The sequence below is a fragment of the Pteropus medius genome, unplaced genomic scaffold (assembly GCF_902729225.1).
Source record: "Pteropus medius unplaced genomic scaffold, Ma_sr-lr_union100, whole genome shotgun sequence".
NCBI classification, from domain to species: Eukaryota; Metazoa; Chordata; class Mammalia; order Chiroptera; family Pteropodidae; genus Pteropus; species Pteropus medius.
This window is the reverse complement of record NW_024349797.1, coordinates 16,670,205-16,739,781: the sequence shown is the minus strand read 5'-3', so window position 1 is coordinate 16,739,781 and position 69,577 is coordinate 16,670,205. Positions and strand designations below refer to the sequence as shown.

At 54.1% G+C, this 69,577-nt stretch overlaps 2 protein-coding genes across 9 annotated transcripts in view; one reads left to right on the top strand and one right to left on the bottom strand.

The window, feature by feature from the left end:
* The window catches only part of CCDC197 (coiled-coil domain containing 197), a 9,139-nt gene extending 759 nt beyond the window's left edge, over positions 1-8,380 (bottom strand). The window contains exons 1-6 of the mRNA XM_039884353.1: positions 8,274-8,380; positions 6,928-7,010; positions 5,223-5,401; positions 3,701-3,806; positions 2,656-2,755; positions 2,463-2,583 (exon numbers count right to left, since the gene is read on the bottom strand). Coding sequence (XP_039740287.1) covers positions 2,463-2,583; positions 2,656-2,755; positions 3,701-3,806; positions 5,223-5,401; positions 6,928-7,010; positions 8,274-8,380 — 696 coding nt within the window. The remainder of the gene's footprint in view (positions 1-2,462; positions 2,584-2,655; positions 2,756-3,700; positions 3,807-5,222; positions 5,402-6,927; positions 7,011-8,273) is intronic.
* Positions 8,381-28,338: 19,958 nt separating this feature from the next.
* Positions 28,339-67,129, top strand: ASB2 (ankyrin repeat and SOCS box containing 2). Of its 8 annotated transcripts, none has more exons than XM_039884089.1 (10): positions 28,339-28,636; positions 38,487-38,765; positions 46,332-46,430; positions 49,651-49,817; positions 50,596-50,751; positions 52,821-53,066; positions 55,957-56,128; positions 62,994-63,558; positions 63,841-63,990; positions 66,493-67,129. In XM_039884089.1, exons 2-10 carry the CDS (start codon positions 38,560-38,562, stop codon positions 66,559-66,561), a joined length of 1,830 nt encoding a protein of 609 aa, XP_039740023.1. In that variant the 5' UTR covers positions 28,339-28,636; positions 38,487-38,559; the 3' UTR covers positions 66,562-67,129. The 8 variants fall into 8 exon arrangements, with proteins under 8 accessions (XP_039740023.1, XP_039740021.1, XP_039740022.1 ...); XM_039884087.1 differs by having other exon boundaries at positions 63,841-63,994; positions 66,493-66,629; XM_039884088.1 differs by lacking the exon at positions 28,339-28,636 and having other exon boundaries at positions 38,560-38,765; positions 63,841-63,994.
* Positions 67,130-69,577: the final 2,448 nt, after the last annotated feature.

Genomic DNA, 69,577 nt, shown 5'->3' with positions numbered 1-69,577 from the left:
AAAACTACATTATTTATATCACAACCTGAAGGAGTAAAGCCCCAGGGAATGCCAGTTACGTGGCCTTCAACACGAATGGTGCCTCTGAGCTGTGCCACGGAGTGGCCTTGATACTGCCTGGGAAATTCTTGTGAGAAGTCCTTCTCAGCTTGGACACAGGCTTGCTGCCTGTTCACTGTCGCTACTGGACAACACTAGAGAAGGGATTTGCCCTTCGGTATTCCAGAGGAGCTAAGGACCCTGTTTGAATATTTCCGTTGAACCTGCCTCAAGTAGAGAAAGCAAATTGTGACCTAGGATGAAGCCGATACTGCAGATGGCAGGCAGGAAAGGGCGGAAAGGCCAGGTCCTTGATGGTGCCACTGAGCCTCAGGTCGCACCATGCCCGAAACCCACTCGGCCACCAAACATCCACTCACGACTCAACACATGCCTGTTTGAAGAGTCAAACGACCTCGAAAAGAAAGGCCAAGGCTGTAGGACTCACACTTCCAGGCTGTAGGACTCACACTTTCAAAACTTACTACGAAGCTACAGTAGTATGACAGCGTGCTTGTAAATGAAGATAGACATCCAGATCGACGGGGCAGAACTGAGAGTCCAGAAATAAAACTTCGCATTTACAGCCAATTGATTTTTGACAAGGATGAGGAGACAATTCAATGGGGAAAAGGGTAGGTTTTTCAACAAATGGTATCAGGACAACTAAACATCTTAATGTGAAAGAATGAAATCGGACCCTCGTCTTAGACCATATACAAAAATTAACTAATAATGGATCATAAGCCTAAATATTAGAGCAACAACTACAAAATTCTTACAAGAATGTAGGTATAAATCTTCACAACCATGGATTAGGTAGGCAATATTTTCTTAGGTGTGATGACTAAAGCACAAGTAACTGAAGAAAAAATAGCTAAATTGGATTTTGTAAAAGTTAACAACTTTTGTGCTATCATCAATATGAAGAAACAACCCATAGAATGGGAGAAAATGTTTTCTTTTGGGGGGGAGAAATATTTTCAAATTATATATTTGATAAGGGACTTGTATCCAAAATATACAAAGAATTCTAGCAACTCAACGATAAAAGACAAACAGTCCAATTAAAAAATGGGCTAGGGATCTAAACAAACATTTATCCAAAAAAGATATAGAAATAGCCAATAAACACATGAAAAGATACTCCACATTATTAGTCATCAGGAAAATGCAAATCAAAACCACACGAGATACCACTTCATACCCACTAGGGTGGCTAAATTACAAAGACAGACAGTATCAAGTGTTGACAAGGATATGGGGAAACTAGAAGCCTCATACACTGATCATAGATTGTAAAATTATGTAGCCATTTTGGATAACAGTTTGGCACTTCCTCAAAATGTTAAACATAGAGTCACCACAAGACTCAGAAATTCCACTCCTAAGTGTATACCCAAGATAATTAAAAAGATATGCCCACAGAAAAACATATGCATGAATATTCAGAGAAGCATTATTCATAATAGCCAAAAAGCAGAAACAACCCAAATGCCCATCGACTGATCAATGGATAAACAAAATGTGATCTGTCCAAACAGTGGAATATTATTGAATCATTTAAAGGAACAAAGTATTGATTTGTGCTACCATATGGATGAAACTTAAAGACATTATGGGAAGAAGCCAGATCTAAACTGTATTTGGCGGGGCGGGGGTTGGGGCCGATGCTGAAAATGTTTAAGAATTAGGTGCTAATGATGGTTGTGCAATTCTATACTGGAAACATTGAAGTGTGCTCTTAAAAAGGGTGAATAAAATTATTAAAATTAAAAATAAAAGATATGCTGTTGTCAGCGGAAGCCAGTCTGATCGCATATCCTCTGATACTGCAGCATCAGCATCATGACTGAGGGGGGATTTGTCCTGGTGGGGGCAGTGAGAAGGGGAAGCTCCGTGGACTTGACCGAGTCTGAAGTTTAAATTGAAGACCCTGCACAGAGCTCCCTCAGGGACTGAAACGCCCCTCTCACTGTATGCACATGTGTGTAAATGTGTAACCACATCTGTGTGCATCTTGGTGCACGTGTTTGCTGGTGTGTCAGCGTGTGTTCCGTGTGTATTGTTGGGGTTGCAGGGAGCACATTGGAATGTCTGTATGAGTATATACACTGTGCGTGTATGTGTGTGTGCATGTGTGTGTGTGTGTGTGTGTGTGTGTGTGTGTGGTGATGTGCCAAGGTGGGTCTGCACATAAATTCCAGGCAGGGCAGGAGTCCCTTGACACCTGCCTCCGACCCTGCACCTAATGGGTGCTCATTCCAGTTTGTTGAGAGACTAATGGAGACCCTGAGACCTACTGCACCAGGAGTCCATGCAGCCATGGAGGGAGGGGCTGAGGGGGGCCTAAGCACAAATGCACCATGAGCTGAGGCCCAGGACGGCTGCTGAGGTCCGGCCTGGGGGCAAGGAGCCCTCACCTGAATCAGGTCGAGCTTGGCAAAGAGGTCCATGCTCGTGGGTGCGATGCGGGCGGAGGAGCAGCACAGCCGGGCCATGTTGTCGACGGACGGCCGTTCGCACGTAGCTGAGCAGCTGGTTCTGCAGGAGGAGGAGGAAGCAGCTCGAGCCCTCTCCCAGCATCCCCTGCTCCCGCCGCTGTTCACAGGTCACTCAGGCCGGAGAAGCATCCTGGAGCCAGGAGCCACCTTCTCATCCTGCTCTGTGTTCCCCTCCCCAAGGGCTTTGATCTGTCCCTCCCCACCCAGAGTGGCTGGGGCAGGGGCAGAGGCAGGGGCTGGGGAGGGCCCCGGGGAGCCCAGCATGCCTCTCCCTGGCCGGCTCAGAGTGCTAGACTTCAGGCCTCCGGGTTGCTGCAGCCGCCTTGCTTCCCACCTTAAAAAGACCCTTCCCTAAGCCGCTCCCTCCCTAAGCTCCTTGGTTGAAGGTCAGTAGGCTACAGATCTCAACTTTCATGTCTTTCACATTAGGATCCCATGGGGCCTGACAAGTCCTACATCTACTGACTACACCCTGCCCAGGCAGAGTGCGCCCAAAGAGCCTTGTGGCCCAGGCCTCACTCCCCCTGTCCCCCAGCAGCCAGAGGCCAGAAGGGAACAGGCTCTGGTTATGGGGAGGACGGGACTCAGGAGGGTGACTAGCCCACAATCCCCCGGGACAGTGAGAAGGAGCTTGAGAGCTTAAGTTCAGAAATTCTGGCCCCTGGTCATGAACTTCAACCATAGCTTATTCTTCTGAGCATTACTTTTCTGCGAAATAGGTACTAGGCAGAATCGAGCAACAGTTGGGAGTTCCCGTTCAGGGGGAGGCCTGTGCCAAGCAGTCCCTGGTAGTGATCAGCGAGGTATAAGAATTTCTAAAGACAGTGCACAATAACCATGCACCTAAAAGTCATTATTTTATTGTTAACCGCCAGCATGATAGAAGGACTGAGTAAGCGCCTGGGACTGGACTGGGGGATCCCAACTCTGGTTCCCGGTAGAGCTGGTTCCTTAACTATCTGTGTGGCCTCAGTTTCCCATCTGTAAGGTAGCATCTACCACATCTTACGGACTCCTTTTGGAAGCTAACAGTCACCATGGAGAAAAAATAGGGGAAAAGGTGTGTGTGTGTGCGTGTGTGTGTGTTGGGAGGTGAGGGGACAGCAGCTCCCAGCCCCTGCCCCCACCCCTGGGCCAGCAGAATGGTCTCACAATACAGCCTTTCATGTCTTTCTGGTAAGTGACGTCGTTTCCCAACTGCCATCGCTGCTCCTGCCTGTGGTGACACTTCCTCTGCAGCTGACCCAGCCGGACCTTGAGGCTCTGAGGTGAGAAGGGCCAGGGGCCAGAGGGGTCGCTGCCCACGGTGGTCTGCGTGATGATGGGGTGGGGGGAGGAGAAAGTTCTGGGAGGTCGGGACTGTTCAAAGCCCCAGGAGATGCAGAAGAGGGCATGTCGGGCTGACTAGGGTTTGAGCCCCGACTCAGCTCCTGGAGCCTCGTTTTTCTCACCAGAACCAGGACCGCCAGTCTGTGTCCTTCTGACCTCTAGGACTATGGGAGGACACAGGGTAACGAGGTTGTGGATGGCCTTCTATGGTGCAGGCCCGAGGGGGCACAGGGCTGTCCTGAGCGTACACACTCCCACCTCTGGGCCCCGTGGGGTGTGTTCAGACGACACAGGACATACCCGAGTGACCTCACTTCTCTGAGCCTTAGTTTCTTCCCCACAGAAACGGGAAGAACAGCATGGCTGGAACTCAGATGCAGAATTTAAGGGGGCATCAAAAAAACTCAGTAATTAAGATAAATCGTATTTTAATGCAATGTTTTATAAAAATCAAAGTTAATGCCAAAAAAAATCCGTGATGAACAAAATGTTCAAATTTAAATAAAGACAGGATCTAACCCTGAACTTGCACATTCACCTCACTCATTTCCCCTATCCTCAGCCTTAAAAATAGAAGCACCTACCTAAAGGGGCTGGGGTGAGGTTTAAATATAAAATGCTTATCATGGTGCCCCAGCCCTGAAGGGTCTGAGTTCTCTTAAGGAAAAGAGGTACAAAATGGTGTAGGTCCTCGGTACTGCCACTAGGGGGAAGAGACTCACTGCAAACATCATGCAACCGTCCTTTGCAAGAATCAACCAACCTATCAGCCTTCCTTGCCTGGTGTCCCCTTTGCCAACTTTTTGATGCCAGGCCTTTCCCAGAGCAGTCTCTGCTGCCTGCAACGCCTATCTTTCCTGGTGTAAGTTCTATTTATTACAAGATTAACCAAAAAGGAAAGAGAGAGAGAGAGATGACTTCTTGGAGGGGCACTCACTTTGACGTAGTTTGAGTCTGGTGTCTCTCAACAACTTAGCATCTAGGTTGCATCGCCCCCATTTGATGAAGAAATTGAGGTTCAGAGAGGGTACAAACTGCCCAGGGCCATATATCTAGTCAGAGGCGGAGGTGGAATTTTAACCCCAGTCTGTCTGAATCCAGAACTCACGGCTTTTCTACCACAAAGAGCACCTTTTAAGCATAAGTTGAACCTCAGGAGAAGCCCCAAGTTCCAGCAGAAAGGGAATGGAAGGGATACAGAACAAGGTTCTGGAGTGACAGCCTCCCCCAGACGCTCTCAGCAGCCTACCACGGCTCTAGGCCTTTCCCAGGGGTACAGAGGGAAGGGGTCGCCTATGCCCCCAGTTCTCTGGACCTAGGGGAAAGAGCCAGGCTGCCGGCAGCTGTTACTGGGATAAGAGCTCTATGGCTCTCTTCTAGAGACCCCAGGCTCTGGTGGGCGGCCTGGCTCATCTCAGAGAAGGCCTCCAGGTGCTTCTGGATGTCCTGGTTGACTGCAAAGAGCTTGCCGTAGTGCTCCACCATAGCCTCCACCAGGGCCGCCTCTGGCTCCTCTGCTTCGCTGTAACCTATGGAGACAGTGCCATGGCGGGGTGGGTGGGCAGGAAGGCTGGCCCTCAGCCCTCCCCTGCAGTGGGTGGGACTTCTGCTGTTGCCCCCAGAATTCCTCCTGGAGCGCCAAAGTTGAGAGGCGCCAGACAATCCAATGCAGGGCCTATCGCAAGACAGCAGGACTGGTCCAACACCTATCTGGCCCCATCACTCACCTCCCACCGCTTCAAAAGAATCATCAACATTTAAAAGGCTACCTAGCCATCTCAGACTCTGGATCAAGGCTGCCCTGAGAGGCAGGAGACCACCCCTGAGGACAAACTGCCTACTGGAGGAGCCTGCAGGAAGGGGACAGGAATCGTTGTCAGCCTGAGTGATGGCTCCCAGCTCTGACAGTTACTCATTCTGGGTGGGTTGAATAGGGCTGAGTTGCTGAATTAGAAAGGCTCCAAACCAGGAAGCTGCCAGAAGCAGCACTGGACGCTGGGTCTGCTTCAAGCCCCTTGCTTGACCCAGAGCCCTACACCCCTCTTGGGCTTAGTGCTCAAGGCTCTTTGAGCCACACCTCCCTGCCAGGTCCTAGTGCCCCAGCACCCTGGAACTTACCGTACCCAAACCTACTGTGCAGGGCCATGGCTCCAGCCTACATCTGTGCTATTCCCTCTGCCTGCAATTCCATTCCCCTATGCTGAACTCATCTGAGCCCCATGAGAGGCTGCTTCCTCTATGAAGCCCTCCCTGACCTCCAGAGCAGAATTCTTGGGGCTCTCACAGCTCCACAACCCTTAGTACAGTGGCTATGAAGTCCGACCAGAGTCCGAGACCCAGCACCACCACTTCCTGGCTGGGTGACCTTAGCTGAGTTCCTTAACCTCTCTGAGCCTGGGTAACCGTTCTCAGAAGCTCATAGGCGAGTAAAAAAGATTTGCTAAAGAGTTGAGCACAGAATAAGTATTTAATAAATGGTAATAGCTATTTTTATTATTAATGATATTAAGATAATAATAATGATGGTGGTAATAAAAATACATATTTGTCTCTCTTTCCCTTTGCTAACAAGTTTCCAGTACTTGTAACAGTTGACTCTGCCATAAATCATGATAAAACAATAACGACAAAACCCATTTCAGATGTCTCTGTAATTTTAGTTGACGATAGCAAAACAAAAAGCAAAACTAAAGACAAATGAAATACTAGTAATGATAGTTCACATTTCCTGGGTGCTAGCTAAATGCTAGGTACCGTGCTACATGCTTATTAAGGATGAGTTCCATGTGATCCACGTGACCGCTGCTGCTCCCACCGCACAGATAAAGGGACCAAGGCCTTGAGAACCCACCACAGTCTACACTGGTAGCCCCGACGGGGCCGAGCTTCCCCAGGCAGGCTGGCTCAGGCAGGCTGAGCCCTTCTCAACCACGCTGGCTTTGGTCTTTGTAGATCCCCACTCTGCACATGAACTCGAGGTTCAGCAAGGCCCTTGTCCTAAGACTGGGAGGTGGCTGCAGACAGGATAGGCTTTCTAAGGAAGCAACATACATACCCTGGGGGATTTTCTCAAGGACCTTAATCAGATAGTCTTCAAAAAGTTTGTGCTTCTCCACCTCTCTCTTCAGCTTCCTCTGCCTGTGGAGACATTTCAGTGACGGTGAGAGCCAGATATGAGAATGTGGTTTGGAGGTTCCTAGGTCGTGATCCCTTGCGAGGCCACCCTCTGTGGTCTCCTGCCCGGACCTGCACTGGCTAGCCACTGCCTCCATCAGTGCACCACGGGCTTAAGTCTCTCCATCCCCCCCGCCCCCCACTTACTGCTGAGCAAGTTGAAACACAAACAGGTCAAAGCAATGCCAGTGGTCACACTGTGAGGAAGGGACCTGGGGGAGAGTGAAGCTGGGTCATTCTGGCATGGGGGTCTAGTAGGGTGCCTCTCCTGGAGGCTGAGCAGGGGGTGGGTGGTCTGAACCCCTAATAGCTGCTGATATGGCCAGGTGCTTCACCTCTCTGTGGCTAGGTGGCCCAACTGTAATAAGAGAGATGCCCCATCGCAAGCTGACCGGGACCACACCTGGAATACCTAGCATATCGTGAGCACTCAGTCTGAGGTCGGGGCTCCCAGAAATCCCCAGAGGGGAGACAGCCACTTGTTGCTGCCTAGCCACACCTGATTCTTGGGGCTTCCCCAAGCAAAATGAGTCTCCAGTAGGTCACCCACTCTGGACCCAGTCAAGGTCAGGGGCTGAAATGATGGGCTCAGTGACCCAGGCCAAGCCACTCTGCCTCTGGAGCCCCATTTTCTCCTCCATACAGTCCTGAAAATGCAGGGAAAATTGTCTCTCTCTACAAACAGTACATGGGGCCCTATGAGCCACGATGCCAAACCTTACTGGGGCTGGGAAGCCTTATAGAATCTGATAGAAGGGTTGGACCTTTTCTCCATAAAACTGCTCAGACTCGTCTATTTTCAACTAATTCGGGCATTGGTCGGCAGCCTGAAACTGAAGGGCCGCACGGTGGGAGGAGGAGGCCCGAGGACCAGGGTCTCCACTCAGCCAGGCAGCAACCTCGAAGGCTGATTTTAGAGGGGATGGGCTGACAGGTGCACAGGAACAGCCACCCACAGCCCTGCTTTCGCGATGGGAGACTAAGCCCAAGGAAAGTTGGGACCGGCCCAGGGTCTGAGGTCAAAGGTGGGAGCTGAGCCCCAGCCCCTCACCACAGCTGCCCCTCCTGGTTTACTTCTAGGCATCATTGCCTCCCTCGTCCATCCCATGGCCTGGTCTCCTTAGGCATCTATGCTCAGTCCCTGACACTTAGTCCCTGACACTTAGCCCATGGCACGTGGCACTGAGGCTGGGGCAGGGACATGGCAGGGCCTGGGAGAACTTGTACTTGGCCTGGAGCTGACAGAGTTCCTGCAAGAGCAGGGGCAGGTATCTGTCCTCATCACCGGTATTGCTTGGGCCAGACCCCCGGCCTGTGTCCATGGCCGCTGGCATTGCCCCTCACCATCCCAGGCCACCCTGGAGGATGAGGGCCACGTGGGCCAGGCAGGAAGAAGATGGACGGCAACCGCGACAACCAGGGCAACTTTCTCTTCTGATCCTCCCGACAGTCCTCGGAAACCAGGCTACAGTCCAACTGCATAGAAAAAGAAACAGAGGCTCAGAGGGGACGGGTACCTGGCTGAAGGACAAACGTCAGGCCTGGATTTGAACTTGGGTCACTAAATCCAGAGTCTTGGGTCTTTGAGCTGTACCCCAGCTCTGGAGGGGCCAAACGGGCCATTCCGTAGCAGCATTATCACCCTCGCTGCCCCATAAGTGGGATGGCCCCATCACCGCCAAGTCCCAAGGGCCCCAAGGTGCCCGGGACTGCCGGCAGGTGCTGGCTTCTGAAGGCATCCAGGAAAAAGCCCTAGGTAAAAGCTGGAGACTGGTTCAGAAAGCGGCCCGCATGAGGAGGCGGCAGCTTTGTCCTCTGTCCCTACCCACCAACCCCCACCTATTTACGTATTTAACTGACATCATAAAATCCGACCGTATACAGAGCTTATTGAGCTCAAGTGGCGACCGAGACAGACACTTTGAATAAGCTCATGGTTAAGCTGGGAAGCTAGTTTAGTTGACAAGTAGTTCCGACCCAGCCTTGCAAAGGGTTGCAAGGGCAACTCACCTACGTCTGGTTCCCAGTTATGGCCAAAAGGTGAAGAGAGTGTCCCTAAGGGTGCCATTCACTGGCCCCCTCCTGGGCTAGCCCCAGCACATGGGAAGGGGGAGACGGGGAGGGGCTACAGGGTCAGTTTTCCCAACCCTGAGCATCAGACCTCATGAACATGGGGAGGAGAAAGGGGCCCAGCTGACTCATTCACAGCTCCAGGAGCCCAAAGCCACACTGGGCCATGACATCACAATGCTGGCTTGTCCTGGTGCCGTGTCCATTGCGAACCCACTTGTGGGCGGAGGGCCCGATTCTCCGTGGTTCCGTGCCCCTCCCCACCAGTTCAGCTCCCAAGGAGAAGGGATAGTTGGAGGGCTGGTGACTTCAGGGGAGACTTGGGCTCTTTTTGTCCTTTCTCTCAAGGTGGGTCATCTGCAGGCGAGGCGGGTCACCCCTGACGCCCTGACTCTGTGGGCTGCCCAAATTCCACTGCCCTGTCCTAAGACTGTCCTTTTTACCTCCTCCTACCTGATTGTGGGTGGCTGCAGCTCAGACACTTCTTCACCTGGGGCATTCAGCAACCATGAAGCCTCAGCCCTGCCCACAGCTTGGGACCATGCCTGGCCCAGGGCAGGGGAGGGGACAAACTAAAGGAGCCTTCAGGACCTAAGCCTGGGACCTGCCCCTGCCTTACGTATCAGGATCAAAGGCTGGGACTGGGGCTGGGGCCATGGCTGGGCTGGGGGCTGAGGCAGAGGCCTCTGTCTCAGAGGCCCATTGTGACTCTGGGACAACTCAGAAGTGAGAGGTGTTGGGCCCATTGTGACTCTGGGACAACTCCCCAATCTCCCACTCCTCAGCAGCTCCCTCATGACCCCTCATCAGCGGGCAATGGATCCAGTCCCTGCTGGCCCAGAAGTCCCTGCGCAGGTCCCAAGGGGGCTGTCTCTGTTGGACCCTCCACGGTTCTGAAGCCCATCAAACAGTTGTTGAGAGAGCCTGGTCCTGGCCTGGCCCAGGGTTCAGACGAAGGAGGGGGAAGGACGTCCGTGCAGGGAATGCCAGCACGGAGGGAGGGAAGCCCCAGGTAGGGGCTGCCCACGGGGTCAGAGCCAGTCTGGGGGCAGGGGTGGGGGGTGCCGGTTGGAGTCGACAATGTCTGAGTGAAGAGTGAGCGAAGGAGTAATGTGGGCAGGGCGCTCCCAGCAGGAGGAATGGCGGGAACAAAGCTTCAGAGGCATGAAGCAGCACGCATGGTCTGCGAGGTCTGCGGGCAGACCCTTAAAAACAGAAGGTGAAGGTCAGGGTGGGAGTGGTCCAGGATAGGGCTGGAGAGGCTGCCGGCTGGGGACGGCGCATAGGCCAGGCCGCCTAGTTGCCTGCAACAGAAACTCAGCAGGCTGCTCTGGGCAGAGAGGGCGTCTGTGGAAGGCTGCGAGGAAGAAGGGCACAGAGCTGGGAGAAAAGCTAAAGACTGAGACTCAGAAGGAAGGGGCCCAGGGCACCCCCGGAGATCCAAGCAGCAGGAACTCAGGAGATACCCTCTAAATGAACCCTCCCCACCCTCTTTTCAATGGCCTCTCCATCCTCAAAAATCAAAGTCCTCGAGAGGGCGCCCACTGGCTGAGCCCGGGCCGTGTGCCCACCCCTTGGCTTGACTGGCAGTCACGTCATAGGAGCTGCACTGGGGGCTGGAGGTTTCCCAGAGCGAATCCCAAGCCATTGGCTAGAGAAGGGGATAGGGGTGCTGAGCAGGTGCTTACCTCGTGGAGGCTCCGAGAAGCCAGGCCAAGGAGTCTGGGCTTTACCCTGAAGGCAGCAGCCACTGAGGGGTTTCCCTTGAAGGCATCTCGGATCGTGCTGCAGCTCAGGGCGAAGGTGAGGCAGGAGGGCCAGAGGATGCAGTGGCTAACCTTCGTCAGCACGGTTCCAAGCGCTTTCCACGCAGGGGTTAATTTAACGTGACACACCCACGTGGTAAAGCTGTATTTCACGGAGGGGGAAACTGAGGCCCTGAGGTTTAGAGACTTGTCCAAGGTCTCGCTGTTGGGCCACTGCTGAGCTGAGATGTTGGTTCAGGAGTCAGCACCCCAGAAATGCCGGGAGTTTGAGTTGCAGGGACGTGGAGAGAGATCCGGTGGGGGTCCTACAGGATGTGATGTAGAGCGAGCCACACTTGGGGTGACTCCATGAGCATATCTGGGCACTGAGCCTTCATTCATAAAGAGCAGACGAGTGACCCGGACCCAGCTGGCCAGACCTCCATCTCTTCCCAGGCTCAGAAACCCCAGAACCTCATCGCCCAGCAGCTTAGGGCCCGACACCACGTGACCCAGCGCAGCCACAAGCAGTGGGTTGTAAGGTTGGTGGAATGATTTGCTTCCCAGTGAGGATTTTGTTTTTGGCCTGAAGCGTCCTGTACAGTCCCCGGAGAGCACTGGGCAAGGCTGGGAGAGGGACTGCGCTGCTCTGAGAGATTTTTCTTTGTCAGCGGGAAAAGCAACTGTCCTAATTACCAAGGTTTGACACCTGCTATGTAGTCACCCTGCCTGGCTCTTCGCCTGAAGCCTTTCATTTGCTTCTCAAAACAATCTCCCAAGGTGGTGGAAGCGATGCTCCCTTTTGCAGATGAGAACACCGAGGGTCCAGGTGGGGACGTAGCTTGCCAGACGGCACACGGCTGATAACCGGGAGCAGGGCTGGCAACCTAAGTTGTGGGGCCCGGTGCAACATGAAAATGCTGGGCTCCCTATTCAGAAAGTTAAGAATTTCAAGCCATGGCAGAACATAAAACCGAGTATGGACTCTCCTGAGCATGGGCCCCCAGCACCTGCACATGTCCTGTGCTAGGATTTGAACCCAGATCTAGGGATTCTAGAATCTTCCTTAACTCCACCCTACTCCCTTGCTAAGCCACCACCCGCCTCAGAGCCCTCTTCACTGCTCTGGTTCTTCCTCCTCCGCGTCCCTCCCACATTCCCCAGCAAACTGCAGATCCCCGTTCCCTGCTTAGGGTAAGAACCAATGGCTCACATTGGGGCTGAAAGGAGCTTTAGAAGCGAGAAGACCAGTGGCCAGATGGAGGCAGCAATGGCCAAAGTTATGCAGTCGGTGAGGGGCCCAGGCCTCAGACTTCCCAGCCCGCCTCTATCCCCTGGGCTTTGGGAGATAGAAACCCAAAGTAAGGCTGCCCGTTACAGACAGCTGGGAACCTCGGGAGCTGAGAGCTGGCTTCAAGGGCAGAACCACAATTAAATGGCAATAGAATCCCCTTTTAAAGCCTTAACAAGGGCTCCTGGGGCTGGAATTTGACCCCAAGGCTTGAGTCTCACAGCACAGCAGAAGGGAGGGCCAGATCAGGCGGCCTGCCCAGAATTCCAGCCCTGACTGCCCTGCAGCCCCAGATGCCCCCACAGAGGACGTGGCCCGCCTTCCCCAGCAGAAAGTGATGCTCGGGGAAGACTGAGCCTGTGGAGCCAAGCAGGACTACCCGCTGTGTGACCTTAGGGAAAGTATATAACCTCTCTGAGGAAAAGTATAGATAACAGCACCTAGGATTAACCCCTAGCACAGGACCCTTTCCTGAGAGCAAATTTGGACAGATGGAGAGGCTGAAGCCAATGAGCCCTGTCTCTGGGGTCAGCTGCCAAAGGTGGCTTCAGGGAAGGGGTGGGGAGTGCGTGAAGCCCAGGCATAGGTGAGTGGGTGCACGGATGACAACTGTGGCCTATTGATCATGCTGGAATTTTGCTGGCACTATCTAGAGTCCTCCAGCCCCTCACCCCTGAGACAGATGAGACCTATCCATACTTCCTTCCCAGCCCAGGTAAAGAGGATGCAATCAGGGCCCGGGGCCCAGGAAGTGTGCTGTGGCCACTCAGCCTGTGAGGACCCCTGCCTGGCTCCTAACCTCACACCTGCCCTGTACCAGGAAAGGTTCCCAGAGCTGGAGAAATGCCCAGGCAGGTCCTGGAACCCTCCAAGGCCATCTCTGGGCAGCCGTCCTGACTGAGACTGGGCCTTCTTGGGAGGGAGACCAGTGGCATTGGCCACGGTTCCAGAGTGTGCCCCGTGGGGGCCGAGCCTTTCAGTGTCTATAACGGTGGTGTCTTGACTCCCTCCATCCCACCTGGCAGCATGGGAGGAACCGGCCTCCTGAGGAGAGGTGTAGGAAGGGGCGACTCTGACCACAGGGATGTAGGGCTGAGGGGCAGCCAGGGACGTCATTAGCTGTTTCCTTTCTGTCCCCAGGAAGAAGCTTCGTGGCAACTTGGAGATATATTGAGGTTCAGGGAGCAGAAAGGGTTTAGGGACCCAGCGGAGATGAGCTCAGATCACACCTCTTCATGCTCCAGGGGCGATGTCGCCAGCCCCGCCCCACTCTGAGCTTTGGTAATGGGGGTCGACTCAGCAAGGCCCATTGGTTCTGCCACCGAAATCGCATAAATCCAACCACTGATCCACCTGGGCCAAACGTCATCTGTCCCGCGGGAAGCGTGCAGCAGCCTTCCCTGATCGTTGATCCTGCTCTCTGTCCCCTGCAGGCTGTTCTCACTCCAGTGGCCCGAGAGGGCTCTCCTTAAAGTCCAGACCCAATCGCCCCATTTCCCTGCCTCAAACCAGTGCCATGCAGACAAATGTTGAACCGCTTGGAGGCCCAGGGGACAAAGCCACGATCCGTGAAACTTGCCAATTTCCGTGTTGAAAATGCTCCCATCATGGCTGATTTTAAGCAACTCATAGTTAACAACCTGCTTGCGAAAGTCCTGAAGATTTAACAGGTGGTTCTCAGGCACTGGTATGAGTTGGCTGCAGCACATTGCTGGTTTAAAGTCCTCCGATAATTACCAGTGAAGTTCCAACACCGGCTCCCACACTGGTCTTCCCCCACCCCACCCCAGGGCCTTTGTACCTGTCGTTCCCTCTGCCCAGAGCACTGTTCTCCCGGCTCTTCATAATGCTCTCTCTCTCTCACGCTTCAGGTCTCAGCTCAGATGCCACCACCTCAGTGTGGCCTTCCCTGACCCTGGTTCCAGCTTACTGTTGGTTTCGCTTTGCCCTCGTCGAGTGAGTTCTGTTTTCGTACTCATTACTCGGCAGTGTCTCACTCCCTACTGCAACGCGACCACGCGGGGCAAGGACTGGAACTAAATTGTCCCTACTGGACACACAGCAGGTGCTTAATAGATGCACAGGTACACACAGAGCTTGGCAGATACACAGCTTTGGTTTTGAGTCGTAGCTCTCCCCTTAACCATTAGCTTCACCACCAGTGAGTCAATCTCTCTTTGAGCCTCATCTGTAAGCTGGGGACAATAGTGCCATGTGATTGATGGAGCTGTAAGGGCCTAAAGATGACCTATGTAAGGAACTCAGTACAGCATCTGTTATTACTGGGGCCTCAGAAAATGAGAACAGCCTCTTCACTTGCATATACTCAGCCACAGGCAACTCATTCCCTCCAAGGGTAGCGGTGTCCACGCCTGGACCACAACATCTGCCCTTCCTTACGTTCAGATTGAATGTCTCCTTGTAGTGTCCCTCCTTTAGTCCTAATTCAATGGCTTCCCCACACCGAGTCCCTTGCTGTCATAACTTATTAATGTCACGCATAGATTGATAGAGTCATATTTCAGCGCAGTAGCCACACGAAAGGCAGATGTGACCTCCCCCGGCAGCCCCTCTACCGTCATGAGCTGTCTGGCTGTGGGTGAGTCCCTTAACCTCGCTGAGCCTCAGTTTCTTCCTCTGTGAAATGGGGTTAACAATAGTACGTACCTCATAAGTAGTGGCGGGGATTAAATTAGCTGACATGCACTTAGCACCTGGCACATAGTAATAAGGGCTCAAATAAAAGCTGCTGCTATGACTTTTATTCTGCCTGGTGCAGGTCCCCTCCCCGAATCAGCATGTGTGCCGTTTGCGGGTCCATGGCTGTTTCTAGCTAAAGCCAGGCCCTCTTTCGAACACTCTGTAGCCAGGCTGGAAAAAGGGCCAGTTCCGCCTGGGTCACCCACCCCACCGACACACCCCAGCTGTCAAGGGTGACTCAGCAGTTTTCAAGGTCTCCCGGGGATTACCTGACCCTGGGCGGTCACCCATCCACTGAGCTTGGTGGGCGAGGCCCCCAACCCCTGGGATGTGAGCCGCTTGAGCAGGGGCTGAGAGGCCCCAGCTGGGGTGACTTCTGCCAGCTCCCTGGGTGGCCTGGACCCAGCCCTCTCTTAAGTAACATTTTTTAGGGAGTCCTGATGTTCTTAAAAATGCTGACGGTGGTGGGTGAAGTAGCCAAGGAGACCAGCAGGAGCAGCAGTGAGGAAGGAGAACCAGGACGGCGTGGTCCCGAGACGGGGTGCACCAGTTCCTAACCTGGCCCCATGGCCCCTGGGACTGTGAATATGGGCAGCATCCAGACCTGAGATTTTTGTCAGCTTTCACTGGCAAAAGGAGTTTTGCAGATGGAAGTAAGTTTCTGGAACAGTGGACTCTGAGACAGGGAGACCACCTGGGTGGGTCTGATCTAATCCCACAAGCCCCGAAAAGGCAGAGCTTCTTCTCTGGCTGGTGGCAGAAGGGCAAATCTGAGAGATTCACATGTGTGACAGGGTTTCAAGGCGAGAGAGGCTGGGGTGGAGGGGTCATGGGCGAAGCCGTGCGACACCTCTGGGAGCTGAGAATGGTCCCCAGCTGACAGCAAGAAAACGGAGACTTCTGTCCTGTGGCCGCAACACCTGACCCCCGTCAACAACCTGAATAGTTTGGAAGCGGTTTTTTCCCCAGAGGCTCCAGGTAAGAGTCCCAGCCTTGACTTCAGCCTTAGGAGGCCCTGAGAAGAACAGCCAGTAGACGACCTACAGAATGTCTGGGCCAGGCCAGGAAAGACTTCATGAGACAGGCTAAGAATTCAGGCCAGATCGTGCAGGGGGACGGCGGCAGGTGGGCACGGGGAGCAGAGTCAATGAGCGTTTCAGGACTAGAATCCTCAGATAGGCCCAAAATAAAAATCTAATATTTTCAGAATTCAGGTTCTTCTCATTGACAGACCTGTCCCAGGAGAATGTTTGTACCCAGATGAAATCCCAAAGGCTTCCTTGGAGGGCCATCATGGGCCCAACTGAGGTACCAGGAGCACCACGCTCTGAGCAGCATTTGCCATGGGCGGGAAGGGCAGGGGCTGAGACTCGACAACCAGTAGCCTGGCCTTGACAGGCTTCCCTGTACCAGGTGTCAACTTGTACATGAGGATAGCAGCCTGCTCTCCTCATATATAGTACACAGTCTGTGCCTCCAGTCCTGGGTGCAAAGGCTGCCAAATCTTCTGACCTGGGAGCAGGATATCTGGGCCTTGGCCAAGGTCAGGGGACCGGCTGTCTTTTTGAAGACAGACTATTTGACTCCGCAGAGTCTGCAGCAGCTGTCAAGCTTCTCAGTGCCTCTGCATGGGGCCTGGCCTTACACAGAGTGGGTGCCACTCACCCAATTGCTCATTTGGACTCCCGCGGCCCTCGGTTAATCATCCTCTCTTACGTGGACCCAGCATTTTGCAGTTTACAAAATCTTTTTGCAGTAGGATTTCATGGAGATGCAAGCATGCAGGGTCCTACATTCAGAAACTCTTTGTTTTCCTGCTCTGCTGTTAATTATCTTGAAAAAGCTCGAGAATTTTTGAGCAAGGAGCTTGCATTCCCATTTTGCCCCAGGCCCTGCGAATTCTGTAGGCGGTCCCCATCTTATGTCCCTCTGACCACAGTCTTGGCAGGGGGTCATAAGCATACACACTGCAGATAAGAACCTGTGGGTGCCTCCGGTGTAGGGACCCCTGCCCCAGGAACAGGGCCTGGTAAGACGCTCAGTAAATATTTCTGCAAAGGAACTAAATTTGCCCCCTGAGACTGGACAAAGAGTCTTCTCTGCTTCTCAGGGCCCTCCTCGGGCACAGAGCTGTAACTACCTGAGCCCCCGAGGCCTGGGCAGTGACTGTGTCCCCAGCTGTAACCTCAGAGCCCAGCACGGTGCAAGCCCACGTATTTAGTGGGCGTCCAGTGAGTGTTGTTAAGTGGGCAGAGTGTAGACTGAGTCTGGGAGAGATGACTGACTTGCCCAAGTTCTCAAGCGAGAAGCTCCACACTTGGGCTCCGGCTCAGGTCCACAGAGTCTGAGCCAAGTGTGCAGCCCTGACCATGCAGCTGTCCCCAGGATCTGTGACCCTGCTTCTGGGAGACATTGGATCAGGGGCTCAGGTGATGGACACGGCTGCAGGTTGGGAGTTGACCCCTGCCCTGTCCTTTCAAGGGACCAGTCAAGAGAGGAAGCTGAGCGTCCCTTGCACATTTGCTGCGTGTAGCAGACACTGTGATTGCCCTGCTCGGGTCCCCCATCCTGACCCCTCGGTGCACACCTCCAGGCTTCTACCTGCCTGCACCTGGATATCTTGCCACATGAGACACCGTACATGCCAGGAGCAGCCCTCAGCCACCCACTGGCAGGGGCGTGTGCATATATCCCCCAGCTTCCCCACCCCTTTAACGGGACGACTCTGAGGCTTCGGATCCACACGGGCTCCCAGAGTTCCCTGCAGGTTTAGGCTTCGGCTGCCCTCGGTAAGCGGCTGGAGAACGCGCCCTTCATCGGCCGACTTTCCTCTTCTGTCCCCCTTCCCTCTCCCACCGCGTATGCTGGATCGCTTCCCAGATGCGCTGTGTACCCTCACCTCCTTGTCTCGGGGTCTGCACCTGGGCCAGGACCCAAAACCTCGAATCACGGCCTCGTTTCTGTGGGGCTACCAGGAGCTCCCTCCTCCAACTCTCCAGAGTCTTCTCGGCGGTGTCATTTTCCCGGGGCAAGAGGCTATAGGCTGCCTTCGGACCGGTTTCCACTTCTTCCCAGGAACAGAGCTAGAAAACGTTTCCCAGCCTGTCTGAAGTCAGAAGTGACCAGGTGACGAAGTGCTAGCCAGGACAACGTGAGAGCAACATCCACCACTTCCGAGCCTGGCCGATAGAAATTTTCCATGTGCCATCGTCCACATTCTCTCCTCTTCCACCTTGTTCCGAATGAACACGGGGACCTCAGAATTAGCACGGTAACAAGACGGCGGAGCCATCCAATGAAGCAGCCTGTGGCCCTGAATCAGCACTGAAGAAAGCCATTTGCCAATGAAGAATACCAGCTGTGTGCAGATTATCAAGGGAGGAACAAAATACTGAGTTTGAGCCGTTATTGTTCGGGGTTTGTGACAGCAGCAAATCTTTACTAACTCAGAGGGCAAGAGGCGGGACCTTGGAGGCGGGCAGACCTCAGTTCAGTCTCGACCCTGTTACCTAGCGTCTGAGTGTCCTGAGCAGGTCATTAATCAATCCTATTGCAGACTGCCCCCAAAGAATCACAGTCCCTGTTTTATGGATGAGGAAACTGAGGCCCAGAGTCACATGCGTGGCTAGGAATTGACAGAAAGGGAATTCGATCTGACTCCAAACCCGGTTCACAGTTCACAAGAGGGCTCCAGACCCTTCTAAGCCCTCTCTCTCTCTCAAATGTCCTTGTCCTGGTTGCCAGCCACCTCAGGGCTCTTCTGTGACCTCACATTTGATGCTGAGAATTCGGCCACATCACTACGAATGGCCAGGCTCTTTTCATGAGAGCAGGGACCTAGACTGTCTCTGCCCCTGACCCTGGGGGCATTTTAGGGGCTGATGGCAGGCAACAGGGGAGATGTCTCAGTCAATCTCATCTTATCTTCAAGCTATATTCTTGTCCCCAGGGAAGCCTCCCACTGCCTGGACATGAGAAAGAAGGACCCCCTAGCTCCATCCCTGCATAGTACATTGCAGTGTCTTCAAACCCACCTACTCCTCCCGTCAGGCGGTCGGAAGTGACCCATGACCCAAGGGACACGCTAGCCTGTCAGTCAGGGGCCCTGCAAATGGGATTACCAGATTTAGAAAGAAAAATACAGCATGCCCAGGGGGACGCAGACAGGCACCAGACTGCCTGGGTCGGAAACCAGGCCACTGGGCGCTGTCGCCTAGGGATTATCTTCAGGCTCTAGCAGTCCCTTTCCCGGGACTTGTGGCCCAGCAGACACCTGATCCCGTTGGGACAGGCACAGCTGCTAAATATAGGCACAGAGGGGCCAGCTGGCCAGCCAGCAAGGGCCATAAAAGAGGCCCTGGTCACCAAGAAAAGTCAGCTCTCGTCCCAGGAGCCCAGGGGCTGGCAGTGTCTGTAGCTGCAGGTATCCAGCCCCGGAGCACAACCCCGGCTGCTGGCAGGCCCGGGTACGTGTCCAGGTCACACGCTCTTCTGGGCCGGGCCAGGAGGTATGACAGTGCAATTTGGAGCTGATGCCCGTCGGCTTTAATGGCACTGGAAAAATTGGGAAGTTAAGAAGGAAAGGAAAGAACAGAGAGAGAGAGAGAGAGAAATAACGAAAATTTGACTTTTAAGTTTAGCTTACAGTCTCTGAGCTTCTGTCTCCTTAGCTGTGACATAGAGATGGCCACGTCCACCCCTCAGGACGACGTGGACGACAAAGACCCTGGTCTTCCTCACTCCTGTCATCTCCTGCCAGGGGTCCCCGGGGGCCTCCCAGAGGGTCAGCCTCGCTGGGTGTGCACAAGACCGTGAGAGGGTGTCCACGTGCGTGAAACATGCAGCAAACACAGATGTGAACTAAATTCTGCCCAAAAGCTGGTTACTTTGAAATTACTTGTGATAGGTGTTTGATACCAGGATTCAGGGACTTCCAAAATCTTTGCTTCCAAAGCCATGTAGAGATAGAGCTAAGGGTTTCTTTTTTCTCGTGTCGGGGCAGTGGGAGGCTTCCCTGGGAACAAGAATACAGCCCGAAGATGAGATTGACTGAGACATCTCCCCAGTTTAATTTCTGGTTTTGAAAATATTTAGGTAAGCTCGATCTCAATTCCAACTGGTTTACAAAGCGAATTTTTAATCTCAGAACAAATACATATGGGGAGAGTGACATATAGCCGCTCGGTCTGGATTTGGAGGTACACCGAGTTTGGAGGGGCCTATTTTTTTAACAGCTCCACAATGCAGCCCCTTTCTTCTTGTCTCAGGGCTCCGGGAAGGGGAAAGATTTGCATAGAACTTTCTGGAAGGGCCAAGATCAGCACCCTGGTGGCTAGGCCCAAGCTCCTTTCAATGTGTCAGGTGCCTCTCACTCACAGGTGCGCACGCCGTGCACCAGGAAAGAGATGGAGATCTGTATTTTTAGAAAACAAGAGACTCCGTCACTTCACATTTTTTATAAGACTAGTTTATTTGCCAACTGTCGTGCCCACTGGTGGACTAAATCCAGCTCTTTTCCTCACTTAAGGAATGGAAGCAGTGTGTGTGTGGCGTGCATGTGAGCTAAGTATCACCGGTGCACGTGTGCGTGTGCGTCTGAATGCGCCTGGCCCTGGCAGGGCTGAGAAACCGCAGCCTTCGTGGTGACCGCTGAGGCTGTTCCCTCTGCTCTGCACTTGTCTCTGCCAGTGACCTTCAGGGCTGGTTGATGAGCAGTTCAAGGAGCCATCCCCAGAACATCACAAAGCATTCGAAATCCAAACGCCTGGCCCTGCCTTCTGCACTATATGTGGAATCCACAGCCACCCTCAGGGGCGGAAGGGGAGACCCCGCCCTGTTCACTCTCCGCTCTGTGCTTAATGCCGACCTCATTCTACTCCCACCGGCCTCCCACTGCGTGCCAGCCCTCTGGCCACGCTTCCTCCATGGTGGCACCATGGACGTTTAGACCGTTAACTCTACATTGTGGAGGCTGTCCTGGGCATCGTAGGATATTCAGGAGCATCCCTGGTCTCTAGATGCCCCTAACAACTCCCACTCTCAGTTATGGCTACAAAAAGGTCCCCAGGAATTGTCAAATGTCTCCCAGGGAGAAACTGTCCTCAGGAAAGAACCATTGTTTCCAACTAACCACCATCTCCCCCATCTCTATCAGGATGTTTAAGGTGGTAACAGCCTCTACCATTTATGTCTTTATTCTGATATATGTATTCTATATAAATATATATTCTATATTTATTATATATATTTATTCTAATACATATATATTTTTTAATCATTGCAACCTTCCTTTAAGGCATAGGTACTCTCATCCTCCCCTACCCCCAGATCAGGAGGCCAAGGCTCAGAGAGGTTAAGTAAGTTGTCCAAGGTGACACAGCTTCTGGTGGTGGGGCTGGCAGATGACTCCAGAGTCTGGGCTCTTAGCCACGGGGCTCCACAGGAACGTCTGGGCCAGTCACCTTACCAGCGAGTCTGTGTGGGAGTGAACCCAGCCTGAACTCCCGGAGTGGGGACAGGGAGAAGATACAATGACCTGGACACCCAAATGGCTTGTGCTTGAAGTCAAGCTGTTCACCAGGGCTTGTGGTCTATCGCAAACCGCAACCTTCCCACCTCCAAACATTTCTGGAGGTCTCGAGGGGTAGCAAGCATCTCGAAGGAGCCCATAAAGAAGTTCAGCCTATCTCTGGGCTTGTCCCCCTCTGGCATGGTGGGGTTCCTGCCAATTTGCCCCCAAATTGGGGTTTTAGGGTCATGGCATGTGATTATCAACGACTAGGATCACATGGTAAGCTTGCGAGGGAGCCGTGGGAAAACACAGAAGGGACCGGATCTCTGTAAGCCATGATTGCTGAGCTCCTCTCATCCTCCAGGCTCAGTTTCCTGTTCCCCAGAAGAAGGATGCTAGAGCAGACGAAGCTGGGGACCTCCCAGTCCTGACAGTCTTTGCTCTCTGCTCTTCAGTTCTGTGTGGGACAGAGGCTATGTAGAGAGAGGTGTCACCGTCACCAAGTTCAAGCGAGTCCCAGGAGGTCCTCAGTTCCTCTATCAGAGTGATGATGCCTCCCTCACAGGATGCTCATGCAAGTGTGTGGATCCCAGGAGGGCCTGGTAAATCGGGGTGTCTGCCCATCCCTTCCCTCCGCCGGTATGTCAGAGCCCCTGATCCAACCCCCGGAACCCCGACCCTCCTCACCAGAGCGAGCCCTGGGCCTTCCCCGCAGTGCCAGATCTGGCTGACACCTCCGCGATGTCACTTCACTGGCCACTTGGATTCCCTGAGGAGCAAGGCCAAGGTGAAAGCTGAAGCCTGAGAGCAGCCAGCCACCCTTCAGCTGGCTGCCCCTGCGGAGGTGCCAAATGGGTGACAGCTGCATTTCTGGAGCAGCAACTTTGCTCTCTGTGAGCTCTGTCCCCTGATGGCTGGGCCAGGGACTGTATTTGTGGGGCCTCTGCCTTCCCAACTTCACCGCAGTGAGGGAGGGACCAGCTCACGACCTGGCCCCAGTCCTGTCCGGATGGCAAGAGGCCAGCGAGGAGCTGCTGCATCCAGCAGGACATGCAACGTCCCACAGCCGGAGCCCCGGGCAGGAGGGCGGGCCTGTGGCAGGAGTGGCCTTTCTCTCCAGTCGAAGGGCGGTGAGAGCTCCCGGCTCTGCTGTGAACCTGTTCCTAGCAGCTAACGTGGGCCGCCGGCCACTCAGGGCTTATCTTCGATCCTCAGTTCCAAGGGTGACTCGGGCATGGCAAGATCAAAGCCTGGAGGGGCCGAGTGACCCTGCCAGCCAATAGAGCCAGCAACCTCCAGGGTGGATCGACCTGCACGGCCCCCGCAGGGGCAGGTGGGGTGGGAGAGGTCCTGTGGATGAGTATCCCCCGAGTGCTGGGCCCTAGGTAGGCTGTTTGAGCCCTGGGATCTCATTTTACCCCCCTAAAAGCCATGTCGGGGAGAGGAGTCGTCACTCCCTCATTTTCAGGACCTTTCAAACTAAGGTTCAGGGAGGTGCGGGGCTGTTGCCAGGGGCTGTTGCCAAGGGCTACAGCACGCAGGGAATGGGTGGGGTTATCTGATACCGGTGCCCATGCTGGAAACGGTGGGGTGGCTCTGTGATTGCACGTGGGTGGCATCTCCCAGCAAGGAAGATATCGTCCACACAGGGCTGGCCAATCATGCCCCCAGCTTGTCCCCACCAGGCCCAGGACACCTCCCGGGGCAAGACACTCATTGGAGAAAGTCAGAGCCCATATCGGACGGCCTGGCTCCTAACCCCGGGGCCGATGCCCAGGGTGGCATGTGACGACCTTGCTCTGTGCCTCACGCAGAGTAACGGCATTGCCAGTCGAGGCGGGTTGGAGGTTTGCACAGGGGGGAGTGCGCGTTAGAGCAGGGGGCTGTGAGGCTGGCGGGGCCACCGCCATTGCTTTCTGCCTTGCCTCTCTGACCTGGTCACACTTCTCCGAAGGGTCATTCATGACCCAGGAAAGCCTCAGCCGGCTGCAATGAGCCCGATGTGCCACGTTGGACTTTGCAGCTCAGATCTGCTAGGATTGATGGAAACCCTTATAAGATCCCACTGTTCCTTCCTTTACAGGGGTGCGGGGTGCTGCAGAGAACAGGGCCAGGATCAGGCAGCCCTTTGCCGGTCCCCAGGGGCCATGCTAGGCGGTGACGTCTCACCCCAGTGGTGTCACCCCCACCTCTAGGGTGTCATAGGGCGTGAGGCCAACACGCTCTCACTCTGCTCTCTATAAATGGAAACACTGTCTGTCTTCTCTCCCTGGAGTTTGCCTTGGTCTCCTGAGCTAGGAGGTTGGTGGGGTTGGGGAGACGGGGGGAGATGATACTGAATGCTCCAGAAGAAAGGCACTGTCCCCCAACCACACCCCAGAGGACACAGGGCCCATTTTATTTTTTAATTAATTAGTTTATTATTTTCAACTTTTGCCAGTTTATTATAAAGGATATTATAAAGGATAAAAATGACCAGCCAGATGACAAGGTCTGTAAGGATCCCAAGAACAGGGGTTCCTATCCCCATGGAATTGGGGTTCGCCACCCTCTGCCATGTGGAGGAAGCTCGCACGGGGATCGTTTGAAAGAGAGAATGAAAAGTCAGAGCGTCTCTGCCTTCTCCTCACTGCTCTCCACGGACGCGCCTCCTCCCTCCCGACCGCGGCCTGCGTAGGCCCGCCCCGCCCCCGCCGTCCGCCCTCCGTTCCCCCCTCCGCCCTCCGTTCCCCGCTCCAGAAGGCTGCGCAGCTGAGGATCAGCATCTCGTCTGCTCCTCTTCATCTCCTGAAACCAAAATAAACTGATATGAAGAGGCAGCCAGGGCTTGGAGCCGTGACTCCAAGGCCGCAACGGTACTTATTTTAGTGGGTGATATTCCATTGAGGGTGGGAGTGGTCCCCGCACTTGGCCCTGACCGGCCTCCCAGCTCCTGCCTCCCCGCCCCACCCACCTTCACTGGAAGAGGTATCAGCGTCATGAGGAAAATGGGCCGGTATTGTCTCCTCTCTGGGCCCTACTGGGTGTGGGGTTCAGTGAACTGCCTCTCAGCAAACACCCACACCCACACACACACACACACACACACACACACCCTTTGTCGTGGTATTCAGGTTAAGCATGGAAAGCCTTGAAAGAGGCGTGTGTGCGTGTGGAGTCTTGGCGTCGCGTGTGCATGTGTCTGCATGTGTGTGTCTGGCGTGTGCTTGTGTGTGCGTGTGTATGGTATTGTGTGTGTGTGTGTGTGTGTCCAGAGCCATGGAGTGTGTGGGTATTAGGTATTGGCTGCGTGTGTGGTAGCCAATGAGTATTATTATTAGTGATGTGTGTAATAGTGTGTCTTGTGTGTGTGTGTGATGTGTGCGTGTGTGGCCTGATGGCGTGTAGCCCGAAGTGAAGCCGAGGCTGGCAGACAGCACCGCAGCCCTCCCCAGTCCACAGTTATTTAATGAGCACCTGCTGTGTGCCAGGCACTGTCGTAGGCACTGACACACAGCAGGGAACAGAAAGACTGTTCCAGGTGGGAAAGACAGGCCATAAACTCATGACAGATGAACATGTCACCGGTAAATGGGGGTTGGAGAGTGACAGAGAAGAGGTTCTAGTTGGGACCGGGAGAGTAGAGCCCCTCTGGGGCCACATGTGAGTCCTGGGGGGCTTCCCCTTGGTGGTCGCATCCTTCTCCGTGTGCCCTTGCAGGTTGACCAGTTGTTTAGTGTCTGCCTCTGCCTCTATCCCTCATTTACTGCTTTCTGTCCTCATAAAAACCCTCCTTGGAGGCCTGTCCCACAGGACAAAGGCTCCAGAGGTCTCTGAGGCCAGGACTTCGCAGATGCCCGACGCAATCTGTCATCAGGGATGTGCAAATCGCAACTAATGTCCAACGGAATGTACGATATGAAAAAAGGTGGAAAATACCAAGTGTTGGTGAGGACGTGGAGCCCCTGGAACTCTTTCTTACTCACAGATAATGGGAATGGAAGTTGGCACAACAACTTTGGAAAACTACCTGGCAGTTTAACCTAAGCTGAGCATACACCTGTCCTATGACCCAACAGAAATGGGTATATCCATTCACCAGAAGATGCACATTAGAAGATGCATAGCTACACTATTCATAATTGCCCCAAACAGAACTACCCAAACGTCCACCAATAGTAAAATGGATACATTGTGACATATTCATAATGTGAACTACACAGCAATGAGAAGGAACGATCCATAACTGCGTGAAACAATACAGACGCATCTCACAATATACCGGCGAATGGAAGAGGACACAGCTGTGGTTCCATTCATACGAAGTTCAGAGCAACCTGCGTTACTGGATGTCAGGCAGTGCTGGGTGGCGGTACAGAGACGGGGCAAGGAGCCAAAGGAATGGACCTAAGCTGAGCAAACACCTGGGGTGCTGTGCTGGTAATATTCCTTCCCTCTTTGATTCAGACCCTGGGTGTGTTCAGTTTGAGCTGTATGCTTACCATACACACACTTTCCTGTGTGTGTGTGTGTGGGGGGGTGTGTGTTATGCTTTAATAAAAGGTTTTTAAAAATCGATGCTGTTTAGGCCTTGACTCGGACTACTTCGATCAGCATTTCTGGGGTAGAGGCAGGCGTGGGTAAGTGTAACAGGCTTCTAACATGAGGCTAGGTTTGAGAACTGCTAATTTAGCTGAACCTGTTCACTCTGGACATGAGTAACCTGTGACATCAGCAGGTGGGCCAACCTGTCTTTGTCTCAGCCTTTGTGGACCTGTCAACCCACAGTGTCAAGCCTCCTAACTGCGGTGAGTTAAGGACCAGGGGAAAAGCACATAGTCGCCAGTTTGCATTCATAGCCTGTGGTGCCCCTTATTGTGCTCCAACACCTGGGTAGCCCAGTCCATGGGGGATAGAGCTGTGGCTAAAGCATTGGCTTTGTGTCAGGCACATCTGGTTCAGATCTAAAGTATCGTGTATACATTGTGGGACTATGGACACTCTCCCCAAACTCTCTGAGCCTCAGTTCCCTCATCTGTGAAATGGGGTGGTGACAGCGCTTGCTGGGAAGGTCGTGTGAATGCAGCAGGATGGTGTTGGCATTTTTAGGTAAAGCGCGCCTGGCCAGCCTCCTCCCCTGCTATTCACCCCCAATGCACTTTCCGTTCCCTGTGATGTTTCACCCACAATATGGGCTCTTGATTTGCAAAAGCAGAGTACAGGTATAAGGCAATGGAATTTGGAGAGTGAGTTTTTCCAGCTCCTTCAACTTTGAGAGGTTTGTCTGGACTGGGAGGGAGAAGCAAGGCCTCGGGCCACCTGAGAAGCCCAAGTGTGGGGAGGGCTCTGTGGTAGAGAGCAGAGGGACGCGTGCCCTGCCTTCACCAGGGAGCCCGTGGAAGTGGCAGGACCCCCTAGCCGCACTCCACAGAGTCCACTAGAACTTCCTACTGCTGAGGGAAATCTCAAACAGGAAGGAGGACAGGCCCTCTCTGCCCGTCATGGCACGTGGTGTGGGGAGGCCTAGTGTGAGCTAACCTTGATGAGGGGGTGTGGGGGGACTGCCCCAGCTGTGGCGATACACCACCTATCCACCTGTCCTGTCCTCCCATTCCCAGAGCCAGGTCAGTCCTCCGGAAACTTGCTTGACCCTGGAGAGCCCTGCGTTCCCTGAGATTTATTTTCAGGTGGAATATTCCATGTGAATCTAAAGGCATCCTGAATTCTCCTGAGTTTGAGTTGATAAGAAATCATAAATCCAATATCCTGTCATAAATCCAATATCTGCCAAGGGTAACGGCCCTTTAAAATTAAAATGGTTTTCCATAGAAAGAAATGGACCAAGCGTACATTTCCAGCCCACCCACTCTGTGGCCTGAGATCTGGATGCATATGTGGGTGTCTGAGCACCTGGAGCACTTGATGCGCCCTCCCAGATGCTGGGTGCACGTATGTGTTGCCACCGACACTGACATTTTGTGCCATTCGATCTATTACAGAAACAGTAGATACTCTTTCCTAGCTCTGGAGGAAGGGCTCCCTTCCACGGTGTGCCTCTGCCCAGGAGCACTTCCATCTTTGTGTGTGGAGTGGATAGTGATGGTGTGCGTTGATAGATTGATAATTCGATGAATTGATGAATTGATAACGTTGTTATTGATATTGTGTGTCCTCCTGTCATTTGTTCTTCCTGCCCCATCCCACAGCATCCAGCAGGTGGATCCCCGGTAGCTCCAAATGTCAGGCTCTGCCACCTGCTACACGCCCAGTGTTTTCTGCAAAGGCCGTTTACACTGAAGACCTTCATCCGTCTCTCCCTCTCTCTTTCCTCCGCTCATCCGGCCCATCTCCCTTCCTGTCTTCTTGCCTTCCCTCCTTTCCTGGAGCCAGCTCTCCATCTCCCTTCTTCTTCTCTCGTTCCCGTCTTACCGGTCTCCCTTCTTCCTTTTATCTTTCTTCCCTCCATGCTCCTCTCCCCGTTACTTCCTTCCCCGCCCTCTTCCCTCACCACTCTCTCTCCCCGCTCCAGTTTTCCTCCAGTGCCCGGTGCCTTTCTCTCCTCTAGGCTCCTCTCTCTTTCACTACATTTTCTCTCCCCCTTTGCATCTCTCGGATCATCACGGTTTTTCCCTTTGTCTTCCTGGCTTTCCCCATTTTTTTCTTCTCTACGTTTACGCCTTAGTCTCACACGTCTTCCTTTTCCTTCTTTCTCTCCAACATCTTTTTCCAATGCTCCCCTTTTCTCTTCATTCTCTTCCCTCTCCTCATCTCTCCCACGCTGTCTTCCCCCCTGGCTCTTGTCTCTTCATCTCACGGTCCTGCCTCTCCGTTCTCTCGTCCTGTCTCTGTGTCTTACCCTCTGCCTCTCTCTCCCCTCTTGCTTCCTCCTGGGTCGCTCCAGAAACATACCCATATATGGCCTCCGTGTCAAGGATCACAAGTGATGACGTCACGTGAGGGCCAACGCTCCGAGATGCTCTCTGAAGTGAGGTTCCTAACCGAGGCACCCTGGAGGAGCTAAAGGCAGGACCACAGCTTCCTCTGTGCAATCTCCAAACAGGAAATCTGAGATCCGTAGCACCTTATAGTTTGGCATGCCATCCCTGGTCATGCGATGGGCCCGAAATAAACTCCCTGCTTCAGAGGAGAGCGTTTTCGGAGCTGCCAGGCAGAGCAGCCAGAAGCTCAGGGCCAGGGCAGAAGGACGCTCAGGGAGCATGTGCTGAATTAAGACACTCTCAAGAAAATCTTTTTTATTGCCCCCGAATGATCCCCTTGTTTCAGAGCCTAACAGGTAATGCATGCTTTCAACTTTCTCATACAGACCTGAGATGACAGTGTTTGGCTGGCTGCCACTTACCACCGCGGTGCTTATTCAGAATCTCTTCTAGTCAGACTCCTTTCTTATGCCTCTCTCTCTCTCCTGTTCTCTCGAATCATAAAACATGCTTGTGACTTTCATTTCAGATTCGGGGGACATAGAATCAGCCGTTTGCATGTACTTATCCATTCTCCTGGAGGACTCTTGCTCAGAATGTCACTCTGCTGTGCACTTCTAAATATGGAAACGCAAAAGGGATTATCAATGATGCTATTGTTGGTTGGCAGGCCTTGGGCAATATGTGTCAGACAAAATGACTTTCTGAAATGCTTTTAGGTTGGGTGAATAGATATTTTCCTGCATGGGGGTGTCGATTCCATGTGACATTTATGAAGGACCTACATATGCCCAGTATTGTGGGGGTGAGAGCAACCGAGTTGCCATGGGCTGTGCCTGCAATGACTTGGGGTTTAGGAGAGGAAATAGAAGCTGGTAACAAAACTAGGGGTCGACGTAAAGAATGAGAAATGTTATGGGGGAATACAGAGATACAAGAAGACCGTGTGTGCGTGCGTGTGTGTGTGTGCGCGCGCGCAAGCATGAGGACACATTTAAGAAGGAGATGGCCTTTGATAGGGTGAATGGGATGTCATCAGGCAGGGGGGCAGGGAAAGGGACCTCCAGGGGGAGGGGCAGCTTGGCAAAGGCAGACAAGCCAAGGTGTGTCTGTGTATTGGTAGGAAGTACAGTGTGGCCGTGGCCAAGGGCCATGAAGGTGAGAAGTTGGGGTGACGCTGGGAGGGGGAACAGAGGCAGACGCAGCTCTTACCAGGCCAAGCAAGACGATGGAATGTATTCTGATGGGTTCTGAGCAGAGGTGGGAAGTGGGAGCAGGAGGGATCTGCCTTCAGGAAACCAGGGGAATGGACCAGAATGAGGAGGCAGGGAGGCGGTGACTCTCAGGAGGACAGGTAAATGACGGAGACCGGAGGCTGGGTAGGAGCCAAGCACTCATGGGACAGAGAAGTGGCCTCACTGAAGGGAAAGCTCACGTGTGAGTCAGGGGCTTGAGGGGGTTCACAGGGGCCCAGGCAGAGCCAGCCTGGGGCCAGCACAGCAGCCACAGCCCTAACATCTGCCATTACAGGCCTGGGGCAGCGCACAGTGAGGCAGTCAGTGGCAGATGCTCCAGTCACTTCCAAAACAGTTGGATGAGTCCCGACAGCTGGTGGCAGTCCTGTTTACAGCACAGCCTCCTCGAGGAGCTGGCAGCAGCCTCCACCTGGCATAATTCTAGTTTGCATCATCCGTTCTTGCACAAACAGGCCAAGCCATGAGTGCCTCATGGGAGAGGGGGCATCCTCTTCCCACTCCCTGGGGCAAGGGCCCCATATCATCCACCCCCACGGTGACCTTACAGTGGATAATAACAAAATCGATGTCCATGAGCATTCACTGACACTGTGAGCCAGGCACTGGACCCAGTGCTTGTGGCGACTTCTCTCATCGACTCTTCTCGAGGACATCGTGAGTTAGAGATGATGGTTACTCCCATTTCCCAGATGTGGAAACTGAGGTTCCGAGAGATTAAGGGTCTTTCCTAAAGCCAGACAACTGGGACATGTTGAAGCTGGGACTCCAATCCTGGCCATTTGGTCTACTGGCCTCCGGTGCCCACATTCAAAGCCACAGCCTCCTACAGCCTCCCAGGGGACTGACACAGCAGTAAACAGACCTGTCTCTGGCACGGTCAGGGCATCATAAGATGCCCGTATATCATAGACAGGCTGGATAGCTCTGAGACACACAAAAATATCTCTGGACCCGCCCGATGTTCTTCCAGTTCTGAGCTGCAGAGGGTCCGGCTGTCTGGAGGCGACAGCTGTCACAGGGCTGGTTTGTGTCTTTACTTCTCATCCTTAGCCCCTTCTTTCAGATTAATTAATGACCAGGAATATAAACGAAGTCGTTAAGAGCTTCTTCGTGGCTGAGGGAAACGTTCTGAAGAGAAAGTGATGAGGGGAAAGTAAAGTGACTCCTAAACTGCCTGGATTTTCCAAAGAAAAGGACACAGAAGAGAGGGGTGGAGAAAGAGGGAGGAAGGAAAGCAAAGAGAGAAGAAAAAGATTTAAATAAAGGTTGGAAAGGGAAAGAGAAAGAAACAGAAAGGAGATTTTGCTGATTTTGCTGATTTTGGTGTGATCTCGATTAAAAGATTTGCAGCCAGCCCTGCTGTTGGCCCAGGTGAGCAAGTAGCTTGGGGTGTGAGAAGGGGGCTTGGGAGGGCACCCCTGTCCCTCTGGACCCTTCCCACTCTGCAGCCTGGAGCTAGAGCTTCTAGAACCTTCTGCTACCCAGGGAGGGGCCAAGGTGACATTCCCTGTTCTCCTGGCGCCCAGAAGAGGGCTGGGCAAGGCTGCACTTGGGCTTCAGATGGGCAAGGGGACAGCATTGTTGGAAGGGCAAACCCCATCTCTCCTCGTCCTCACCCCACGCTGTTGGCACAGATGGCAGAGTCTGGCTCCGGCTGATTCCTGGGCAGGAATTGGGTCAGGGGCTTGGAATGCTGTGTCCAGACCTGCATGTAGCTGAGCCCCACTGATGGGTCTGGCTACAGCAGGAGAAGGACAGGGAGATGGGCCAGGAAGGGCGTGGGAAGGGGTAGCTGTGCTAGGGTCATCCTGGGGGCCTCAAAGAAGTGCTGGCCCCCTGCAGGGCCAGAAGGGAGAGAAGAGCCCTCCACTTGGAAGGCTGAGGTGAAGGTGACCCACAGGGCTGTGGATGCAATAGTTTGGGGACCAAATAAAATGAAAACTTGACATTCATTGACGCTTTTCTAGCTGGTACTCACGGCACTTCTGTTCTGGTTGGAGTCATGGTCTCTCCTCCTGCCCTGACCCCTCATACACTGGGCACAGAGTGTCCCCGTCCTGGGGCATGGTATGTGGGAGCAGAGCCTGGCCGTCACACCTACCGGGGTGACCTTGGGCCAGTCACACCCCGCCTCTGAGTCTCAGCTTCCTCTCTGGCCAGTGGGGAGAAGAGCTTGCATTGTGGGGTCAGCTGAGGCCTGCAGCCCTGAGCAGACCCCCTGGTAACATCCAGCAACCCTGGCCCAAGCTCAGAAGCCTAAAGTCCCGGCGCCTGAGGGAAGCCGGAGCTTGTAACCAGCATCAAAGTCTGGGATTAGTGATGTTGGGAGGGGCTTTTTAGAATCTTTAGAGTCTGGACAAAAGGCTTAAATTAAACTCCCAGCAGCTGTGAGGCCCTGGACACAAGCAGCCAGAGGCCTGCCAGCACCGCCCCATTGCAAAGGCCCACCCTGGGGCTTTGACCTGGGACCCTCTGGTGGGGTCAAGCGAGGTGGCCTGGGTTCCACTCTCCCTTCTCCCCAAGGCTGGCTCACCCCTTAACCAGAGCAGAAACTTCCAGAGTAACTAATTCCTGGCCACAACCCAAATATTCACTGTCAGAGGCTCTGATGTAAAGAGTGGCAGGCAGGCCTGGTCACAACCCGCTCTGCCCAGGTCGGGGCCTCAGTCTCCCCACCTGGGCAAGGGGTGGACCCTTGCCCCCAGGGATGGAGAAGGTCAAACGGTGCAGCACATGAAAGTGGCCAGGAAACAGGGCAGGGACCACAAGTACCCGCTGTTTTTATGGTTGAGGCTTTAAAGCAATAGGACCCACGAAGGCGTGAGAACCCTTTAATGGTTCGCTGCCACGAGCCCTCCAGCTGGAGGTGTTTCCTCAGGTTTCTTAGGACCCCTTTGGATCCCAGGGGTACAGCAGATCAGAAAGATAAGTTTCCACATAAACTCACTGGGCATTGCAAGGAGCGGGGTAGAGTACCCTGCGGGGCAAGGAGCAGCCCCGGGCAAGTCCCCATTTCCTCAGGTGGCCCCAGGCTGGTTCGAGCAGGCAGTTATGAGGCCTGCCGCAGGCTAAGGGTCGTGTGATGTTTGTGATGTTTGGGAGACCCTGAAACTTTGAGGATAGATTATTATATGCATGTGTACACGTGCGTAATATACATACACTCATATGTAGTCTTTCCGAGCACTATCTCCCCGGGGCTTTACTCAGACCTTACAAAACACCTGGAAGCTGCTGCTAGTCCCACGAAGGAGGGCTGGGCATGACGTCAGGACACGCAGCTTCTCGTCTCTTCCTTGTCGCTTGCTCCCTGGTGTGCCTCCATTTCCTCATCTCTAGAATGGGAGCAATACCTTTATCCCAGATTGATCACATGGCTCGAACTAACAACGGAAGTGAGAGCATGAATTACCCGCAAGGGGAGGCTGTGGTTCTTCGAGCACTCGTAGTCCTGTCTGCAGGTCTGAGCTAGCGCTGTGCCTGGGAGCTACGCTGAACAGTCCACACTCACACCTAAAAGGTACAAGGGGACCCTAAGTGAAATAGTTACATAGCCCTTACTAAGAGCTCGGCGCTGTTAAATGAACTAAGTGCTCACTTAACATCCACTACCTCGCTGGTTGGTGGTCACCTTGTATGTAAATTCAAGCCCTGGAGCAGAGGGGACCGAGCTGTAGGTCCTTGCAGGTCATGTCAGCAGCAACGGAGGAGGCAGCCAGAGGGGTCTCGGGGAGTGCAGGGTCTGGAAGTGGCAGGCAACTCCAGGCTGCCCTGGGCCGGCTTTGGGAGGGCGTAGAGACCTCATTCCTAACCGTGAGCAGGGCTCTGCAGGGTCCTGCGGGCTGCCCAGGGCGAGCGGGAGACTGACAGCAACATCTTGCATCCTGACCACAGCTCTCAGAGGAGGCTGGCTTGCTGTCGCCTCCACTCTCGCTCTTTGTAAGTGGAGGAGAGTGTGAGAGAATCAAACTCTCTCTGAAGGGGTCTCCTAGGAAACGGCCAGCTGGGAATGAGTTCCAAGTGGGCAGCGTCTAAGCAGGAACAGGTCAGACCAGAGAATCACAGCATCTTGGGAGCCACGGAATATCAGCAGGGGGTCACGGGCCACGGGCTGGGTGCCGAGTGCCCTGCTCTGCGTTTACAAACCTTACCGTGTTTCACCTGACAACCCCCCAGGGCCATACGCTCTTATTATCTCCATTTCACAGATGGGCAGAGTGAGGCACAGAAGGCCAGAGTAACCTACTTTCCATGGCACGGCCAGTAGGTGGCAGAACCAGTGGGGAACCCAGGCAGTCAGACACCAGCGGCCACGCTATCTATGACGCTCAGTAATCTTCTCAATGACAGCTGTGCTTCCAAGGTTTGACCCTATCATTCATTCACCTGTCCATCCAGCATGTATTAAACATCTGCTGTGTACCTTGGGTCATGTCCTGCGGCTATGCCGTAAATGCGACAGTCCTGCTCATCAGAAGTTTCCCTACTCTATGGGGAGGTAGGCCCAGAGCAGACAGTTAAAGCAACAGAATGTGAGGGGTGCCCCTGGAGGCAGCTCAGGACGCCCCAGCCATCCAGTCAGGGGGGCTTCCTGGTGGAGGAGATGCATGAACTGTGTCTGTGAGGGTGACTAGCCAGGCATGGAGGCAGGGAAGAGAAGGAAAGGGGAGGCAAGGCAAGGGACAGTAGATGAGCAGTGATACTGGCTCCATCTGCAAACCGTCCGAGGACGGGGCGTGGCTTGGCAGGGTCACACTCCTGACCCAAGTCCTTGGCTGAGGGGGAGCTTGGTGCGCTGGAGGATGGCTGCCGGTCCCCTCCCTGTCCCCCTGCCCTCCCAGCCTTGTCTCCCTCCCCCAGTTTTTTTTTGATAAGACATCCAGGGAGTCATTTCTCCCACTGTAGCCCCCCAGCCAGCCACAGAGACCTCGCCTCATCCACTGGCGCCAGACCCCACTGCCAGCTCCCCGGTGAGCCTGGATTTCTGGGGAGGGGAAGGAAGGACCACTCCTTCAAATGCCATTATTTAGTCCTCGCCGCAGCCCTGCAGGGGGCCGTGTGTCTCCGCCCATTTCTCAGATGCGAGAGCCGAGGCCCCACTTAGAGGAGCGCTGTTCCGAGCACTTTGCTCATCACGGCCACCGTTATCCCCATTTTACAGATGCCGCCTGGGAGGGGCGGGGTCTCCCCTGGAGCCCCTGTCGGGGTGCTGCAAGGGAGGCGAAAGAGGAGCCCCTGGAGGCCCCAGTCTCGCCTGCTCCCACCTGCCGGAGCTCCGCTCCTCCTGCAGGCCTGGGCTGGGCGAGGCCCTCCACGCTCCCGCTTTCCCTGGGAAAGGCTATTTTTCGTTCCAGTCGGCCTCCCGGAGGGCCCCTTGAGACTGCTGGCCTCTCTCCAGGTTCAGGCCTAGAACTTGGCCCAGCTCCCAGGCAGAGGCTGCAGAAATCAAGCCGTGCAGCATGAAGATGGGGGAAACTGAGGCCAAAAGAGGGGCAGGCCATCGCCCAGGATCTCTACCCCCCAACCCACCCTCACCTTGCCCTGACATAGCTGCTCCTATTAGGCCCATTTTACAGGTGGAAAAATTGAGATTCTAAGAGGTCGCACAGCTAATAACTGGCAAAGGTGATTTGAAAGTGTCACGCTGACCCTACAGGCTGTTCCCTCCTGCCCCCTCATGCTAAGGCTGAACTGCCCCACCTGCCCCTGGGGAGAGGTCTCCAGAGTCCCTGGCAGGCATCCCCAGCCTATCGTTGCATAGGCCTAGTGATGGGGAGCCCCCTCCCAAAGTGGCTTGGTATCGCACGAGGCCCAGCACTAAGCCTGTGCACACTCGAACCCTTTCGATTCTACTACCGACCCCAAATAACAGCACTTACTAGATTCTAAAGATGGGCAACTTACTCAAGGACCCTCAAAACTGGGGATCTCAGTGGGGAAAGCGAGAGATGGGGTAGGGGGGTTCTCCTTCTCAATGGCAGAGACCCTCTCCCTTCAGCTTCCTTCAAAATCAGCCCCCCACCTTGCCCATCTGCGTGGGCCGAGAACGAGAACCTGATGCAGTGCCCACCACACAGGTGCAGACCGGGTGGCCGGGCGGGGTGAGGACGGCACTATTAACCCCGCCTGCTCAGGTCTCACGTGTGCGCCCGCCACTTGGATCGGTGTTCCTGGAGTCCCAGAAGGAGCGCTGGATTTGAGTTAGGAAGCCTGGCCTCCGAATCCCAACTTTCCAGCTCTGTCTTCCTGCCAACCCTTCCCTCCCCTCCCTGAACCTCAACTGCTTCATCTGTGAAATGGGAACAAGTCCTTGTGGAAGGAGCAGAGGTGTTTGAAAATTAATAAGTTAATTCAACAAAAAACTTCTTCCCTTCTAGGGCTACTGTCAGGGCAATAGCATGAAGTCATTGACAAATAGAAAAGGCTCTGGATACCATCAGACCCATGGGGGAGGGTCTGTGAGTCTAGAAGGGGCTGCAGGAGATCGGCTGTCCCATCGCCTAGGCATCTTGTCAGGGAAGGGTGCCATAGCTGCGTGCTGTGCATAAGCCTCTGATGAGTCCGCGCCAGGCTGCAGGGCCAAGAGCTGCCTTGGGGTGAAGGACTGGAGGGGTCCCCGTCGACTTCTTGCTTTACCCCTTACAAGCTTCCCACATTGTATCGCTACTACGACAGGATGAAGCGGTTTGTCTCATTCTCGTTTTTACTGATAAAGGAACTGAGGCCCGGAAAAGGGAAGTGAGTCGGTCACACAGCTAGGAAGTTGCAGAACTGAAACCAGACCTTAAGGTCCCTGATGTCCATATCTAAGATGCTTCCACTCCCGCCTGGGTCCCTACTTCCCCATGGACCACGCTCATCTCGATACCTTCTAGCCCAAACCCTCCTTTTGTACTAAGAAAACTGAGGTCCAGAGAGGGACAGGGACTTGGCTGAGGTCACACAGCACCAGCATCTATAGTGCCCCCAAAAGTAACCACTATTCTGACTTCTATCACCACAGTTTTGCCTTTTCTTGAACTTTATATAAGTTGGATCACGTATCGATGTTCTTCGTTATCTGACTTCTTTTGCTCACTGTGGTTTGTGAGATTCATTCCGTTGTATGGAGCAGTAGTTTGTCTGCTTCGTCGGTGCGTATTATCCATCACATGAATATTCATGAATGTAGTAATCCGTTTGAAGGTTGATAGACACGTGGGGAGTTTCCAGTTGGTTTTATTACGAATAGCACAGCACCGCTGTGAATATTCTTGAACTTGTCTTTCGGTGACCATATGTACATACTTGTCTTGGGCATAGAGCTAGCAGGACATGGGTATGTTCGACATTAGCAAATGCCATTGGTTTTCCGAAGCGTTTTCATGGCTTGGCACTCCTACCGAAGGCGGTGAGCCTTCCGGTTGCTCCACATCCTTCCCAACGCTTGCTATGTCCCATCTTTTTCACTTAAGGCATTGTGATGGATGTAAACGGTATTGCATTGGGGTCTTAATTTTAATTTCCCCCAAACGCTCAGGAAGGTAAGCACTCTTACCTTTGGTTATTGGCTATTTATACATATTCTTTGTGAAGTGCCCAGCCTAGTCTTTTAGGTATGGGTTAACTAGAGCCACCAGAATACTGCAGAGCAAAGTACCCAGAATAAGCATTTCTTCTCATGCTCTGAGGCTGCAGGCCCCGATGGGCACCGCTCCTGTGTGCAGGTTGGGCTCAGGATGCCCCCAGGTAGGTTCCCACTCTGGGGCCCAGTTAAAGGGCAGTGGCTCCAGGAAAAAGTCCTAGTAATGGCAGAAGAGCAAGCCCCAGTACACAAGCACCTGTCAACATTCATTGGCCAGAGGAAGTCCGTGGCCAAGTACAACCTCAGGAGAGAGAAGGCGGGGGCGGGGGATACTCTGCCTCCAGGGAGAGGAGTGAATATTTGCCAAACAAACCAAACTATAGCACTGCTATTTGGGTAGTTTTTAAAAGACCGCATGTGATTCTAATGGTCAGCCAGAGCTATAAACCATTGACCTACGGTCACCCTGCACATCAGCTAGTGAAAATGAAAATCAGACTCAGCTGATTTTACTTCATTTCTTAAAAGCAGTTGACTCAACCAAAGTCCATTTCTCTTTCAGGCTTTTGTTTTTTGTTTTTTCTTTTTTAAGTGAGTCCCTGAAATTAACACAGCAAATTATTTTAATGATTGATTTTAACTAGATCATGAGATCTTAAGTAACGGGCCTGTGTCTGATTCATCTCTAATATTCTCAGCCCTAGTACAATGCAGAGAAATGGAGAAATGCTGGGACGGGTTGTCAGATAATTGGAAGGAAAGTGTAAGAGTTGTGTGAGTTCCATGAGGGCAGGGGGTTTTCGTCCATCGAAATCATTGTTATATCACAAGTGCCTGAAGCAGAATGGCTCTCAACAAATAATTTCTCAGTTAATGATGCGTGCGTACATGTATAGATAGGCTGTCTGGAAAGGAAAGATGAATGGTTGGTTAGATAGACAGATGTACAGAAAGATGGATAAATGACTAAGTCGGTGGACGGATCAGAGGGTGAATGATGGAGAGAGGGGTGAACGTTGGATGATTGAATAGATAGATGGGTGGATGGATAGGAACATGCATGACTGGATGACTGGGTGATTAAATGGATAAATGGATGGATAAGTGGACAGATGAGAGGATGGATGGATAAACGAGTGAGTGGGTGGACAGGTGGATGCATGAGAGGGTGAATAAAGGAACAGATGGGTGGGTGGGTGGATGAATGGCTGTATAGGTGAGTGGAAGGATGGATGTGTAGATGAATGAGTGGGTGGATCATATGACAAAATGAATGGATAAAAACTGATTGAGCGATCGCCAGAAAAAGGCACAGCCTCCCATGTGGGTGAACATAGCTATTTTGCAAAACTGTTAGTGACCCGGGTGGTTTTTGTCTCCTCACAGGGTTTTCTGATTTGCTATTTCATCCTCCCCACTGAGTGTCTCTTCTGGAGGCCAGGGCGAGCGGTGGAAAAGGATGGCCACAGACATCAGCGCTCGGGGCGGACAGCGTGCCATTGGCCACGAGGAGTACAGCCTGTACAGCAGCATGAGCGAGGATGAGCTGGTCCAGATGGCCATTGAGCAGAGCCTGGCTGACAAGACGCGGGGGCCAACCACTGCTGAGGCCACCGTGTCCACATGCACCAACCGCCAACCTGCCCATTTCTACCCATGGACCAGGTGAGTGAGGAGAGGCCACCTGGGGCATCCATAAGGTGCAGATCCCAAACACTATTAATCCAAAACCAAATCATCCTGGTCTCTAGGATGCACTCTAACACCCTAATGACTTACATTTGTTGTCTAAACGCATTGAGCTCCGATGGTGCCAAGTACTGCGGTAGGTACTGTAAGGTCTTTGCCTCACTTAATCCTCTTAAGGATCTTTGAGGAAGCTCTGTGCTGTATTCCCATTTTGCAGATGAGGAAACTGAAGCTCAGAGCTGAATAACTAGTTCAAGGTCACACAGAGGGTAGATGGTGTTGCAGAAATCGGAACTCTGGTTCCAAAGCCCATGGCGTGGCCTTGCACCTCTGGCTTTCTGTTTGAATGCAGTGAAACACGTTCTGAGCCCGGTCAGAGCCTCCAGCCCTGTCTATGCAGCCTCCCCAGGAAAACGCGTCTGAGATGCCAATGACATCTGCCCACAGGGCCATGTGCTTCCTTGTTCCGGCTTCCCCGTCCCAGCATGGCCTCGTCCTCTCAGCAGCCGGACTGTCTAGAGCAGCACCATGTCACACCAATAGAAATGTGATATGAACCACAATTGCAATTCCATATATGCCATATTGAACGTCCTAATAGCCACGTTAAAAAGTAAAGAGACACAGGTGAGATTGATTTATGTCTAAAACAGTATCATTTCCACACGTCATCAACATAAAAATTACGAAAGAGACGTTTACATTCTTTTTTTCACATCACGTCTTCGGAATCCGGTGTGTATTTTGCACTCACGGGACATCTCAGTTCAGGCTGGCCAGATCATAAGGGCCCGCTAGCCGGATGTGGCCAGTGACACCTTGCAGGACCGTACAGATCTAGAGGACAGCTTCTTTGTAGGAAATGGGAGCCAGAAATGTAATGAAGCATTGAGTCTTAAAATGGCTTTAGAAAAGAAATACCCACATTTAAAAAGCGCTTTAGCTTGTCACCGAGTGCCATCGAGTGTGTATTTGGAGTGAGGTGGCAGGGGGTGGAGATTGCCGTAACGATTGTGTCAGTGTTATCTTGGGTCATAGGCCTCAAGCTTCATTGTCTCCAGCAGCCAGCTGACTTTCTGTGTGACCTTGGGCAAGTCTCTTTACCTTTCTGAACCAAAGGTTTCTTTTCTAATAATAATAGCAACAACAGCAGCTATAATAAACAGAATTTTCCGAAGTCCAGCCCCAGCTGACGGGGATGAAGGCAAGTGATGGTGTGTCTCAGCCTGTCCCCTGATGAAATCAAGTGACTTTGACCCTTGCTGAGGCTGAAGCACCTCTGGGCAAAGGCCCAGGATGTGTGTCACCAAGGAGTCCCTTCTAAAGGGAAAGGCAGGTAGCACTGGGCAGCTGGGAGGAGTACGAAGACTCCAGGTCACTGAGCTGGCCCTGAGGACATCTTATTCTGAGACCCAATCTGAAAAACAGAAGCCCAGAGCCAAGGACTCATGGTGACCTGTGCTCCAGGAGGCCCTGGTTCCTGTTCTGGCCTGTTTGGCCTGCATCAGGCCACAGGTTCCTCTTCCTGAGGAGAGGATCAGATAGAAGAGCATCCTGCCTCCCATTGGCCCTTCGGCACCAGCCGGGACATCCATGGGGCATGTGCAGCCTTCTCCCCTGTGCGGGAGTCCTGAGGACACTTAAAAACTTTAGAACTGAGCAGGCCCCTGAAGTCCAGCCCCGACCTCCTCCCTCCCCTAGTGTGTAAGGAAACGGACCCACTGTGGGCGGGCGTGAACATTTATCCAGCCCCCTGAGACGAAAGCTCTCAAGGAGAAGTGAAATGACTTACCCAAGGTCACGTGGACCTCACCTAAGAGCACAAGTACGTGGCGGGGAGGAGTCAGCCTGCATCTTCTCACTCTTGATGGGACCCAAAAGCTTTCAGGTTTAGTTCTGCCTTTTGTCTCTGAAAGGAGGCTGGGCTCAGGCCGTGCAGGGGAAGGAAATGCCATTAATGTGCTTCTAATGTCATTCTCTTCCCCTTCCCCTACATATATTGTGCCTCCCTTGTGCCTGGCACACAGCCTCCCACTGGGTCCTTACAAAGCCACACAAGCTAGATATTTCTGTGCCCATTTTACACGTGGCAAAACAAGCACACAGAAGGGCCAGGAACTGACCCAAAGCCTGTCCTGCTCTGAAGGCCGGACCCTTAACCAGCTCTGCTGATTCTGCAAAGACCTCTTTCTGTGTCCTCTCTCACCTCCACCTCGGAATGGGGTATGGGGCTCATTACATCTGCCTCCATCCATGGAGATTCAGGGGCCCCAAAGACAGGAGACATGCGGGCCTGTGCTCACACGCCCAGCATAGCATCACAGTAAGTCAGGACACGATGGAGTCCTTGTTCACTTTTAACCCTGAAAATCAGTTGCCATCCAAGTAGACCCAGATCGGGTATAGGAAGAAGACATCTCACATGTCCCCAGGGACTCCACATGGCTGGCTCCTCCTCATCCTTCAGGTCTCAGATCAAATGTCACCTCCTCGGCAAATCCTGTCTGACCATCCTCCCAGGTCAAGTAGGTGGCCCCTTCTTACACCTTCTCTTGGCTGTTTCCTTCAAGACCCTAACTACGATTTATAATTTCTGCTTCCGCCATACACCTGTGAACTCCTGAGGGCAGGGGCTTCACCTCCGTCCTGTGGAGCCCTGTGCCCGGCACACGGTGCCCGGCCCTTGGCAAGCCCTGTCTGTGAGCGAGTGATGGGTGGATAAAGCATGAATGAATCAAGAGACAGCAGAGTGGAGTGGAAGGAGAAATGGGTTTGGAGGTTCGAATCCTTCCTCTGGCTGTGTGACCTTAGGCAAATTATTTAACCTTTCTGAGCCCCAACAGCCTCATCCCTAAAATGGCAATAACCAACTTGCCAGCCCACCTTGCAGCGTGCTTACGAGAGCAAGTCTGATAGGGTGGGTGTCAGCGCTTCCCCACATCCTGCCGCCTGACTGACCCCCTGCCTCTGGCCTGAGTACCCCAGCCCCACCTCATGACTGCCATTCCATGTGTCACCTCGGAAGGCATTATCTGGCGTCCTGAGAGTGTCCCCAACTATCCTGTGTGACTTTCTTGGGGACAAGGAACAGATATCGTTCACTTTTATATCCTCGGTGCCTGGCAAAGAGCCTGGATCATTGTAGGTGCCCAGTGAATGTTTTGGGGCAAATAAATACACTTTGACAGCAATAAAATTCTTGAGGCATGTAAATTGTTGTCATTATCTTGGGACCAAAATGGCAACCGCGGACATAAAGGTCAGCCGAGTCTTTTGGATTCGAAAACTGACAGCCAGCTCAGCAGCCCAGAGAAAATGTAACGCTCCCTTTTAGAGCCATTTTCCAATCGGCTTCTCTCCCACCGCAACGTAAGAAATGAAGTCTGAACGTGTGTGAGGACCGTCCGCCATGCCTTGGCCCACTGAGGGCTCCCCGAAAGGCAGACCCTACTTCTCGTCCCATGGAGAAGTAGGGTTCGTGCACTCATGAAACAGGGAGACCGAGGTGACTGTGATACACCAGCCAGCGCGGGTCCAGGAAGCTGGCTCTTTACAGTCTTTGAACTTCTGCATTTTATTTAAAGTTACGTTTCTAAGAAGACAAAGGGGAAAGCGTGAAGCAGGAACTTGCTTGGGCTGATATGTACACAGTTATAAACAACTCGAGTCGGGCCACCCACACTTGCTGTGTGTTTCCAATGTGCCAGGTGCCCTCGTGGCACCTGGATCTGAATCAGGCCTGGTCCCTGCCCTCCCCAAGTCTGCAGTCTAGTGATGGTAAAGGCACAGAGGTACATAATGACTCAACAAGAAGGGTGCAGCAAAGGGGCTTGCCTCGGTTTCAGAGGGACACAGAAGGGTCTGTGCACTTTAGGCAAGGAGGTGGGCTTTGCAGGATGAATAGGAGTTCGCCAAGCAGGCTAGAGGAAGCAAGCCACTTTGAGCCTGTTTCCTCAACTGCAAAAGGGAGCCAATTACATCTCCTTCACAAAGTGAACTAGAGGATGAAATGAGATGCTCTGTGCCATGCGCCTTTCACAAGGCCTGGCACACAGCAAGCACTCCGCAGAAACTTGGCTACGGGAAGGCAGAAGTTGCTGCAGCTGGAATTCCCATCCTCCTCTATGGACGATTCCTCTTGGGCCAGCTCAGAAAGGATGGATTGGCCAGTGGGTGGGGGAGAAACGAACTCCCCAGAGAGCTGCAGGAATGGGGGCAGAGGTGGCTATGCCACCTGAGCTGTCCCTCTCTCTGCCCCTGAGGGCAGGTGGCTGGTTCCCCAGGGGTCTCGAGTCTTGGCATGCAGCCATACAGCTCCGAGGTTGCCGCGTGTAACATTTTCCTTCAGAGGCTTTTCTTTGTTTGTTTCATGCGTTCGAATGTATCAGGTGCCAACTGCGTGCCAGGCAGTGCACTCACGACGCCTGTGTTTGACATAGGGTTGGTGTAAGGACCAGAAGAGAGAACGAAGACAGGTTCCCAGCCCGGCGGTGGGCATTACATTCGTTAGCGTCCCCACCCCCACCCATTAAGATGCCTGTGTGCCACCCGCCTTCAGCTGGGTCCTGCCCAAGTGAACCCCCTCCCTGGGGCTGGCCCAAGTCTCTTATTAACTCAGACAGGGCTCACTGAGAAGTTAGCGGTCATTGTCATCCCAGCCTCACTCTCCACTCTCGCTGACCAGTGTCTAAAGCCAGGACAGGGTCATGGGAGCCGGGTGACAGTGCTGCGCTTTTGACCCCTGACCTGCCCGCCCACATGAAGGATGGGGCCCAACCTGGGCCTCTTCCAGGGCATGACCTGTGCCCACATCCCGCCAGGTTCTTCTCGCTGCCGCCGATGACTCAGCCCAGGTGGTTTTTCTTCACGGGAAGTCCCCTGTTCTGGGCCTGCGGGGAAGTAGGGCTTGCAGCACGGAACCGAGTCAGGGGCCTGGCTCCCCCTCTGGCTTGAGACTCACAGCTCAGCAGCTCTGAGCACTCACCCTGCCTCCCTGTGACACCAAGTTAACCACCAACGAGTCTTCCTGCCCTCCTTCCAGCCCCTTCCTCTCAGTTCTGCGGGTCTCACGTGTCCTTGCTGGCCCCCAGACATCTCGAGAATCAACAGAAAGAAGCGCCCCATCGCTCTGCATCCCCAGGCCCTAGCCCAGGGCACGGGCCGAGCAGGAGCTGGGACACTCTTGTTGAATAAAACTCAGTTCGTCTGTTTCCTCCTCTGCAAAGTGGGAGCAGTGCATCCCTGCCCCCATCCTGGCGGTGGGGAGGGGGGACGTGAGGCACAATCACAGGGGATGTCACATCAGCATCTTGCTGCCACCCTCCCCAGCCTCGCTGTCTCATTGTTGCTGTTATGATTATTATGCCATCAGAGAGAGGGCCTGGTTTTGGGGTGGTGTGTGGATTTCCACCAGTGCTTACTTACTACCTTGCTAAAAACACTAACCTTGCGAGGGAAGAGGTTTGGGTTTGTTTTTTCTGACCCGAACGTGTCGGATCGTCACGCGTTGTCTGTTCTTACTTTATTGCTGTATGCATGCTTCGAACAGTAGAGCCACACGCGAGAACGGCGAACCCACTGCTTGTCTTCTACACATCTTTGCAGTTAACAGAACACGGTCATGGGCTTTGGAGCTTAGGAACCTGCCATAAAATTCAGGTGCTATTTAAAAAATGGGAGGCCACACAGGGGCCAGTTTTGAGGGTGGCCGAGACCCCGGGATCAGCTGGGGAGAGCAGCCTGTCTAGCGCTCTCTCCTTCCCAGGGCCAAGGGCAAGCACAGATACTAATACTGAACCCGGGGGCTTTCGGGGCCAGGGGACAGGAGCCCTGGTGGGACCGGGCTGTGCACTTCCTTCCCAGGATGTGGTCTCTTAGCTCTGCTTGACACACTGAGTTTCCACAGCGAGTTCATGTCAGCAAAGGCCCCGCGTCTAAACAGCAGCGAAGAACCCCCTGGTCTGATCCTCCCTCCTCATCGTGCAAAGGGGGAAACGGAGGCACAAAGAGGGGCAGGACTAACAAAGCCACAGGGCCGGGCAGTGAGGAGGCCCTGGAGCCGGAGGGAGGACAAAGAGGCGGGGAAGACCAGGCCCCTGGAGGACGGAGCACCGTGCCGGTGGCTGCTCCGCTCGCCAGCCGTGTCTGGAGTGACGCTGGTGCCCACCTCCAGGGTTAACAAATGAGGACTAATGAATGACCCGCCCAAGGGGCTCGACCAGTGGGTGCCCAGGAGAAAGCAGGTAGTGACAAGTTGAAGGAAGCGAAGGAAGGTAGGAGGGTGATGAGGGTGATGAAGGGGGCCGGCCCGGAGCCCCCCGAGATGGGCTGACGCTGCCGAGTCGGGTGTCCTTCCTCCTCTCTCTGCCCCTGCCCCTCCCCATGCCCTGGCCCCCCTGAGAGTACCCACAAAGCCTGCTGCTTCTGGCCTGTCCTGGAGAATGTGGTCCTTCTCAGGGTCACCATTCCAGCACCTCTGTGCCCCACGGGGTGCTGGCCACCAGCAGTAATGTCCTCCCCAGTCCCACAAGGTGCCACCCCCGAGGGCGGCAGGAGACCAGTTGGGCCGCTGGGGTGCCCAGGGCACCAGGGCCTGACCTGTTGGAAGCAGGGCTGGTGTGGGCCACACGTCCCATTCTCAATTCACGGAGTGGCCGCCACACCTCCTGTCACCCCTGCCATCGTCAAAAGACCCTAATGAGGTGGGGAAACTGAGGCTCAGAGAGGCAGAATAATGATGGAATTAATGGCGGACACGTGTCCAGAACCCCTGTGCCTGGCCCTTGGTTAGGCACTTTACATCCTTCACTCTCTCCGGCCTCATCAGCCCTCTGAGATTGGGGTGTTCCAGGGACGAAACCCCAGAGAGTTTCAACCTGTCCAGGGTCACACAGCCAGGAAGTGCCAGAGCATAGAGCTGGACCCCAGAGGTCTGACTCCGGGCCTGGCCTGGATGACCTTTCTGAGCATCTTTTTGCTGTAACCTTTGTACTCTTTACTGCTGACCCTGGGACACACGCCCCACTAATGAAGAGCCAGCAAGGTGGAGGTGGGGGCACAGACCCTGCTAGGCTTTCTCGCTTTGCTCCCCTGTCCCCCACCCCTACGAAGCTCTTGTCCATCCCTGTTAGGGTCCGGCCTGGCCAGCCCTGAGGCTGAGCTCCTTTCATCCGAGGACCTGCCGCTGACACTCCTCACATCCTCCAGGGCGAAGAATGTCACCTTGCTTCATATCTGCCTCCTGCGTGGTTGGCTGGGGAGGGGGGACCGCAGGAGCGAGGGTGAGGTTAACCTCACTGTTGTCTTATATGGTCATTTAAATCTCCCAGGGCTTCCTCCGAGGGCCAAAAATAATCCGAGGCACAGCAGCTGTGTCCAGCACACAGAGAGGACCCGGCCATCTGCTTTGGTTCAGTGCCCTGCGTCCGTCTGTCAGTCTCTCCCCCTTGCTCTCCCTCCATCCTCGTTCCTGCCTCTGGCCATGACCCGCTTCTCATATGCAGAGTATTTTTCCCTCTTTCATTCCTGCCCTGCACCCTCCAGATCCAGAGCGCCTCCAGAGAACCCGGCGGCCTCGGCTCCCATGGGTCTGTTCCAAGGGGTCATGCAGAAATACAACCGAAACAAGACCTCCCAGCCTGCGTAAGTGACCCCCCGCCCGACCCAGAGACCATCCAAGCTCAGGCTCCCAACCGGTGGGGGTGTGGGTGTGAGTGGGGGTGGGATGCGGGCCCACAGCCCCAGGGGAGAGGGGCAGTCTGGAGGGACCTCCCAGGCACACCTCTTCCAGGTGTGTCTCCTGGGACCTAGCCGCTCCTGCTGAGCTGGGCTTGGTGGTCACAGACTGTCTTCAAGCAACTACCAGCCGGGCTGCAATTTTGATTAACCCCTCGATGACCCCAGAATGGGCTTTGTGTGCTGGAGTGGCCCCGTGGGGTTCCAAATCTGGAGACTCAGCACGAGAGACTGAGGAGACAGCCCTAGGATGGCAGAGGCTGAGAGGAGCTCAGCGCTGAATGATGAGTCAGCCATCCCCTCTGTTTGTCTCAGGTTCCCCCGGCCCCCTGCCATGGCCACACTTGCTTTGTTTTGTTGCCTTTATCTAAGTGTCAGGTGCTAAAATCCAGAAACAATTCGAGCTACAGGAGGGCTCTGTTTGCCTGGTACCAGGGTGCTAGGTTAGGTGTGTCCTTGAGAAATAGCTCTGTACCGTTTGCCTCTCTGCTTCCCATATTAACCCCAGAAGCAGCTAGGAGCAAAAGAGGGGCTCCATCGCTGGAACCCCCCTTTTCTCATTCATTTATGTTACAGCGAGGAGAGGAGGCAGCTGGCTGACGTTTTGTCTCTCCTTCCTGACCCTTTTCAAACTCTGCCGCCCTCACTTCCTTGGTGCCGCGGGCGGGATTTTGACTGTGTGGAGAGGGAAGACCCAGATTCTGGTCTCGGCGCTGCTGCCGCTTCCCGTGTGACTGCTCATGAGTCGCTGTGTCTCCCTGAGTCTCCCTTCTCTGTGAGAGAGGTTGGAGAGGACAGAGTGGCCTCCAGGGTCCTGTCCAGCTCTTTAGTCTCCGATGGCCTGACACCCCAGCGGCCACCCCCACACCCAGGGCGGGGACTTTGGCTGAGCTCATAGAGAAGCCATCAGTGGGTGTGCCTGAGCACTCCGGAGTCCTTGCACCACAGCTGGATGAGACCCAAGCTGGGCAGCGGGTCCTGAGCGTGTCTTCATGACACTGCACACTCTCCAAGGCCACAGGGACAGACAGCCAGCCCACCTCCCTTCCACTTCAGCTGGAATCCCGCAGGAGACTTTCCAGGGAGACAAGACACATACCCCCCCGGGACTTTTCCTGACACCAATGAAGGCTGCTCTGGCTTCTCATAAGAAGAACTCATCAAAGTGTCAGTGATGGCGTTGATGGGGACTTCAGGGCTTATCTGGTCAGTTACCCGGCATCCTTGCTGGGTCTGTAACTTCTCCGGCATCTGTGCTGTGAAGCTATTGAAAACTGGAGAGGCAGAGTCGGGAGGAAGTGCCGCTCACGCAGGAGGAAGCGGTGGGAGGGTAAAGAGGCTGGCCCTGTAGACCCTCAGGGCCTATCCCGGCCCCTGACAGGCGCGCGGTCCCTGTCTCTCTTATCCATGTGCGAAATGGGACCATTTGTGCAGAATGTTCCCCAGGACTGGATCTGGGAGTCACAGCAGTCGTGGTCCTCACTGACCCTCTCAGAATGGCAGAAGGGAGCTCAGTGAATGCATGCATGGATGAATGAATGAATGAATGAATGAATGAGCAAATGAGTGGATTTAAAGAGTCAAGCAAAGAAGTTATCGTTTGTATTTGCCCTGAATTCTTTTTGACATACCAAAGTTTTAGATTGTGAAGGCTTCAAATTTATTAATCCTTCAAGTATTTAAAGTCTTTCAGCAGCTAAAAGTTCTGGGGGTGAGGATAAGAGTCGGGAGCAAGGCGGGGAGTCGGAAAGGCCCCAGAGAGATGCTCACTGGAAAGGATCCTCCTCTGAGGGGTCTGTATCTTCCTCTCAGAGCTGCTCAAAGAGCAAACAGGCCCCCGACGTAGAGGTGCACGGTCAGGGCTGGAGCGCTGTGCTCAGGGCTGGAGCGCTGTGCTCAGGGAAGGTGTTCAATTATCACTGTCACCTTCATAGGCCAGTATGTCCCTCAAATGCTCTAGGGAGGCCATTGCAAAGAATATTTTGAACAAGATATAAATAAAATTGGGCTCAGGTTTCCACTCCTTTGGAGGCTGGCACTGCACGCCTGAATCCTCTTGGTGGCAGTGGTCTTGCTGTAACATTAGACGCAGCCACTGGAAACCGCAGAGACAGAAGGGTCCCCTAATTCTCTTTCAACCACTAAGGAGCTCTGTCTAAAAGAGACCCTTGGTTTCCACCTGTGGAAGGGGCTTGCCGTGTGTCAACTCGTTTCTCACAGAGCCTCCCTACGCAGCACAGGGCTTGGAGGTCAAAGGCTCGGAAAGGCCCTAGGGTGCTCCCAGGGAGATCGAACGCCGCACAGCTTAGTCCAGACCCCCCACGCTTAGCTTCATAGGCCAGTATGTCCCGCAGATGCTCTAGGGAGGCCGTGGCAAAGCATATTTTGAACAAGATATAAGTAAAATTCCTGAAGAAACAGGCAGAATTCGGAGAGGGAAGAAGCCGTCTCTGTTGGAAATAGAGGGGATGGAGTGAATGGTCATTGGGGTTCCAGGCTCTGAGTCCCTCCCGCCTGCCCTCTCTACTCCTTTTTCCTTCTTTCCATCCTCGCATCCTTCATGTCCTCCTTCCTTCCTTTATTGTTTTCTTTGGTTCTCTTTCTCTTTCCCCTTTTCTTTCATGCAGCAAATATTTACTAAGCAGCTCTTACGAACCAGTCACTGAGCTGGGCCCTGGGGTAAAAGAAAGACACTGTCTCTGCCTTTTTGGAGCTCAGAGTCCAGGAGGAGAGACAGGGAGTGGTCAAATATTCGTTCAAAGACATGTAAAGACCAGCGGTTATGTGAGGGCTTATGACTGGAGACAGGGAGAAGCTGACCCGGGCAGACAGGCTGGGGAGCCTATGATGGAACTGAGAGCTGGAGGGGCCAAGGTCAGGGCCGAGGTCAAGGCTGAGTTCCCAGGGCATACCCATGTGGGTTAGGAAGGATTATTCTCCTTATTGCAGAGGACACTGGCTGCACGGGGGTTGAGCACCTGTCCCAGATCAGAGGGGACAAGCAGGGTGCAGTGATCCCCCAGCTGGCACGTCTCCTGGCCACCAGGAGGCCCTGGTTTCCCTGTGGGAGAGAGGCTGCCTGGCCCTGCCTAGTCCCTGAGGCGTGGCCTGTCCCTTTCTCTCACAGGCCCATGGACCCTGTGCTAAAGGCCATCAAGGAAGACGATGAAGAGGCGGTGAAGGCGATGATCAAGTCGGGGAGGAATCTCGCAGAGCCCAACAAGGAGGGCTGGCTGCCTCTGCACGAGGCGGCCTACTACGGCCAGCTGAGCTGCCTGAAGGCCCTGCAACGAGGTGAGGCAGCTGCTCTGGGTGCAGCCGGAGGTGGGAGCTGGACGCAAGGGCAAGGCTCCTCCCTTCTGAAGCCCCACAACAACCTGGCTGAGGGGAGCGGGGCCGGGAGAGGAGAAATGACTTGCGCCCCTCCCCCAACAACACCCTCCCCCCTCTCCAGTCTCCCCAGTCCTCTCAGGACAGGAGAGACCAGTTCCTAGAAAAGAAAGGAGGGAGAGCCGACTTCTGAGAGAGCCACTGCCAGCTTATTCCAGAATGTTCCAGGGGCTGATTTGGTGTGGAAAATACTGCAGCTGTGCCTGTGCCTGCCAAGGCTGTCCCCCACAGCTGTGGGAGCCTGGGCAAGCCATGCCTGCTCTCTGAGCCTCAGCTTCTCCCCAAGCCAGATATAGATGGGTAACACCTGCAGGCAGCATGAACCCCCAGACAGCCCACCGCACTCCATGGCAGAAACAGCTGCGTGAGACTGAGCTTCCGGTGGTGGCTGGTGGGAGTATAAGGAAAGGACAGGGCCATTCAGAGAAGGAGGAGTGTCAACCAGGGAAGGCTTCCCAGAGGCGGCGGCACCTGAGCTGGATTAGTATGATCAGGAAGCTGAAACAGCCCTGTGAAAGCTACTAAGTTCAGGGCTGAGATGATGAAGGCAGTCTGGGTGGTAAATTGAGCAGATACCACACAAGTCTGTCCTCGGCATTGGGAGGAACTCAGGACTACTTCTGTGTTAGGGAGGAGACAGGTATCTTTCTCCTTCATGAGTGTCCTGGTCTGTCTCCCACAGCATACCCGGCAACCATCGACCAGCGCACCCTGCAGGAGGAAACAGCCCTTTACCTGGCGACATGCAGGGGACACTTGGACTGCCTCCAATCCCTGCTCCAGGCTGGGGCTGAGCCTGACATCTCCAACAAGTCTCGAGAGACACCACTCTACAAAGGTGAGCCCCCTTGGTGGGCTTCCCAGAGGAAGGGTCCAGAAACTAGGAAGGCAACTGAGGGCATCGCTCCTGAGGTGCATAATCGTGCCCGCGGGGAGTCTACTTTGAAGGGACAGCCTCACTCTATGTATCACTTAGGTAGCCGAATCATTGATTAGTACACATATTCAGTCAACGTCTCCCAAGTCCTCTTGGGATGAGCATACTGTGGAGCACTGAGGGCTCAGACACGAAAAGATACCGTCCATGCCTGAGTGCTCGCCCCGTCCGGTGGGCATCGACTCATAGACAACAGCCAGCTAAGAGCAATGAAGCGCTTGATTCAAGGCATCTGGGAGCACGGGGAAGGGGACCCGACATAGGGGAAGGGGTGGCCTGAGCTGAGCCTGAACAGGATAGATTTACTGGCTGGACAGGCAGGGGAACAGCATAGGCGAAGGCAAAGAGATATGAGAGAATTTGTACCTCTGCAGTGTTTAATAAAACTCAAAATTCCTGGCTGACTCAATATATCATCCAAAGACGTTGGCTACCCTAGCAAGTGCCGAGAGTCAAAATGTGAATAATCGTCACAGCTGGCAGTTATTGAGTGCTTTCTCAATGCCAGGCACTCTCCATTTATTCACCCTCGTATCCATCTATATGTGAAGTAGGCACTGCTAGAATCCCCATTTTACAGATGAGGACCTAAGGTGCAGAGACCTGAAATGAGGCACCTGGGACCACACAGCGGGGGGCCGACCTGGGACTTAAACCCAAGGCGTGGGATGCCAGTACCTCGCTCTGAACTACTACATCACGGAGCATCTAGTTCATGCATATGCGCTCAAGCGATCGGCCTTGGGTCTTGCAAAAATGAGGGCTTTTATACTTTGAAGAACTACAGAAATCCCCAATTTCCCATGTGTCTAGCATCTAGCACCTGGAACATTCCGTAGGCAGCAGAAACTGGGTAGCCAGCTGGTAACCAAGTCCACTGCAGACCTGAGGCAGAAGTGTCTCCCAGGACTCACATGTGTCCGGCCACCACAGCCATCACCTGGGTCTTCAGCTGTCCCAGAGACAGCCCCCAGGATGCTGAGCTATTCATACTTGAACCTCGGACTCTGGTCCTGCCTGAGCTCCAACATGAGCCAAGCGCTGTGCTAGAACCTTCCATGCACTGCCTCACTCGGTACTCCCACAGCCTTATCTCTGCTTTACAGGCGAGGAAACCAAGGCGTTGAGAGGTGGGGAGCTTTACCTGGGGTCCTGTTTGAAACATTACACGAGCAGCACCCCCTTCTTCTTGCTACCCCGCTGACTGACTCAGAGAAGCTTCCAGGGGTGGTTAATTTGGACAAGTGCCCAGCCTACCTGGTGATAACTCTGGCCAGAGTCAAAAGTACATTTAGGGTCTAGAGAGAGATGAGGCATAAGGGGGAGGTTTGGGCAGGTTGAGAAAGACTTGACAAGTTGTACTCAGAAGATAAATTTTACCCCAAATTAAGTGAGTAGCCTTCGAGGAGGGGTTTTGAGCAGGAACATGACTCTGTCCTCCTCCTCCTTCTCTTCTGACCTTGGCAATGGGAAAGACTGAAGCAGAGAGACGAGTTTGGGGCACCCTGGAACATCCCAGAGAACAGAAACTCCAGACCCCATGGCCTGGGTTTGAATCCCAGGTCTGCTATTTACTATCTGTGTGACCTTGGGCAAGTCAATTAACCGCTCTGTGCCTCATCTTCCTCATCTGTGAAAGGGGATAATAACAATACATCTTTTAAGGGTAGTTGAGAGAATTAAACTAGTTAATTATATAAAGTGCTTCGAATGGATTGCCTGGCACATAACCAGGGCCATACACATGTCATCAAATATTATTGCGAGTTTAGTATTACTACTACTTTTAGTTGTATATCTCAGGTGTAATTCTGTATATCTCAGGTGTAATTCTGAACCTGAGTGCATCCCCAGTGGATATTTGTTGAGTGGATGGCTGATGAGCGCATGAGTGCACAAATGAATGAAGTCTTGGCCGATCAGGTCCTGCCAGGGGCCCTGCTGACCACCTTGCTTCTCCCTGGGCGCAGCTTGTGAACGCAAGAACGTGGAGGCCGTGCGCATTCTGGTGCAGTACAACGCAGACACCAACCATCGCTGCAACCGAGGCTGGACGGCTCTGCATGAGTCTGTTTCCCGCAATGACTTGGAGGTCATGGAGGTCCTGGTGAGCGGAGGTGCCAAGGTGGAGGCCAAGAATGCATATGGCATCACCCCCTTGTTCGTAGCTGCCCAGAGTGGGCAGCTGGAGGCACTGAGGTTCCTGGCCAAACATGGTGAGTGCTAAGGGTCCCTGCGTCATGGAGTCCCCGAAGGGCATACATCCAGGAAGGATCTCAGAGATCAACTCTAAAGGAAGGCAAGGTGTCATCTCATGACATGTTTAGGTGTCATCTCGTGGACATACTCCGATCGAGCGATAGTATCTTGCAGTGCTGTGTTGAGCATTCTGAGGCTGGGACCAGGTTCAGCGGGACATGTGTTGGGAGCCACGAGTGGGGCCTGCATTGGGCACAGATTCGGAGGAGAGTGGCACATGTGCCGCATATTTGCATTCTCTACATCCTTGTTTTGCAAATGAGGAATCTGAGGCCCCCAAAGGGGAACCGAGGTCTCTATTTTCACACAGCAAATTAGCGGTAGAGTGAGTCTCCGTCTCCTGACATCCTTTCCCACCGTGTCACATATCAGGGCCAGGAGGAACCTCAGACAACTTCTAGATCACCTCTTCCTCTGTGGGTGCTGACACCAAGGACTGGGATGGGAAAATGATTCGTTCAAAGTCACACGGCAAATTAGTGGCAGAGCTGGAATTTGAACCCAAGTCGTTGATTCCACTCTTTGCCTGTGAAAACTCTTTGTTCACTTAAAGGAACAAAATAAAATAATATGGTCTGCATTATGATGTCCCATAGCAGAAAACCCTGAGTCAGTGGCAGACATTCTTTTGGGTCAAGAGCATTATTTTCTGATCTCCCGCAAGAACACCTTTAATTTTTTTCCCCTCTCTCCATGAGAAGTGACAGCAGAGAGGCCGGAGGTAAGCCAGCCCCTGGGGCAGAGTTGGAATCATTTGTCGAGGACCATCTGTGTGCCAGACCCTGCGTGAAGCACGAACACAGACCAGGCCAGCGGGGTTTTCTCCATAGCCACATGAGGTAGTTAGTGTCTTCGTTCCATTCTGTAGATGAGGAGACTGAGGCCCAGAGATTAAATGACCGGTCACAGTCAGAGCTTCCATCTGACCCCAAACTGCACTTTCTTCCTACTTTGCCACACCACCCAGGCTTCCAGAATGGCCACCGTGGGACCTGGCTCAGAGAAGTGGCCACTTAGCATGTGCCTGAGCGGTTAGGGAAACAGACCCAAGGCACTTCCGTGAAGCCAGGGACGAAACTGGATGGAGCAGCTTGAGAACAAAGGGGCACAGGCAGGGCCCTGGGAGCCCAGGCAAGGAGGCTGGGCGATGGGCAGGGTGCTCAATGGGCAGGGACCGGCTAACCCCGAACCTCTGCCCAGCTCTCCTGCCAACACTGAGTCAGGGCTGTGTCCACCCACAAATCCAAATATTTTCCTTGTCTGAGCAGGTGGCTTTGCTGGCGGGGTCCAGGCGTCCAGGCTTCCAGGGCACCTGACTTCGCGAGCACTTGGTGTCAGAGCTGCTGGCTGACTCTCCCTCGGGGGCAGAGAGCAGTGCCAGCCCCTGTGCTCAGGCCCCCTCCTCCTGGAGAACTGCCATGTGCTGAGCACCTGCTCTAGGCCAGGCACCGTGCAGGGGGATCGTCTTAGTCCATCCGGCTGCTGTAACAACACCATAGACCGGGTGACCCATAGACCACGGGAGCATATTTCTCACAGTTCTGGAGGCTGGAGGTCCAAGATCAAGGTGCCGGCAGATTCAGTGTCTGGTGAGGTCCCACTTGCTGGTTCACAGACTACAGTCTTCTCACGATGTCCTCGCATGTTAGAAAAGTGAGAGACTCCCTGGGGTCCCTTTTATAAGGACAGAAATCGTGTTCATGAGGGCTTTACCCTCAGGGCTTAATCACCTCCCAAAGCCCCGCCTCCTCACACCATCACACTGGGGGGTAGGTTTCAACATATGCATTTTGGGTGGGACACAAACATACAATGTACAGCAGATATTTATTTATTACTTCTCACAGTGACCCCAACTGATAGATGCTATTATTCCTGGTCGACGGGTAAGAAAATGAGACTCCTTAACAACTGCCTGAGGCCATGGAGGTTGTAAGCCATGAGACAGAAACTTCAACTGGTCCTTTCCTGTCACAAAAGCCAGTGTTTGTTTCACTAGACCAGAAATCAGTTATCAGAAACTAAAAATTACCAGAAAGCCTGAGATAAGCAGACTTCCCAGCGAGAGAGGAGCTGTGGATAGCAAACACTTTTGATGTCAGCCCCTGCTGACATTCCACTGCTGGCTCAGTTCTATTTCCTTCCAGAAGAAGGAGGGACTGGCCAGCAGGCTGTAATCTCTTTTTGTGGAGAAACCCGAGTGCACATCAGTGCTCTCCATCACCACTAGGAGATGGAGCAGGCACAGGAGATCAGGCTGAAGGGAAGCTGTCACCAGGCTTGATTCCTTCGCCCATCTGCAAGATGTGGCGTTTTCTTCAGAGGAGACAGGAAGTCATTCCCCTCTCATTCCTGGAAATGGAAGGAAAAGAAGTACCAATCCCAATTAGTAAAGTCATTAGGGTTCTTCTTTATTAGGGCTGCTGCGAGGGCCTTCTTCAGTGCAGGGCCTGAATCCTGTTGCGTGGAGTTAGGGTTACGAGCATGGCCTCTGCCATCAGACCATTCGAGTTCGAGTTCAGGCTCTTCACTTATGAGCTGGGTGGCCTGCGGCAAGTTGCACGGATTTTCTGTGCTTCGATGTCCTTGTCTGTAACACAGAGGTACGAGCAAAACTGATCACACCGGTTTTCCAAAGAGAGGGCACATGCAAAGCACAGCGCCCAGCACATAGTGAGTGCTCAGTAAATGCCAGATCATCGTGGCAGCTTTGGGCGTAACCCTAACTTTTAAAGGTCGTTGTTAAATAACCCAGCGTGTCACGGTGGTTGGCACCGTCCGACACGGAGGTCACGTCAGGGACAGTGACCGCCCCGATTGCTCACCGATCCGCCTCCTCTTCGCCAGGCGCTGACATCAACACGCAGGCCAGCGACAGCGCGTCGGCCCTCTACGAGGCCTGCAAGAATGAGCATGAGCTGGTGGTGGAGTTCCTGCTGTCTCAGGGTGCCGACGCCAACAAGGCCAACAAGGACGGCATGCTCCCGCTGCACGTCGCCTCCAAAAAGGGCAACTACAGGTCAGCCCAGGCCCTGTCACCACCACCCGACCCACACTGGGGGGCTCCACATGTCCCACCCGCAGGGGGAGAAAGGCCCAGTTCAGAGAGGAGAGCACCTTTGGGGACAAAAGAAAAAGGACCGAGCAGTTAGCAAGCTGCAGTGCATGCCTAGCGCAACATGATAACAGTGGACACGTACCAGCACTTTCCATTACGAACTGATTTAATCCTTTTAACAGCTCTGCTTTTAGTGATCCTTTTCACAAATCTGCTAGGTAGATACTGTTATCAAATGAGGATGCTAAGACACAGAGAAGTTGAGTGACTTGCCCAAGGTCACACAGCAGGAGGAGCTCACTACTCCAAATGTCCCGTCTATAGGAATTCCATTCAAAGTGCCAGGTATGAGTCTGGACGAGGGGATATTTCTGGTAGGGATGCAAAGATAACATCTCAGGCAATTAGCAAGCATGCAGGGGATACCTACACTAATACAAATAGCACCAATAATCATAGCTAGCCTTTACCGAGCGCTTACCATGCGTGGGTACTTCCAGTGAGATGGGAGAAGCTTACGTTCTCAGGGAGCGGTCTCGTGGGAGGGAAGATGCACATGTAAGCACGCGTGTGGGCGCGCGCGCGCACACACACACACACACACACACACTCACACTTATGACATAATGAAAGGGCATGTGAGCTGAACCCATGGTGGTCACAGAGGAGAGAGACGGGCGTGGGCCGGAAGCAGAGATGTACTAGAGCGGGCCCATACCGGCTCACAGGAGCCAACGAGCCAACCGTTAGTTCTCGTCGATTGCCTGAAATTGGCCGTGGGGCGAGTATTCACACCACAGAAACTGGTGAAGGCTGCAAATCGGGGCCTCCTTATCCACCCCACCCCCGGCTAGTTGGAACACCGACCAGCGCCACTGCTAGTTGAAAGGGTCAGAGAAGACGTGCCCAGGGGGCAGAACTCAAGCCGCTTGTGGGGAATGCATGGGGCCTGGTAATTTCCATTCAACCGCCCAGTGTTTCCCCAAACTGTGACCATTCACAGACTTTCTTTCTGATACGAGACATCTATACTCTTATTGCTTAGTATTGTCCCTTAAAGACATTTTTCCCTAAAATAAATTAGTTTTCAAAAGGAAATGTTTATCACACTATTAAATTGATAAAATTATCGACTTACAATTAAAAAAAAACCTTTTCACCTAAAAATCCCACCTCGTGTACCCCAGATGACACACTGTGGGAAACACAGCCCCGTCCTCAGCGGGGAGAGAGGGGAAGAAAAGATAGTGCATGTTGGGGGTGTTGGCTTCTTCCCTAAGGCAGAGGAAAATGGGGCGAAAGTGACATTTCAGAGAATGAAATGGGCACATAAGAAGCCTGAGGCCCTGCTCGGCAGGCTGGCCGCACAACTGACCAACCAATGCCCTCCCACGCCCATGCCCGATGCGGCACGTACCAGCACTTCTCGCAGGCAGCCGACCTGGGCTTGAATTCCTGCCGAGGCCAGGGGCATGTTACCTAACCTTTCTGAGCCTCAGTTTCCTCTTCTACAAAATGAGAAGTAGTCACGCCCGATTCACAAGTTGCTGTAGGGACTTGCGAGATGGGTATACGTGGAAAGGACGCACCCAGGAGAGTGCCTGCCGCGGAGGAGATGCTCAGAGGGTCTGCCCTCCTCCTCGCTTATGGAGAGAGAGTGCATTTCATCGCTTATCAGTTAAGCAATGGAGGGAAGGAAACGATGGGTCAGCAGTGGGGACAGGCGAGATGGCATCTTTCTCTTCAGCAAGATGATTGATGCTGGATCTTTCTCTTCAGAAAGATCCAGCATCAGTCAACTAACATGGTTTATCTTGAGCCTGACCCGAGGAAGATCCAAAGAATGAACAAGAGGAAGGGGCTGCCCCTTAGCATTCTCCTGGCCCAGTGCCTCTCCGTACTTGCTTAAAGCACAGTCATTCTTGACTATTTTTTAAATGGCACATCCTGGAACCACTGAGCCAGAATCTCCAGGATAGAGGGAACCCAAGCTCTGTCTGTGCAAAGATCCCTGAGCCAACGAGACACAGCCAGCCCTCGTTTCAGGGGAATCATTGATCTAGTCTAACCTCTGATTTACAGAAGAGAGACCCGAAGCCAGAGATGGGAAGGGGCTTGCCAGAGAGTGCAGAGCTGGGCCTGTCTCAGCATCCTTAGGTCACACCCAGATGCCTTTAAGATGTCTGGCCCCAGCTGACAGGAAGTTTGACGGCGCACTGAGTACACCCAAGAGCGAAACAGGGAGCAAGGCTGGTCCTCCCTGAACTCCCCCGATGAGTGGTTTAAGTCTCCCCAGAGTGTCCTGCTGTGGATTCACGCTGACTCCCAGAATGATTTCCCTGCTTATTCACCCTCCATTCCCAGGGTCAAGTTCCCTCTGACCCCCAAGACTGAGAGGTGCCAGGCCATTTTTTGAGAACTGTCTGAAAAAGGTCAAGGCCAAGTTTCCAGCAGCTTTTGCCACCGGGCAGGGCCCACAGCCTGACCAGCCCTTCACTCACTCCCTGGGCACGTGACGTTAGCGGCCTTCTCCACACCGCCCTCCCATAGGCTGCTCAGGGTTCGATGTGACATTCCCTGGGCATTCCATACTTAGCTACCAGCCAAACACCCTGCCCGTCCACAGCATAGAAACAGTGCCCAGCAGCTGGTCTCAGTGTTTGCCAGTTGGTGCCATCTCTTCAGACATTTAACTGGAGGGTGTGACCCTCAGGCGTGGGTGAGAAAGGAGCCCCCCAGATCTCAAAGTCTCAGTCACCTCCCAGGCACACCTTTCCGATTTTCATTTCCCGTTTAGCAGAGGCGCCTTTTGAGATTAAAGCTCAACACCAAAGATGGACGTTTGAAGAAACCAGCTAGGGATGAGCAGATTCCCCTCAGCCCCCACCCCACTCCCCTGCTCACACACACACACACCAATTTTAAAAAGAATTTGGAATAACATCGAAACCAGTGGTTCCCAGCCCTGGCTACACAACGAAACCCCTGGGGACTCAAAATTCGGTATGCTCGGGCCCTACTCACTCTCCGAGATTCCGATGTAAGCAGTCTGGGCTGGGGCTGGAGTTGCAGGGTTCCTAAAAGCCACCCAGATGATTTTACTGTGCAGCCCAGTAGAGAACCAGTATCTTAGAGTCTATTTTGTAGCTGACATGCAACACGGACTTGCATTTGGGGCCTCACTCCTGACCCCCTTGTTCTTAAATATTCTTTCTCTTTTACTTCTAATTTACACTACCTTTGCAAGCCACTTAAAACTCTTTCTGGAAAAAAGCAGAATAGAGAATATTTAATATATTAAATTAAAACGTAGCTTCTAAAGCATGTTCACAAGCATGCTAGCATCCCTATTAATTAAAAGGGGAGCTAAGGCTCAGAGCTCAAGGCCTCACAGAAAATAAGAGGGGAGATGGTGGGCACAGGATCCTTCCCCGCCCCCCCAACCCCCCACCCTCATCCTCTGCAGGAAGCTGATTGACTGCCTGTGACTTTTGAGAGAAACAATGAGATTTGCATCAGGTGTTTCTCAAGGTGGATCACCTGCAGCAGACTCCCAGGCACCTCCCCAACCTGCTGAATGAGGCGCTGGATAGCAGGGCCCAGGAATCTGCATTTGAGTGATTCCCAGAGCTATTCTGAGTCACACTGTGGTTGAGAACTGGCAGTTTGCACCCTCAGCAAGCTCCATTCTGTGCCTGAAGACCCAAAGACCCCTGGATAGATCGGCTTAGTGCAAGGGGCTGCACAGAGCTGCTAGTGCCTGCCCTTCCTCCTTCACGGAGGAACCGCTCCGTGTTCCAGCTCCTAGCATCTCCTAGAAAAGCTGCACACTTGCTCCTGCAAGCATCCCTCCTAGGCGGGAGTCCTTCTGTGCCCTTGGGAACACCCTCGGGCCAATGCTCCACTGGTGGACCTTTGCTGGCTCCAGCATGAGCATCACACAGGCTCAGAGAAAAGGCAATCTCCCGAGACACACACACACACACACACACACACACACACTGCCTTGCCTTGCCTTTTTCCCACACCCCGCGGCAGGGTTGGCATAGTGCAGCTTAGTGGTTTTGGCAGAGGAGTCATCTGTGGGCGGCTGGTTCCCTTGTGGAAGTAGAGTCCACAGTCAAATTTACACTAATTGTTAACAAAGGTTACACCATGGTGACCCAGTGACCCAGAACGCCTCCACATTTGGAGAGGCAGGGCAGTGTGCTGCAGTCACCCTGGGGGTCAGGATACCAGCGACCACCATTTATCAAGTGTGTACTGTGTGTCCATCAGCTTAATGTATAAGATCTCATTTTCTCCTCAAAAGCGGCCTCAGTGAGAGTGTCATTAAATTGTGGCAGAGCGAGCCCACCTTGCTGGGTAGTTACAACGAGTAAATGAGATAAAGTACTTAGCTCATAGGATCAGTTTCAGGATTAAACAAGCTAAATGTGTAAACGCACTTTGGTGCCTGGAACACAGCAAGCGCTCGGCGATATTATGGTGATTATTATTTAGGGGGAGAAAGTGCTCACAACAACCCATAGGGGCTCAATCAAGGGTAACTATCACCATTCTCATCCTCACTATTATTATGACTAATTACCCTTCTGTCATAGATGTGGTTCTGAGAGATTAAGTGACATGCCTGAGATGGCTCAGCACTGAGAGGTAGAGCTGATGGCGTAATCCAGGCCCACTGCCCGAGGTGGGACCCCCGCGGGCTAAGTTCAGCCTGCTTGGGCTAGCTCTCTGCTCTATTGCCTCTCACGTGGCTGGGGTTCAGGTGGGACAGGTAGTATGGCAGGGTAGCAGCCTGGAGCAAGGGGAGTATGGTTCAATGACTGGTGGGTGCCAAGAAAAAGGCAAGGAGGGACCTAGTTATTGGGACTGGGGTCCAAAGTCGCTTGCCGAGATGCGGGGTCTGCTCTGGTGTCAGGGCCTGAGCTGGGAGTGCAGCCACCACACTGGGGAAAGGAGGGGGAGCAGGGAACCGGGCCTCCCTGACACCGAGGGCTCTATCCGGCAGTGGGCGCCCTGTTTCTCTTCGTAAAGTGTGCTTTGAGCAGTAGCGCTCTGTGGTCCCACGACCTGGCCCCAGCCTGTCCTCCATTCCACAAAACAGGCTAGGGGAGAGAGGCGATGACATGCAGTGGGGCCGCCAACGCGGCCATTCCCCAGGGTTAGGGGGACTGGTGCGTCATGGAGAAGCCTGGCCCTGGGCGTGCTAGACACCTACGCTGAGGCCTGGCTTTGCCATCCACCTCCTGTCCCACCTCACACTTAGCCCCACCCCAGGACCAGGCCTCGGTCTCACGCTCTTTAAAATGGGACGGCTGGCATACTGATCTCCACTACCGCATGATTAAGATGACGCTCTGGGGCTCCAGGCAGTGTCCACTCACGTTCCCACATTCCTGCCACTCCCCCTCGGTTCTGCAGGAGATTGCCAGAGCCCAGCTGTGACCCGCCGGAGATACCAGCCCCATCTGGCCGGCAGCCCCAGGCCGTCCGTCTTGCTGTTCTTTCCCAGTTTGGGCAGGTTACGGCTGTTAGCGACCATTTGTTGCCAATGGCCTCAGTCCAGGGCGAGGCCCCAGCCCTGCCTTTGACCAGCACCTCTGCAGAGCAAGGTCAGGCCTCCTGTGCCTGCACAAATAGAAATTAGGAGGCAATTAACCCCCCTGGGTGTATGAATTTCCTTTTGAGGTTTTAGAGGCAGATTTTAGGCAAACAGCATTACTAACAATAATAACACTTTCCACTGAGATGCTAGCGGGAGGTTGCTGGCATCAGATTTCCAGGAAGTGGAGAATCAGCGTGCCAGGAGGCAGAGAGGCGTGGGAACGGGCCCGGCGGCACCTGCTTGCCCTACCATGGCCACCTCCTTGGAGCCCGCATAGGGCAGCGAGGTCACCTGTCATCAGGGATTAGATGGATTAGGGGCCTGGAATCATGACAGGAGCTCGTTCCTGCAGATGGCAGGGATCTAGAGCAAGAGAGGAAAGATAAGGGGTCAAGAGTCCTGGGGTCAGGCTCCCAGGCTGCTTTACGACCTTCAATTAGTCACTTCATTTCTCTGAGCCACATGGATTAAAAGGAAGGCCACAGACTTGCTCGGGTTACCTCACGGGGTTGCGGGGAAGGCAAAATGGGGCAGGCAAGTTAATGCATCGTGAAGAATGCCGAATCCCCTGACATATCCGCTGTCGCCCCTGACTGCTACATAAGAACTAAGGGAGTGGTTAAGAATGTGGTCCTCACTCTAGGGGAAAATCGGACTACCTGGGTTCAAATCCCGGCTCCATCACTTACTGGCTGTGTGTCTTTGGGCAAGTGACATACTCTCTCTGGGCTTCTGTTTCCTCATCTGTGAAGGAGGGTCACGCTGGTGAAGGCTGTGCCCGATTCAGCAGGAGAGAGCAGAGCCAGGGACCTCCAGCCGCAGCTGGGACTGATCCGCCCCCTCCAGGCCCCAGGCAGGGCAGAGAGCCCGGCAGAGGCTAGAGTCAGACTTCAGGGTAAGAGGCGTTAAGACTTACAAGACAGGGGAGGTGACTTTATGGTCACTCTGCACCACTTCTTACTGACTATGTGGCTTCAGGAAGTCGGTTGAAGCTCCCCGAGCCTCAGTTTCCTTATCTGTGAAATAGGGATAGCAGCAGACCCCAAAGTGGTCATTGTGAGAATGGCTGGCTCCTCCGCGGCCCCAGGTGGGCCCGTGGCGCCCTACACGGCAGCGGCGAGCGGCCGGGCCTGGCCCCTCCGCGCCCTCTGCTGGCGGGGCCGGCCCCGACGCGCCGGCCGCCCGGTGACCCGCGCGTGCCCGCCCCGCCCGCAGGATCGTGCAGATGCTGCTGCCGGTGACCAGCCGCACGCGCGTGCGCCGGAGCGGCATCAGCCCGCTGCACCTGGCGGCCGAGCGCAACCACGACGCCGTGCTCGAGGCGCTGCTGGGCGCGCGCTTCGACGTGAACGCGCCGCTGGCGCCCGAGCGCGCGCGCCTCTACGAGGACCGTCGCAGCTCGGCGCTCTACTTCGCCGTGGTCAACAACAACGTGTACGCCACCGAGCTGCTGCTGCTGGCCGGCGCCGACCCCAACTGCGACGTCATCAACCCCCTGCTCGTGGCCATCCGCCACGGCTGCCTGCGCACCATGCAGCTGCTGCTGGACCACGGCGCCAACATCGACGCGTACATCGCCACGCACCCCACCTCCTTCCCCGCCACCATCATGTTCGCCATGAAGTGCCTGTCGCTGCTCAAGTTCCTCATGGACCTCGGCTGCAACGGCGAGCCCTGCTTCTCGTGCCTGTACGGCAACGGCCCGCACCCGCCCGCCCCGCCGCCCTCCAGCAGGTTCAGCGACGCGCCTACGGGCAACAAAGAACCCGGCGTGGTCCAGGTAGGAGGGCGCGCTTCGAAGACGGTGTGGACTAGTGGTTCACTTGCTTTGGAGGCAGCTTGGACCGCACGTTAAAGGCATGATGGTTAATAAGCCTTGGAGACAGTGAACTAGTAGTTAATGCGCTTTGGAGAGAGTGTAGACTAGTAGTAGTTAGCACACTTTGGAGGGAAGGACATGTCCCCTGCCCTCGCCAGCCTTAGGTTCTCACCTGCAGAATGAGCTCGTTGAGTGGGTGCCCTAGGTCTGGGTGTCCCAGTGCCGGTGTGTTCTCTCTTTCAGTTCTGTGAGATCCTGTCTGCCCCCGAGGTGAGCCGCTGGGCAGGGCCCATCATCGATGTCCTTCTGGACTATGTGGGCAACGTGCAGCTCTGCTCACGGCTGAAGGAGCACATCGACAGCTTCGAGGACTGGGGCGTCATCAAGGAGAAGGCAGGTAGGGGCTGTCGCTGCTGCTGCAGGCAGGTATCCCCGCCTGACTCAGGCCCAAGACTCAGGACGTGTCACTGTCACTAACATTTGATGATCGTCTGCTCCATGCCAGGCTCTGTGCTGTGTGTCACATACAGTGTCTCTGTGAGTCTGTGTTTTATAAATGAGGAGACAGACCCTCAGAGAGACGATGGCACCCGGGCCAGGGTCGCACCACTAGTTAGTGGCAGAGCTGGGATTCAAACCCAGTTTGACTAACTCAAGTCCCTCCTCCTAACTCAAGTCTTTCCAGGACATTGTAAACAGTTCCAGCTCCCTGCAGGGTATCAGGATGTTCGGAGTGAGTTGCCTGTGTTTGTGGCCTGAGAGGCAGTGCGGTGAGGTAGAGGAGAGAATGATGGCCTCAAACTGTAAAGTGCATACGAAACACACGGACATCTTGTTAAAAATGCAGGTGCTCACTCAGCAGATCTGGGGCAGAGTCTGCATTTCACCATAACCACCGCCCGCCCCCACCCCTGCCGCAAGGTGGTGCCAGTGCTTCCGGTACACAGACCACACCTGGAGCAGCACTTGTCTAGGAGGCAAGGCCTCTGAGCTTTGGAGCCAGGAGCATGCTAGGTGACCGTGGCCCCAGCATCCCCATCTGAACAGAGGAGGTTGGGCAGGCTCGTGTGCAGCCCCCGCCAGCTCTGCCAACGTGAGGAGCTTGCAGGGGCCTGTGCCTGGCACAGTGAGGTGGGGTTCAGCCATGGTCCAGCTACTGTTTGCCGTGCAGATGGGGCATCCTGGCTCAGTCAGGCTGAGACTCCCTCCTAGGCATTATAGAGCTCACCTGAGCGGGTGAGGTGTTAGAAGCAATGGAACTGGGTGCTGCTGATGATACTGAGAAACGGGCGCCTGCCCAGAGGAGTCTCAGCTGCCCCCGGCTTTCTGCGACTTTGAGAGGTACAGTCCCATCTCTGGCCAAGCGTTTGCCAGTCACATAGCACAGAGGCTGAAATGTAGCAAGTTGGTATTATCCCACCACTGCTGCTGTGCCCAGGTGGGATTGTGCTAGCTTCTTGCCTGTTCAGGTGCACCATGTCCCAGTGCCCTGACTCTGACTTGCCAAGTTCCCCCTTGATCCCTGCGCCCCTTTGAACCCAAATCTACTGTAGGATTTTTTCATTCGTACAGGTGCCCAGGAAGCACTTGAACTGAGGCTTTTGATAAAGTTACTGGGCCGGTGACAGGTGGGAGGGCTGCACATTTACCTGCCGGCTCCCTCAGGGTACAGCTCTGGATGCTCAATAAATATTCATTGAGTTCATGAATAATTGGTTACTGTCACCCTGAGTCTCTACCGCCACTAGAGGGCCATGTGGTCCAAGCTTAGATGTCAGCCTTGCCCTTCACTGTCCCCTCCTCCTGTCCTCGCTGGAGAAGGTAACGCCTTACAACTAGACTATGTTCAGGTGGGGGGGAGACGTGTGGGACTATACATTTATTAACAGGTAAAACAAATAACTAATTCTTAACCTCTTCCTATTTTTGGTTACCTTAAAGCCCACCCTCCATCTGCAAAACACTCTCCATATACTTTTTAATTCAAGGCCGATTTTGACATCGTTATTCCAGGAGGAAGGGCAGACACGTTCTGAAAGGTGGCATGATAAGCCCAGAGTCTCCTAAACTATCCGGGCCACCAGCCAAGCCCTAGTGGCCCTGTGTCCCCTAACCACCCCTGGCCTTTTGCCTTCCTCCCCACAAGTTTTACTCTCAGCTGAGAAAGGGGCCCAGCTTCCCAGGTTCTGGCTTAAGTGAGATCAAAACGCAGCAGAAGTGTCAGAAATGCAGTGCTGACGGATCGCATTGTCGCCTTAAGCACTGCAGCTGCCTGGGCTCTCTGTCCTCCCCCCACATTCCCTCTGTATCCCCATCTCCCCTGGGTGGCCGTGGCCTCCTTGGCTTGGCACTGCTGTTTCCCCTGCTTAGAATGCTCCTACCTCCTTCTGCCCACCCATCAAGACCCCGCTCAGATGGCAGCGTCTGGTGTGAGCCCTCCCCAAGGGCCCTGGGCCAGCGCCTCTGCATCTCTGGCCCGAGTGCGGGGCCAGGCACAGCAAAGGGGTCAGCCGTCTTTGTCGAATGAATGAATGACGTGCTTCGATTCAACAAACAGCTTCCCTGTGCCAGACCTTGGGCCCAGGGCTGAAATAAATGACCCCGTTACTAGATGCATCAGCCCTTGCTCCCACCTCCCCGCTCCCAGCTGTGAAAACTCCACTGCATGAGGCATCCTGTGGGGCCTCCTGGGGAGGCAGTCAGGTGGGATTCTGGGACCTGCAGGGAGTTGCCCAGTCCCTGGCCCCTCTGCACCACCCAGAGCCCAGAGGTAAATTCATTGCTTCGGGGGCTACTTAAGAGCTCAGACTCCGAACCTGTTTGCTAAGGTCTGTGTCGGGGCTCTTTGCAGGTTGCAAATGGCAAATCAGCATTTCTCTTTCTCTCCTTTTCCAGAACCTCCGAGACCCCTGGCCCACCTTTGCCGGCTTCGAGTTCGAAAGGCCATTGGGAAGTACCGTATAAAACTCCTGGACACGTTGCCGCTCCCAGGCAGGCTGATTAGATACCTGAAGTATGAGAGTACCCAATAACCGGGGCGCGTGCAGAGGGGGTGCTCTTCAGACTGTTTCACTGAATCTCAGGACCGCGATGTCCCCAAATCCAAGAGGACCTGGTGACAGATGAGGCTGCGGGATGCTCTCCTTGAGCTGGGGCAGCCACTGTGACCTCGCCAGGTCTCTGGGCCAGAGCTGTGCCCAGAGCAGAGAATGGAATGTGTCCGGTATGGGGAAAACAAATCAGGTTTATTTTCAAACGAATGAGTAGATCCCGGACCTTCTCTGCCATCGGGAATGGCAGGAACCTCCATTCCTGGGGCAGGAGAGGCCGGCAGGGCAGAACTTAGGGTGGGCCGTGGCTGGAGCGCCTTCAGGCTGAGTCTGCCTTTGCCAGACAAGCTCATTGCAAAGTTGGACCCTGTACCTTCCCCTTTGCCCTGTGAAACTCTCCCCAAAGGTGTGGCCTGGGTGGGGGTGGGGAGACCCTCGGGCCCAGAGGGCTTCCGTCAGTACAATAAACATTGCGCAGAGGCCGCCTGGCACAGCACCGTCCCTCTCACTGGAACCCCCAGGCCTGGGGTCCTCAGTCCTGCTCCTGGCAGGAGTAGGGGTGGGGCAGGGGCTGGGGCCAGGGCACACAGACCCATGAACACACGTGTCACCCTGGTTCGGGCTTCTGAAAGACCCAAGAAAGTGTGTCCTTCATGCACCAAAAGAGACCCAACAGCCCGAGGATGGGGTAGCTTCCCGCCCTGCAGTCGGAGCCAGCCGTTAAGGTTGGTTCTCTCTCCTGGTTCAATCGCCATGGAACAGGAACTTCATCACAAACAGGATCTCAGTGCCCACAGGTCTCCTGACACCTGGGATTGTCTCACACGAACATGTGCCCTGGCACTCGGTCTCCAGGTCCTGTTCATGCCCGCTCTGCTATGGAAGTTAAGATAGCACAGTACTGGCTACTGTGAGCACAGGTGCTGGAGCGATGGCCATCATCCGCATTTGCAAAGCCACCCAACTTGAGAGGCATGACGCCCTGTCCCCTCGGTTGCTTCCTTCAGTCCCCACATGGCTCTGTGGGGTGAGCCAGGCAGGCGCTGCCAGCCTGTCTTCCTCTGTGCAGGCGAGAAAGCTGAGGTCAGGCGGTGGGATGAGTCCCGGGTGCTGAGACCAGCACACCGTTCCCATGAGAGTTTCAGTGACACACGCGTGTTCTCTCCCCAGGTGTGATTAAAGCTATGGGAGGGGACACCAGAGCGGGCCACCTGGCTGGGTGCCTGGGCCAGGGCTGCCTAGAATCTGGACGTGTTAAGTGAGATCAAACACGGTTTCTGGCCTTTGAAAGATGAGCTGCTGGGCGGGCAGGGAGCTCCTGTTCCAGGCCCAGCTCCGCCTTCGGCTCGCTCCCCTAGGGCCTCGGGCTCCTCACTGCTGTGGCCCCTGATGGCCTGACTGCTCCCACACACTGGCTTTCCTTGGAACCAGTAAGTCCCAGTGTCTGCCTAAAGAGGAAAAGCCTTCCAAGCAGCACTTTAAAGCGGCGGGTCAGAGAGCGGGAGGCAATGTCTTGCAGGGCGTGTGGGAAAACGGGCCCAGAGAGGGGCGGGGACTTCTCCCGGGACACACGGTAAGGCCCTGGGGTTCCAGCCCGAGAGCACTTGGTCACAGCCCCACGCTGCCTCGCTGCAGAGATCCCGAAGAAGTCCTGAAGGAAGCCCGATGGGGCAGCGGCCACCAGTGACGGTGACAGAGCAGAACGGTGTTGGCGGCACGTGGGCGCCATTTACTTTAGGGTGTGGGACCGCTGGGCCTGCACGCCCGGTTCTTAGACTGATGTGGGTCCCTGCCAGTCGGTCACAGCCACTGGTCAGGGCCCCTTTTCCCACAAGGGCCTGGCCCAGCCTTGACCTTCTCAGCTCCCCTCCCCCACCGCCCACAGCCCAGAGACTAAAGGGTTAACGCCAGGCCTGGGGCCTCCTCCCAAGCACCATTCTGATTGGTGGGTGGGTGCTCAGGCTGTGGGGTTGGTACACATTTTGAACACGCTGCTGAAATTTGCAGCCATCACGCTCTGTGGAAACCCTTGCTACCACTCCCATAATTCCTCTGTTCCCTACCCCTACCCCCGGGAACCCCCCGCCCCCCAGAGGATTTCAGCCTCAGATCCATCTCCACACCACCACCAAGTGCCTAAAATCCTGAACCGGCTCCATGTCGTCAGCAAGAGCACGTTTGACCTGGCGCCTGGGACTTGAGGCCGTGAGGACGTGAGCGAGAGGCGGGTTCCCGGGTCTCGCTCTGAACCAGCTCAGGCCGCGTCCTGGTCAGGCGAGCATGCCCGCGAAAGCCTTCCTAGGCTTGCGTTTTCCCTCCGGTGGCTCCCGCACGGGCTGTCCGGCGGCGTCTTAGTAAAGGTGTCTGCTTCCTCGCGAGCCTCACGTGCCCGAATTAGCACATCTCCGGCCGTCAGCCCCTGGGAGAGGCCCTGGGGGCCTGGGCGTGCTGGGCTCGGGCCGCACCCGCCTTGCGAACACGAGCCTCCCCGAGCTCCTTCTCTGGACAGGGGGCGGGGGGTGTCAGACGGCCCGGTCGATAGACGTCACTGCGATATCCGCATGGCCGTACCTGCAGGCCTACTCTCCAGGGAACCGGGAGGGATGACTTTTGGTCGGTGCAGCTTTTCATCACTGGGTAGCACTCAGAGGGTCAGGCACTCACACCGTCCCCACGACGACCCACGCGGCAGGTCTGTTTCCAATCACATTCTTCCACTGAGGCAATATTGGCACAGAGAGGTTAAGCAACTTGCTCGAGGGCGCACAGCTGGGAGATGGCAGAGCCCGGGTTAGCGCTTGTAGCACATTTTGCCGTACAGTGTGGAGGGGCCGAGCCTCATCAGGATGGATCTGGACGGGCCTTCATGCTGATGTGTTGGGGAGGACATACCTGCTCCTGGCCCCCTCCCTGCTCTTTAAAACCAGAGC

What these genes read in the sequence shown, in the direction of transcription:
- ASB2 (XM_039884088.1), top strand. Translation starts at nt 38,560, where the DNA reads ATGGCCACAGACATCAGCGCTCGGGGCGGACAGCGTGCCATTGGCCAC. An exon ending in CATTTCTACCCATGGACCAG is followed by an intron (nt 38,766 to 46,331) that starts GTGAGTGAGGAG and finishes TGCACCCTCCAG; the next exon opens with ATCCAGAGCGCCTCCAGAGA. An exon ending in TCCAAAAAGGGCAACTACAG is followed by an intron (nt 56,129 to 62,993) that starts GTCAGCCCAGGC and finishes CCCCGCCCGCAG; the next exon opens with GATCGTGCAGATGCTGCTGC.